Source organism: Quercus robur, chromosome 12, assembly GCF_932294415.1.
Source record: "Quercus robur chromosome 12, dhQueRobu3.1, whole genome shotgun sequence".
In the NCBI taxonomy this organism is placed as follows: Eukaryota; Viridiplantae; Streptophyta; class Magnoliopsida; order Fagales; family Fagaceae; genus Quercus; species Quercus robur.
In genome coordinates, this window is record NC_065545.1 from 39,289,970 (window position 1) to 39,362,058 (window position 72,089).

Below are 72,089 nucleotides of genomic sequence, written 5' to 3' on the forward strand. Positions count from 1 at the left end.
TTATTCCAATTTTTCCCACTGAAGTCCAAGCTCCACCATTGCATCGGCCTAATACCAAAAATGAACCTACACAGGTCTTATCCCCAACAAACCAGTAGCCATGGTGGAATATTGATATAAGGGAGTGCCAGTCTCATAGTAGGGGAAGAATGGGAACAACTTCTCATGTACGTACCTTCATATAGCGAAAGCAGGATAGAGAGAATAATAGTATTTGAGAGGTTTTCAGAGCAAGATAATTGTCCTCCTTCCCCAGTGAAGTTATAATTGGAATCTACATAAAAATAATTACTCTGTTGGCTTTGTCGAGGGACTGGATAATATTATACTTACCTTCACCCCTGAGTGATTGAGGGGGTGTAGGTCCTAAATTCGAATCTTGCAATGAGAATCACTTGAGAAAAACTTTATACCCCCTACTCAATGCCCACTAGTGCCCTTGTGAGTTTAGAATATCAATTATGGGTCATCAGTTCTCCTGCTTGTAGGCCTGGACTCAGTAAGATACTACTATGATAACGTCCAGGTAAAGAAGCCACTCTAATAGCTCCCTTCTACCTTTTTTTATTTATTCATAAAAAGAAAAAATTCTATAAATCCTAGAATCATGTAAGGTATCGTTTCGAAATCCTAGAATCATTTCAAAGTCTGGAATATAAGCAAATCAAACTCCTTTCAGGCATCAATGATGTTTACAGATTACAGCTAGTTGTGATGACGAAGAACCAGCACCAAATGGTACATAAAGCATTTCTAGCTTATACCTTTTTGTTTTACTCTCAAAATTAACATAGTGTATTACTATGTATCCTTTAAGTTGGCTAAGCTATGGAGCTTTCTCCAATTTGGAGGAGGCTTTCTTAAGTTTCATGAGCAGCCCCATGTGCAGTTAGTAATAAGGCATGGCAAGCTTCATCCTTTCACCTGTCAGAAACATATAGGTATGTAACTATTATGTGTACGTATTATCTAGCATTGATAATGAGTTTCCAAAGAAGTATCCTGTACCCAATGTGCACTCTGTGAGCCTTTATCATTGTTCTATGAGGGCCTGGTCTGATAGCCGTACTCATGTCCCACATTCCATAATGTATTCAATTTGTCATGATTCGTGTGATTTTATGTATATATTGAATCTCGCAGAATATTATACTCCATACTTTTTTTATATTATTAGATATGAATTATAACATATTAACTATTAGATTAGATTTTCTTCTTATACTTTGTATGGTTGTAACATTTCAAGATGACTTGAGATGAATAACTCTCACATTGATCAAATGTTTAATTTTCAAGTTTTTAATATTAAAAATTGGGTTTAATAGATGGATTTCTAGATCAAATAGTAAATTGCACCAAATTGGCAATAAATTTTGTATGCAAGTTAAAAATATAGGGAAAATGCAATCCGATAGTATAATTTTTGAAATATTAATGTAATAAAAAGTATTTAGGTTATGTAATATTGTTTAAAATTACATTGAGAGTAACTTAAGTCAAACCCATATATATGTGTGTGTGAGAGAGATTTTAGTTTGAAGTGGTATGTGTCTTTAAGAAGTAAATCCTTAAAATGCAAATTTACAAGAAGTAAATCCTTTATAGCTTATTTTATAGACATTTGTCCTCTTCCACCATTCACGATGAAGAGATAAGTAGTTATACAATAAAATGGAAATTTACAGTAGGAATATTTTGTTATTTAGGTCATTTTCACAGTGGGAATGTTATCAAAAGCGTCCAATTTAAAAGGCATCATTATCATAAGAACTGTGAAGATGAAGATCCTTCCCCTAAGGTACAACAACAAACCCATATAGAAAAAGGTAATGCTATAGACAATTATTATTACGACAATTGAGTTGACATTTTTTTTCCCCTATTCTCATTAAGTTCTCCATTGACATCACTTTATAATTTATCATTTACAACGTATTATATCAACAATTGTGAAAGTTGTTGTAACTCCGACTTCATGTTTAGCAAAATCATGGGCTAAAAAGTTGGCATCTCTAAGCAATATATATATTTATATATATATATATATATATATATCATTAATGATTGGTGCTATACACTTTTTTTTTTTTATTGTGTGTGTGCTAAAATTCAAAGTACACCTTCTAAGTTTGACTGAAATTTATTTTAGTCCTCAAATTTTACTTTCATTTAATTGAGTTTCTCTAAATTTCAAAGTTATTCAATTTAGGCCTTTTGTCCAATTTCATTAAAAAAAATTGTTATTAAGTATACAATTAACCAGTGAAAAAGAAAAAAAAAGATTTTTTGAAAAAAAAATTCTTACATAAAAAAATCTGTAAAATATTTTTATTAATTTTATAGATTTTTTCATGTGAAAATCACTTTTTTAAGATCAATTTTTTTTGACAAAATTGGACGGAATACCTTAATTGAATAAATTTAAAACTTAGAGGACTAAAATGAATTTTAACAAAATTTAGAGGGTGCTTGCATTTTAGCCTCTCTTTTTCCTCTTTTAGGGCATATAAAAGTTGGTCTCCCCTATTCCTTCATGATCACATATTTCCACACATACTTTGTCACAACGGTCTTACGTGGCAGATTGTGATTAGTTGTTTATAACTTTCACATTGACCCACCACCACTCACAATCAACCATGTAAGACGGCTATAACAAAATGTGTATGAAAATGCCATGATCTTATAATTATTCATTCCTTCATGCTCTAGACCGTAAACAAAAGCCACATTAGCTTCAATCCAAAGCGAGAGTCCACATTCAAGATTTCAGGCAAAATTTGCTGAATAGTAACTTTTTAGAAATTTTTTTGGTGAATAGCATGCAGCTAAACTTATTTAGCAAAGTAGACTCTTTTTGGAACTCGAGTTTGACACTCTTTTTGGAACTCGACTTTGTCAAACTCAAGTTCCAACCCAAAATCAAGTTTACAAAACTTGAGTTTCAATTGGTTTAGTTGTTTGACATGGATTTTAAAATAATAATAGTATATATATATATATATATATATATATATAAAAAAAAGAGGTAGAACTCGAGTTTAGTAAACTCAAGTTTACTATCGAGTAATTTTTTTTAGAGCTAAGACCAGATCTCGCTAGAGAAGAAAGCATCACCCAAATTGAAACAAAAAAATTTTGGACAAATTCATAGAACCCAAGTGTCTTTCATCTATATTAAAACTAGAGAAAACATGAGAGTTTGAAATGGAAAATTTTCAACCGCTTGGAACTTGAGTTTGCTAAACTTGAGTTCCACTTGTTCTTTTTATTTTTATTTTTTTTTAAATCCACATCAGACGACCAAACCAATTGGAACTTGAGTTTGCTAAACTCAATTTTAAGTTGGAACTCAAGTTTGACAAACTCGAGTTCCAAAAACTTTCTACTTAACTAAATAAGATCAACCGCATGCTATTCACCAAAATTTTTTCTAAAAAAGTATTATTAAGCAAATTTTGCCCAAGATTTCTACTTTGTGGTTCCAGCAGCAAAGTGCAACCAAAGTGACAATAGTCTCCACATCGAATTTTACCAAAGCCAGCCCCAGGGGTGGACACCAGCCTTGACCTTAATTACTTCCCATGCCATTTAGTAGTTCTAGGATTTTTTTTCCCCTCTTACCAGCATGCTTGGATTAAGCTATACATGAATTTTGTTTAACTTTGTACTTTAAGTCAGTGATAGTTCCATGCCCACAATAAATTTTCGAAAATCCATATTCTTCCATGTCAACATTAAATTTTTTTTTTTTTTTTTAATTTAAAAAAATTCTTAAAGAACAAAATTTAGCTACAAAATTGGTTGTACCCTAAGACTACAACCTTACTTAATATTTTTTTATTAGAAGTGAATTTTGAAAAATCCACTGTTGGATTACATTTTCTTCTTATATCCTCCATGCTTACAAAATTTATATAAAATTAAAGATCAATAACTATGCCATCAATAATTTGTTTAAATTTGCCAGTTTTTTTAGTTTAAAATTATGCATAAAATGTAAACTTATAGATCATATAGTAAATAATATTCAATTGGCACAAAATTTGATATGTATATTATGAACATAAAGAACATACAATTTAACAGTTAAAATTTCCAAAATATGTTGTCATATAAATGATACTGAGTAATGTTGTAACTTAAGGTTACAACCAATTTTGTAGCTAAATTTTGTCATTCCTAATAAAACCTCTTATGTTCCTCAAAAAAAAAAAAAAAAAAAAAAAAAAAAACTTCTTCTATTGACACCCTCCTTTAAAATCTTGCCACTTCAAAAAAAAAAAAAAAAAAAAAAATTTCCCTTCTAAATGGTAGATTAGATAGTTCCCTTTATGATTCTTATATGAAAAAGAAAAAAAGAAAAAAGATAGTTCTATATACAAACACAATCATAATAAATGCATTTTAATACTACTATAATTATCAAATTACATACCTTCCATATTTTTCATGTAATTATGTAAATACTTTTTTAATTGAGTTTAAATTCTATAAAGATTCTGCTTTAAAACTCCTATATGCAAGGCCCTCTATACAGGACATGTCACATCATATTTTCATTAAATGATAGAATAGAGATTTTCATATATAAATAAAATCATAATAAAATGCATACTAATAATTTTCATATTATATATAAAACAAAATAAAACATTAAAAAAAAATCATATTTGGTTGAAATGGGTACCGGTTAGTTCAATCTAAAAACATAAATTATTAAGTGAGATGGTGGTCTGTTCAAGCCTCGGAATACAGACATTTTTATTTTCCATTCAATTCTAGTAGATTGTATGTGGCATGAAAATTAAAAAAAAAAAAAAAAAAAAAAACCATCTCTCCTTAAAATCCCATTCTATATTTGTATTTTTTTTTTTAAGATACATTCGTTATATAATAATTACTCTTTATTATCAGATTAAGACAATAACAAATTAATGTTCACACAATTTAATCCTCTATTAAAGAAAATCTGATTTTCCAATAAATAATTTTCGTACGTAGGTGGTATCGAAAAAACAACCAATTAAGTAACGTTCTGCGATCTTTTTATTCGGTCTGAGTGCCAATCATATAGAGGTAGTTACATGCTTTGGTAATAACACGCACACGCGCATTGTGTGTGTCGCCTACTACTTGATGATGAAAACCATGTCATGTATTTTCCCAAATAGTCATTCAGTGCCGTATCATTTGATCATTTTAAGAGTTTACAATATTCGCAGAGAGCACTAATGACTAATGGCCTATGGTCTTCCATCAACTTGACAATAATTCTGCACACCCAATAATGATTGATTGGGAAAAAAAAAATGTTGTATTATTTCTTATTTGTCAATTCACTGGGTGCTTCCTATCAAACAATTTAATCCATTATTTATAACTTGATAATTATTCTGTCTTTAGAGTATATATTAACAATTTATTTTAAGAAAAAAGAAATTTTGAGAATTGAAAAAAACTATTAAAAAGTTTGATAATTTTTTCAATTTTTAATAAAAAAAATTTTAAAATAATTTACTAACATATATCCTAAGGGAATACATCTGTAAAACCCTCACTCAATATTAGTAGATGTTGAAATCTTGAAATCGACCCATAAATAGGACTATCCTCATTCCAACATCTTATTGTCCTCACTTTAAATATGTGAGTAAATGAAAGTGATTTTGTCATTACATCCGACCTCCCCACAGCAAAAATGGAATCTTTTGGGTTCAGTCTATTTAATACTACTGTTACAATTAATCATTTATATATGATTCATAATTTAAATCTAACAATTTGAGGTTCTTAGATCTGATTTTTAATTACAGGTGCCGACTGGAAACCAAACTCAAATGATTAGGGCCAACATTGATGCAAACGTAGATCTTTAATGCCAAACTGAGTTAGTTTTAACAGTTTGTTTTCCCTGTTGCTTCCTACACTTGAAGTTGATGAGCTTTGTACTTGCAAAATTATAATACAAAACTACATGGGATTTCACAAAAAGCCTTGTATCACATTCTCCCATTAGAATCAAGATTCAAATACTCTTTTCCCAAAGTATAGGATTTCAATATTATCAATTTGTGTGGTTTTTAATTGGGAGACCATTGATTATTTACATCATCTAGTTAGGAAAAATATTAAAAGTGATGTCGAGAATATTACACTTTAAAAAAAAAATTTACTAGTTACAATGGGGTTGAGAGATTTAATGTACTTTAAATATTTCGGTTAAAAATATTAAAGGTGTCAGTTAAACAATAAAACTCTTAGCCACATTTCACTATATAAGACTTACAACATGATGTGTCACGTTTACAAACAATAATAATAATGAGTGATATAAAGAATGTTATAAATTTGGGCAAATAACATCAATCTCCCAAATGTTTAAGGAAATGATACTTTGCCTTTTGTGGGTTTTTATAATTGCAATAAATAAATTCATGCCCTTTTTCATTTTATGGGCAAATTACACTAACCTTTGTTAGGAGAGCATTTATTCTTATTACATATGTTTACAAATTGATGTGTCAATTTTTAAATTTATATTAAAATAATAATTAAGAAAATTATTTATTATATTATTGATGTGTCATTAATTATACTTATTGCCATATTATAGTCTATAAACTTTTTCTAGTAAAATTGGTAATAATTTAAGCATTTTCAAAAGGTAATTCAAATAGTTATTTATAATGTTGTTGAAATAGTGGCGTAAATTACTTTCATTATTACGTTAATTTATAAATAGAAGAGTATTGAAGTGGCGTGAATTACAAGAGAAGAGTATTGAAGAGAAGAGTAATAATTTAAGTATTTTTCAAAATTAATTGCAAATTTAACAAGAACAGGTTCGACTAAGGATTAGAAGTTTAGGACCAGAAAGAAGAGTAGACACTGCACCTCAAAGTATGTGACTTAAATAATTGTAAAATGAGAACCGCAAATAAGAGTGAGTTTAATTAGCAAAGGGTGTGCCCAAATCACAATTAGGAATCAATTATTAGCCTTTAAAAAAATGTGGTAATCACTTATCATGAGTGGCCATGAAAGCATTTAATATTCACAATTATAAAAGCAATTAAATTATTAGATTAATATATTACAGAAGAAAAACGAGGAGAGTAAAAAAAAATGATAAGACCAAAGAGAGCATGAAAATGAAAGGAAATAAAAAGGAAAGAAGGAGGTGGGTTCCTTGCACCCAACGCATCTATTTGCTTTAGGTTTGGGTTCGGAGCTAGGTTTGGGTGTAGACTTTGTAAGGATAAGAACGACTCTCTCTCTGTTTTTCTCTCTCTGTCTCTCTCTCTCTCTTTCTTCTACAATTCTCTACAACTACAAGAGAACCCATTCCATCCCTGACCGCCACCACTCTTAGAAAACATATTCCTTTTTCTTTCTCTCCAAAAACACACAACTTTCACACAACACACACTGTCTCTCTCTCTCTCTCTCTCTCTCTCTCTCTCTGTTTCTCTGGTTTTGCTCTGTTTCTCTCTGTTTTCAAACACATTTTAGAACAAAATTTCCAAGTCTCAAAACAGAATACTCTGTATTTTCAAGCTGGCGATCGAAAATCAAGAAACCACTGTTCGGGAAATCAAGCCCAAGAATAGGAGAATCATGGTACAACACTAGCTTTTTTTCTTTGTTTTACTTTGCATTGGACTCTTTCTTTTATTTTCTTCGGTTTTCTCTTCTGGGTCTGCTCAATGTGCTCTGTTTTACTTGAATTGGGTAGAAGTGTTTTTTTTCATTTTTTTGAACTTTTTGATTTGAATTGCTATGGTTTTTGATATTTGAGTCTAATTGAAATGCTGGGTTTCTCTTGGTTTTGGAAAACAGGGCGCTGGAGGTCCTGATGAAGAGGACAACAGGTGGCCTCCATGGCTGAAACCTTTGCTCAGAGAGAGCTTCTTTGTTCAATGCAAGTTGCACGCTGATTCCCACAAGAGTGAATGCAATATGTACTGCTTGGATTGCATGAACGGTGCTCTTTGCTCTCTCTGTCTCAATCATCATAAGGACCACCGTGCTATTCAGGTACCATTTCCTCTCTCTGAATTCATATATTTTCCTATCTTTTTGGTTACATTCATTGTAGTCAAATTTGGGTTCTATTATTTCAATGGCTACTTTCCAAGGTTTTCTTTTTTCCTTCTGTGGAACCACAAGATTCCTCTATTTCCATTCTCTTTTTGGGAAATTTGGCTTTCCAATTACTCAACCTTTTCTCTTCGCTGTCTTTTATCGGTTTCTGAGAAAAATGGGGGGTCAAAGAAATTTTTTTTTTTAATTTTATGGATGGAAATTTTTATGTGTATGTTTATTGACTGGAGTCTCTACTTAACCCATGCCTCCAAATTTCTCTTCCTGCATTTTCTCTGTATTCGTACAGATTAAATAACTGTGTCAAATACACAAAGTTCTCATTTTTCATTTTAATGTGTCAGAGATTTCACATGTTCCTTCTTTCTGTACCACACTTGACTGCCAAGAATAATGAATTCCTAATGTGTTTCTTCTCTGTTTGGTGACAGATAAGGAGGTCCTCATACCATGATGTGATTAGGGTCTCTGAGATTCAGAAAGTTTTGGACATTACAGGAGTCCAGACCTACATTATCAACAGTGCCAGGGTTGTGTTCTTGAACGAACGCCCTCAGCCAAGGCCTGGCAAAGGTGTCACCAACACATGTGAGGTCTGCGAGCGCAGCCTCCTTGACTCATTCCGCTTTTGCTCTCTCGGTTGCAAGGTACTTCACTCCCACAATTTTTCGCAATTTATTTTTTTTTGCTTCCCTTGAAATTGTCACACTGTTTGGCTGGTAATTAAGAAACTGATTGAAAAGAAAATGGAGAGCAATTTATTTATTTATTTTGATCCTAAAATGGAGAACAAGTTGAGGTGGTTGTGGGTCATATTTTCTTTGTAACCAAGTAAAATTCAATTTTATTTGTAACCAAGTAAAATTCAATTTTAATGACATTCATGTGATTGGTTGAAATGTGTTGACTTTTGATTTTGATTTGCGTTTGGGGTAATCTAATGTATGATGTACTAATGCGAGACTTTCAATTTTTTCAACTAAAGTATTCACAAAGTGTGCACAAATTGAAATTGGGGTTCTTATTAGGTTTAGTTGTGGCCCATCACAATTATTTGCGGTTTCACATTATGCAAATTGCAATTCAACCAGGGGTGTGGGGGCTAATTCTTTACTTGTTGTCATTATTGATTATAGATTGTGGGGACGTCAAAGAATTTCCAAAAGAAGAAGAGGCACTCGGCTGCAATGGCGTCAGACTCGGAGGACTCATACAGTAGTAGCAGCCATGGAAGAGAGAAGAGCAAGGTTCGAGGCTTCACTCCCTCAACACCACCCCCAACTTCGGCTAATTACCGAACGGCAAAGCGAAGAAAGGGAATTCCCCATCGTGCACCAATGGGGGGCCTAATCATAGAATACTAGAAGCACTACATATATATTCCGTTCATTACTGTTAGTACCCCCACATATACAATGTACTCCTCTCGTGGTCAAGATCCTATGCAATAGTTAGTTTATTGTACGGGATGCAATACCTTATAATTGATGATTAGGAGCAAATGTTAATTACTTAGAATTTTTCACAGCCGTCTTATTAGGCATATAATTGCTTTGATCAGATGGCTGTGAAGAAAAGTTTTAACTTTTGCTCTCAGTCGTCGCCTATAGTTACTATATCTCGTGCAATAAGCTCGGTATTATACGGAATATACCTCTCCAAGCTAATCTAGTCTCCAATGCTCAGTGCTTTTTGCACCTCGAAAGGCCGGTGTTGGAAAATGGGTCACCCCGCAGTGTTGTCTACCTCTTTTTAGTATTTGTACATATAAGTAGAAGATAAAGTTGGGAAATGTGGAAAAATAATAAGACAAATCTGAAGGATTACTCTGGGGTGGTCGGTGAAGCAATAGGGAATAGAAAAATAAGCTTTCTTTTTTTTTTTTTCTTTTTTTTTCTTTTTATTTTTAGTTGGAAGAATATATATATAGGGATGGTTATTAGAGTGATTATACATAAGTTTTGGAGTTTTGTTGAAAATGTAAAGACTTGGTTTTGTGGTTTTTTTTTTTTTTTTTTTTTTTTTTGGAGGGAAGAAAAACCTGGAAAAGACAATGTAAACTCCCTTGGACATAGGGGAAATGTCTATATATGAAAAATGAAATAATAGATTTTTATTTTGTATGTGTAATAATTAGTCCCTTGTAATAATTTCATTATTTTCTTTGTTTATTACGAGTGTGAAAATTAAAATTCCAAAAGTGGTGGGACCCATGGCGGCCGTCTCGTGTGGGAAGGGGTGTAAAAAGAAGTGGGAATCGTCAGCGTGAGGCGTGTCGGAATGAGATTGGTTGTGGGAAAGCGAGGCAGTCTTGGTTCTAGGAATTGTAAAAGTAGGTCAGCCGCCCTCATACAAACACAAACGATATTTATATTTTTCCTTTTTGGTTTCATGAGTCAGAAAGGCGGTGCCTTAGCGAATGAGTTTTCTATGTGTGGGTCCCAATTTCTTGGATTAATGCTGGCCTTTGGATCTTTTTCATGATGGTGACGATGATGATGATGATGCTTTTTGAATCTTTTTTTTTTGGCCAATCAAGGTGGGACCCGAATGGGGCTTGTGTGTGGTTGCCATGTATGCACAACTTAAGTTGAAAGCTCCGTGGATTTTTGGCTCAATTCTTAAAGAGGGGCCAAGGCTAAAATGACCATTGATTTTTTTGGTTAAAATAATTCTAATGCAATTGCCCATCTTTTTCTAGCTTTTTTTATGAGAAAGAAAATTTTGACCATTGGAAAATGATGCAAGAAATTTTTGGATTTGCTTTATAATATCCAACTTTTTCATATGCTTAATTTCACTGCCCATATTTATTACAGGATCATTAATTCCCAATATTTCACAACCTTCACAAACTTTGTTCTTCATCGACATTATACTAATCCCAGTATTGTTGTTTATCACATTATTTTTATCAGAAATATCAAATATGTTCATTAGACTCTCACACAAGATTTAAACCGATGTTGGAAGAAAACACATTGATATTATTGTAATACTAAAAAGGGTGTAAAATGTAAATTTACATAGTGAAAGAATCAATTTAGAAGCTACCCCAACTAAATTGTATTTCAACATAAAAAAGAAAAAGAAAAATTACCTTAAGTTAGTAAACAAAAACTTCTTTTAAGTTTCTTGGAAACTTTCAAAATCTAGTTTTAATGGAATTGAAATTTAAGCTTGTTGAAACTTTGATATTATTTTCACTTTGGGTAAATTATTTTAAAATTTTCATTAGTCTTACAATAAATTATTATTTTTATTACTGTTGTTATTATTATATGAGTTGAAGATAACTTTTATATTTTAAAAAAATCGAACTACATTCCATTTTCAGCAATATTTGTGTGAAGGGTTTGTTCTCTACTTGGAAAATCCATATGAGTTTTTCTATTTCAATTTTTATTTTTTAATTTGTATATTTTCATCAATATTTGTATGGGCGGCTATTGGTTGTGTAGATCTTTTCAATGTGTTTGTGGAGATAGTAGGAGTAGGAAATGATCTCCTACTGTAGGTGTAAAACGACATGCCCCCATTGCTAACCTTTGATGGGTCACACACACCTGACCTGTAAGGAATAGGGAAAGACTAATATCATGTGTGATCTTACCCTCTTCGTGTGGGTCATATTGAATCATTAATAAATACATTGCCATAAACGTGTTTCAAATTTTCCACAGAAGACGACTTGCTTTTCTAAAAGGAAGGCCTATCTTGTTACCCAATCAGCATAAAAGCTTGATACAGTAAATCATTTTCTTTTCCCAGTTAAAAGTGAGAGTGTAGGGTTGACCTGCCTTTCCGAAATTTCAAGTTTTACATTCCAAGTTTGTTGGTTCTATTCCCATTGTTGGAATAATATTGTAGCTGAATGTTTGGTGAAGGATATAGATTAATTATTAGAATAATGTTTCAGAATCTATATATGGTGAAGGATGTTGTAAATTTTCTGAACAAGTTATATAATTCTTCTTTTAATTGAGGATGGTTCGAAATTAAATCTGAAACTTTGAATTTTTTTAATTAAAATACTTTATTTTTTTAAAATTATTTCAATTCATCCTCTTTAAAAATCATTATTAATCATAGTCTATTTCACACAACTTGTAATAAGTTGGGTTCCCTATCCCTAAGCTTAATTACTAGTTCTTGTTTCATGGGTGTCAATGTCATCATCACAATTCACAACCAGGGATAGTCAAGGTCAATTCTCAATAGTCGGTACTATTGATGATAGTTCCGAAGATAATTTGGGAGATGGGATCATATGATAGTGGTAATGATCATATTCGAAATCACTAGGAACGAAGCTAGAATTGTTCTTTGGGTGGGGGTTATTGGTTTAAAAGTTGTTTACAATGTACAAAACTTCTACTTTATAAGATGTAAAAGAAGAGAGGCTGATTCTTGACTCATGTGACTTGTTGCTTTGGATGAATGACACTTGCCATTGCACTAAAGTCTAACCTCTAAAATTCAAAGCATGAAAAAAAAAAAAAATTGACCATTCAAAAATAAGGAATATACTGAAATTCAAACTAAATTAAAATATAAAAAACAAGTAGCATCTATTCAGTATTAATAAAATGTGTTTAAATAAAATAAAATAAAAAGTATATAAAATGATTGTTTCTTAATACATTTCTATTTCAATTATTCATAATCTATTGAAATGGAACTATACGCTATATTAAATTGTAACAATCATCAATAATTGATTTTGTACTAAATGTCACAGCAACTTCCTTATTATTGTGCAAAATTAAAAAATATATTAGAAAAATATATTTTATTTTGTACTCGTTAATAAGATAATCAAATTTCCAACTTTGGAAGAGATAAGGAATGACTTTAATTGAGACCAGCAGGATATGCTAAGTTTTCTTGATGGACAATTCCAATATCCAAAACCTTTGTGACTAGCTCAATTGCTGAAGCTATATATGGATAAGAAGCATTTTATTGAAAATCCTAACTTTGCATTATGGATGAGGTTAGATTGCCTACTTTAATTTGGGTGGATTATTGGTAGCTTATAATTAGAAGAGGTACTCGGACAAGTTGTTGGACTAGACATTTTGACTGAGGTATGGAAATTAAAGCCTTACTCAAAGAGTTGGTACATGATTCACAAGAGCGTAAATTCACTTTAACTCAACGCCTTCATTATTACTCAAAAGGTATGAAAAGCATTACTATGTTCCTTCATGAGTTTAAACAAATTTGTGATGGCCAAACACACATTGCAGTATAAAATGGGTTAAGACCAAGGTATAAATACTTTATATAACAAATCAGGAAAAACGCTAATCATATCTACATTTCTAAAATGATTAATCTAATCATAATTAAGGATCATTTTAGTTGTTTATATAGCTCAGATCGACCTAGTAAACACCTAATGCAAAAGTCAATACACTTACACACCACGCACCTAACAAAGCCAATCCACACAATTCGGGGTATTGCAATTTTCTACCCTTAAATTCCTAACATTTTCATTAGGGTCCATATTGTACTATAGAGCCTTGAGCCACGTGATGTTACTAATTTGACTTTAATACTATTTATAATGATCTGGGAAAAAAAAAGGTGCTAATCACATTTATGGTATACCTAAAAAAATTAATGTGATACTCAACAGCTGTTCGCATAATACACGCATAATCAATCAAATCCGTTTAATATATCTATGTGATAAATTCAATGGTATCACAATTATTATGATACCCTAAATTGTGTGAACTTATTTGGATTGAATTGTACAAATGGATCATATGAACGTGTGTTAAGTTCTATATCAAGTGTTTACTTGGGTATCTAAGTAAAGGATTTTGTTAAAGGATGCATAAGAACATTTGTTTAGGTTGGTACCAATTCCGAGTGGCATTGTAGTCACTGCTTACAACATGAGCTTTGAGGAGAACATGATGATTTAAAGTAGAAGCCATTGTGAACCCTCGTTTACCTCCTTGGTATAACTCGTTCTACGTGCGGTCCAAGCGCTTTATATTTTTCCGAGTGGATCAGTGTTCACTTTCAAATTTACACTTTTGAGTCTTTGACTCACTTTTTGTTTTTTAATGTGCAGAATATCTTACTTTCTACGCCCTTCTACCACCTGATTTGCAACGCGTTACCTTTCATTACTATCCATTCATTTAAGCTTAAAGTTGTTCACCCAGTACTGTACCAAACCCGAATTCATAATTTTTTTTTTTAATAAAGTAAAAATATAATACTCCTTTTGATAAATGGAAAAAAAAAAAAAACTTTTATAATTATTAACAAACTTTTAGGCCAATTTTTTTCTTTTTTAGGATAACTTTTAGGCCAACTTAATTTGTCTTCAAAAATAGTATTAGTTGAAAATATATGTACTCTCTAACAGATGTGGAATTGACATGTAAACTCATACCCATTTTTAGGAGTAATATTTTGATAGTATGCTTTTTTACATAGTTGTTAAGTTTAATGAGCCCTAAATTTTAGTTTCACAAACAATGTCATAACTTTTTTTAGGTGATTTTTTTTTTAAGAGTTTTAATTTATAGTGTTTGTTCTTGATGTAAGCAGGAATTAAACCTTAGATCTCTTATATTACCATTAGAAATTTTACCAATTGAACTAACTAAACTTATTTCTAAGTGATTAAATGTGAGTACAAGGAAAAAAAAAAGTATAAGTAACAAAAAATTAATTATAATTGATTACATAGTATAGTTATAATAAAAATTGTGGCATTAGAATAAACCTCTCTTGTTTAGCAAAAAAAAAAAAAAAAAAACCTCTCTTAACAAGAAATGTTATAGGAATAGTTTGAAGGCACGTGTTTTTGAAAGTTGCAGGTAAAATGGATGAGAACCGTCCAACACAACACCACTTGTGTTCCACGTGTAAGAATCCTAGATGGTAGAAGACTCGAAATACCTAATGGTGATCAATGAGACAGGGTGGGCCTGGGCCAGTAATCAGGGAAACATGTGGTCCTTATGAGAGATAACTTTGGGGACGATGAGGCGTGTGAATTGGCGAGAAAATAAACTAGGAATCTTTCTAGAAGATTTTTTTTTTTTATTTTTTTTAATTTTTTGCACATGGAGACCTGGATTTTGAAGAATACTTCAGTTGAACTTAGTCAAAAGGTCCATAAATTAAAGCATAATTATAAGATCGTGTAGAATGTCAGTCCAAAGAAGTGAAGAACAATGTTAGAGAGACATCTTTTCATATATATATATATATATATATCATTTTCATACGACTCATCTTTATGTTTTATTCTTATACTTTTTTTAATAAAAACCAGCAATCTCATTCTTGATTTAGACTCCTTCTCTCTCTCTCTCAAAAAAAAAAAAAAAAAAAAAAAACTCTTTTACTAGTAACTTAATGAGTAAAGATGTTTATTTTGTTAGATATTCATGTATGAATGCACTGCATGAAATAATAATGAGAAAAATAGGTACTTAATATAATATAGTTGAGCCCAAATTCATAAGTTTAAACTTTTGGATTAAATGGTATCTCAATATATTATATTAACTACTCATTTGAAAGTTGTTATCTCTCTAATAAGTAGTTTTAGAGTTCATAATGTATTATAAATCCGGTTTAAAATATTAATATTATTATTTTCGTATGTCTTCTAATAAGTATTACTGTTTACTCAAAAAAAAAAATTCATAATAATGTGAGGCAAAGTGTGGCAAGGTTCCTCAATGCTAGGAAGTAAGAAAATAATCAAAGCAGCATGGTTTTATGCCATATGAATGGACACCAATGTTTCAGGTTTGTAAGAAAATTAAACACTGCAATAGGCTCTAATGAAAATTAAATGTAAGAAAAATGAGAGTACCAAACTTTGTGAGTATCACATCGTTTGGGATTCCCCTCTTAAGTTTATTCAGCTCATCCTCCAGATTGAAAAATTTTGAGCTTAGGCATCAGTTCCAAGCTCCTGAACTTGAAATCAAAAGCAGCCCCAACATACATTTAATCATTTATAGATAAACAATATTGGTGAAGTAATTATTTATTCAACATTTCGAGAACACAGCAATTTCGTACTTCTTAATCTAACATAATAATGGACTGCATGAATTAAGGTTTTAGTGTAATTTATTATTTATGTAATAGAGAAGAGTATCACGTTATTCATTCATATATATATATATATATATAAATAAGAAGTATCATTTCACTATTTTTCGAAACTATCTAATAATTTTCTCACATTTTTAACATGCTTAACAACTCACTTTATACTGAAACCTTCATCAAAGGTTGTTTCATTTTGTTTACACCCTAGCTGATGTAGATTGATTAAGAAAGAATAAAATATTTTATGTTGTTTTCTTTTTCCTTTTTGAATTAGGATTTTAATTGTTTTTCTTCTCCTAGTTAAATTGTTTTTCCTTTCTCAAGTAGTAGTAGGTTTATTATTTCTTTTCCTAAAATGAGTATGAAAAATTCTATTCCTATAAATACTCTTTATAGAGGGGTTGATTATTGTTATTATGCGTTAATTAATAAAAGTTTGTTAAAGATGTTTTCTCTATTATTTTGCCTACTAGCCTAGTGTTCTTGTGAAACTTAGGTTTCGTGGAAGAGTTGTAGTAATTGTGTGTTATAGATTCTGCTTCTACACTCCTATGTTGCATCAGTTGGTATCAAAGCAAGGCTAGGTTCCTACCATGGCACAAAGAAAAGCATGTGGGGGAAGACTTGTTGCCATAGATGACGTGTATGAACGCGATGAGGTTGCACGCGATGCACAATTAGAGGCGTTCTTTCAACGAACAGAGGAGTGGTTTGATGCGCTTTCAAAGCAGCTCACTGCCTTAGCCGTTGAAAACCGACCTCAAAACTGCCATCCAAATCCACGTTATGTGGAGGAGGAGGAGTATTTTGATGTCAAGGAGCAAGACTACGATATCAAAAAGGAGGATGAATACATTGAAAGAGTTTATTAGTAAATTGGGATTCTCCACCAATTTATGATGACTATCCTGAAGATTTTAGTAAAGAAGACAAGATTGAGCTTGATAAAAATAAAGTCATATACATACAAGGTGAGCCCATAACTCACACCATTGATGAGACTTTCGATGTTCAAAGACAAAGGGTTATTGATTTTACTGATTACAATCATAGGTTGGTACAATCGGTTTGTTCAGTAGTAGATGAGTTCTCAATTGATGAACAAAGTTTTAATCTACTAAAGCTTGAACTTGAACACATTAGACACTATGATTTCATTGGGGTTGATGAGCTTCTTTCAAATTTTTTTGGTAAGACAGTTAACATCAATTTGGAAAGATTAATGGAAAACGTTATTAATCACTTCTGGGAGGATTTTATTGAACAAGCATTGATAGAGGTCCACAAGAGGCGTGAACAAGTGATTTTAAATAATTTTTGTGGAGAAGGCAATATGAAGTTTATGGATGTGTGCATGGATTTTTTTTTAGTACTTTCTTCATATATCCCACTATGGCAAAAGAAGTCAAGAATAAAAATCCGTACATCAAGATTTATTATGAGTGAGAAAAGATTGATAAGTAGTATATTGATTCGTCTTGTCTTGCACAGAAGAATAGAATGGAGAGGATTATTCGGGGTTCCAATTGATCATGGAAGATTGACACAAAACTCGAGGACGAGTTTTCCCCAACCCCGAGAGAATGATGCAGATTGATTAAGGAAGAATAAAATATTTTAATATTTTATGTTGTTTTCTTTTTCCTTGTTGAATTAGGATTTTAATTGTTTTTCTCCTTCTAGTTAAATTGTTTTTCCTTTCTCAAGTAGTAGTAGGTTTATTATTTCTTTTTCTAAAAGGAGTAGGAGAAATTTTATTCCTATAAATACTCATTATAGAGGGGTTGATTATTGTTATTATACGTTAATTAATAAAAGTTTGTTAGAGATGTTTTCTCTATTATTTTGCCTACTAGCATAGTGTTCTTGTGGAACTTAAGTTTCGTGGAAAAGTTTTAGTAATTATGTGTTACAGATTCTGCTTCTACACGCCTACGCTGCATCACTAGCATAGCAAAATTCGGCCAGCAATCGTGAAAGTGCATATTCCGAAATTGACCGTATAGAAGGGTTTGGCCAAATGGATAAAATATAAAAATGAGAGAAGTGTGGCAATTTGTTGTGGGTGGTGGTAGCCATGTAGGAGAAGCACATTAAAAAAAAAAAAGATAAAAAGGGCGGACTCGAAAAACAAGTGGGGTGGATGTGGATCTCACTGACCATCTACTTTGCCTTTGTCTCAATTAGCTTTTTTTCTTTTGGTGCACTGCAATTAATTCCAACTATTCTTAAATTGTTATCATTATTACTGAATATACGTTTCCTATAATACCCATGTCTTCTTTTGCCTATTTATTCCTTATCACTTGTAACTTATTAAGATGTCCTCCCATGCAAAAGCGAGGATAGGTCCCACCTTAATCAAATTGCTTAAGCCATAATGTCAATAATTAGTTTACCCGTTCCTACATGATGATAGGTAAAGCATACTTCATCGATAAATCTATAAATACTATATAGCCGAAAGTTTTGACTTTTTATTGACTTTCTGTTAGTATGACATATAAACTTTTGCAACTCTCATAGATATTTATGTCCCCAATATTTTTTAATTTTTAAATTTTTTTTTTTAAAAAACTCAATTATAAAACTGAGATCAAACTATTCCATGATTACATCCCCAAACCGTAACCCGTAAGTCGTTCTCCCTCTCTGCCTCTCTCTCAAAACCCCAAAACCCTAACCCTTGAGAGCTTTCTCTTTATGTCAATGGCAGCCAAAAAATTAGGGATTCTTCACTTTAAAAAAAGAGGATTATGGAGGCATAACGTATTGCTAGAGAAAGAAGGAGGAGTACCAAATGGTAAGGACCCTTCTTTTATTCTACTATTTTATTTTATTGTTTTTCTGAAATTCAATAATTTGTGTAATTATTATACAAAGACATGGATATGAATTTGAGATTCAATTAATTTATATTGATATTATCCTTGAATTACAAACTTAGAGGTTGTTGGTTTTACATTGCAACCCTTCACTGCTTCGCTGTGTTGGTAAAATTTCCTATCAAAATTTGGGAATTCGACATTTCATTGTATAGTGGTCCATCTGTTTGATTTTCAAATGGTCTTTTTGTATATGTTTGTGACTAATCTAACACTTGAATACTTAATTTTTTTTTCTTGCTCTATGTTTCCTTGGTCTACATATGGGTATTTATTGTCAAACCATGCATAACCAAAATAAGGGACAATGGGTCATGAATTGTAGCCACAGTCTATCCAAGCATAAAAAATAGCAACAATGACAATGACACCAAGGTAGGGTTGTCCACGGGTCGGGTTTGTGCCCAACCCGAAACCAACTCGACCACTTTAGGTCTCCAAGATTTGGACCTGCTATTGATCGATAAGAGGTGTCAATTTGGGTGAGTCAATCCTTGGTTGAAGTCGGTTGGTCCTCAGTTAGAGTTGTGGAAGAGGGATCTAGTCAAAATTCAGTTGGAATTGGCCAAAATATGGCTAGATTTAGCAAGATCTCCACGAGATTTGACCAGAACTCAACAGATTTCTTGAGATATTGTTGGATCTCAATAGATTTGAAAACAAATGATTGGAGAACTACTCGTTCTAATGGAAAATGGCGAGATTCTAGTATATAGATTAGTTGGGTCGGTTGGAATTAGGTTTTCATAAAAAGACCCACCATCCGACCCACTAGTCTTAGTTGTTGAAGGCAAAGACTTGTTGCCGATCGTAATCGGCACTAGGTCGGCCCAGACAGATGTGTCGAGTGGATCAGGTTCTAAAGGACAGCCCTACATCAAGGTATTCCAAAGTCTTTATCCCAAGCTTGCCTATGTTTTTAAAATACTTTTGCAACCACTTTGGTCTTGAACATTTGCTTCTCTATTTAGAAAGCAAATTTATATATATATATATATATATATATATATATATATATTTTGTTTCTTTATCTTGTAGGTTCTGAATCTTTTGATTCTTTAATTTTTTTTGCCTTTTGGAAGTTTTAACATATGTATTTTGTGGTTTATTTTTCGCAATATCTAAAACTATCTAGCAGATTTCAACAGTTATGATCATGGATTATTCTTTTGAAGGGAACTCATCTTTTTCTTATATATCTCTATTGTGTGTGTGTGTGTATTGTTCAATTTCAATAATTTCTTGGCAACTGATTATTTAATATTTTTTGGCCTTTCATAAGTTTTAACATCTAAAATTTTAAGTTATTTTTTGCAATATTTGAAATTGTTTAGCAAATTTCAAAGACTATAGCCATGATTTTTTTAGGGTAACACATCTTTTTCTTATATTTATCTACTTTGTAGTCACTTTTTTTTTTTTTCAGTAATATGTAGGCTCTAAATCTTTTGATTTTTTAATTTTTGATTTTTTTTGGGCCTTTAGCATATGTACTTTTGGATTCTTTTTTTTTTTTTTTTTGCAATATTTGAAACTTTTGGTAGATTTCAACATTTATAGCCATGACTTATTCTTTTGAAGATAACTCATCTTTCTTTTATGTTTCTTTATTATATAGTCATATATATATAGACACACACAATAGTTTTTAGGCATTCTTTAATATTTTTTGGCCTTTCGAAAGTTTTAATATTTGAATTTTTGAGGTTTTTTTTTTTTTTTTGCAATACTTGAAACCGTATGGTACATTTTTTTGCAAGACATTTGCACATTCAATTAATGGCTTCTTTATCAAATTGTAACATAAATTAAAGACAAGAGCAATTCACGCAATGATATAGTTTCATAGTCAATTTAAGATTTTATAAAATTATTTTAGTTTACCATACAAATAGGTAGGTTCTTGTGTTAATGTTATTGTTTATTATATGACACCAAAATGACGACATTAACATGAGGCTATCATTTGAACCAGTGTTATTGTTTATTATATGAACAAAAGAAAGAGTAATAGGAATATGGTAGCTAGTAGAAAAAATATTGTGTGCCTAGAAAGGACATTAAATTATATGATTTAATGGAAGATATGTACTTTCATGGAGTGATTGGCAAAGAAAATAAATTTGAAGTATCTAAAGTATGTATTTTTTTTTTAGATAATCATTTTTATGCAATTGGAGTTATAATGTGGGAGTACAAGTTCAAACAAAAATATTTTATAAGAAAATTATCTTTATAGTTTATGTATAATACTTATTGTGTAGTGTTATATTCAAGAATTGGTTATATTTTATATCATTAAAAAGTGAGAAAATATGAATTATTGTGATTGATATAATGCAATATAAGAGCAAACTTGTTCGAATGAACTCACAAATATTTAATTATTTTGACTAACTTAATCAATAATTATTTTCTATATTTTTTATTGTGTGTATTATTAAATTTTCTTTTGTGTTTAATAGGAATCTGGTTGCTAGTAGAAAAAATATTGCGCACCTAAAGTGGAAATTAAATTATATGATTTAATGGAAGATATGTATTGTGGGGTACAAAAATTTGATAAAGTGGTGTTGCCATGTGTCATACCTAGGGCCGAGGAGGGCATGCCATTCCAAGGAGATCGCCCCCTTGGACGATAAGGCCGCGTCAGTGGCACGTTGCCAGGGGAGGTCCTATTGTTGAGAAAGAGTTTCGAAAAGGGAGTTAGCCCTAACATGACTAAAAGGATGGTGGCTGCCCCCACATTTAATGCGTTCTACCAAATCTCCTGGCTGCATTTATGTGGAGAAAATCTCTAAATAGTGCTGTTTTGGCTGCCGCAACTCAGAAGGGGTTTGGGAATGTGTTTGATGGGACAAGCACTCAAGTGGTGGCCTGGACGATCAACAAATGGAGGGCTAAGATTGCCTGAAAGGAGATATATATAATGTGAGAGACCTCCAAGGAGTGAGACAGAAAAATCAGTAAAGTAACACTGTAGCAATAAGAACTGAAATTGTATTCAAGTTTAAGAGAGATATACATAAGATGATAAATTCATTGTATTGGGCTCTTTAGTCCTTAATCCATTCATCTTTTGGGCCCAGGAATCAAAGCCCGCCCTTACATGTACTCTCATGGATTTTAGCAACAAAAAAAAAAAAAAAAAGTATTTTTATGGAGTGATTGACAAAGATGATAAATTTCAAGTATCTAAAGTACATAATTTTTTTTTTTCAATTTGAGTTATATTTATTTTTTTTGAACAAAATATTAGTTATATATTAATAACTAGAGAATGTCCTACACAATGCACAACATTATAAGTTAAAAAAAATATATTATATAAATATATATATATATTTTATTAAAAATTATCTTTATAGTTCATGTATAATACTTATTACCTAGTATTATATTTGAGAATTGGTTATATTTCATGCCATTAAAAAGAGAGAAAATATGAATTGTTGTGATTGACATGATTCAATATATGAACAAATTGTTTGAATGAACTCACAAATATTTAATTATTTTGACTAACTTAACCACATAATTTTTTCTATATTTTTTATTGCATGTATTATTAAATTTTCTTTTGTGTTTTTTTTTTTTTTTGGTTTTTGTTTAATTGTTGTTAAAACAACTAAACTTGAACAAGAATGTCATATTCAAAATTTTTTGTTTTTAATATAAATTTTAGAAAATAATCATATAAATTATCAGGACTCCTGTATTTTAGTAATATTTTGTGGAAGAATCCAAATTTAAATAATCTCTCCCAATTTAATGTAAGCAAAAAAATAAAAAGGAAGTCTAGGGATACCTAATTTCAAAAAAATAAAATAAAAATAAAAATACACTCAATCAATAAGACTGATAAGTTGAGTGTCAATGATGTACCAATATGAAAGTGGTGTTACTCTTGTCATAAGTTGACAACTCAATAGAGTGTGAAATTGGATATGTACTTAGAATTGTTAAAAATGAAATGAAAAAGAACTTTATGAATTTCCTTCTTATATTAATTATTTGTAATCACCACCATTAAAAAAAAAAAAAAAAAAAAACTAAAAGTTTATTTTTTTTTAATTAAAGGCTCGTGAATGCATATAACCCCCCCCCCCCCCCTCCATTAAACTCATGACAATAATTAATGTTTTGTCGTAAAATAAAATGCGACTAATTTTTGTTGAATAGAAAAGAATACTAACAATAATTTATTAGTGACTAAATTTTTTGCTGAGATGAAGGCTAAATGAAAAGTACTATATTTTCTTCTCAAAGAATGTCTCGCATGACAATCTTAGGCAAATGCAATTTTGAATAGGGAAATGTTAAGAAGTGCTGTTGGGGCATTGGTTAAGAATCCATTTTAAGAAAGTTTTGACATCACTTTTATGAGAAATGAAAAAAAATGTCAAAACATTAATTGTTTTTTTTTCTTTTCCCATAAAAACTTTTTTTAATTGGATTGTTAAAAAATGCCCTACGGCACTAGTTAACATGACTAGGGATGACAATTTTGCCCCGTCCCGCTTTGACCCACCCCGCCCTGCAAAGGTGGTGGGGCGGGGATGGGGCAATATTTTGTCCTTGCACCCCGGGGCGGGGCGGGGATGGGTTTAGTATTTTTATCCCCAACCCGCCCCGCCCCCTCCCCAACCCTCACTAATAAGGACTATAATTGTAAATTTAGTAAACCCTAAATCACTAATATTTGAAGTGAAACACAAGAGTACAAGATATGAGATAAAATATTTTTTATTCTAAAACCCTATTGCTATTGCCGCCTCTGACCCATCACTCTTCTCTGTAGTCTATACGTGTTTTCAAAGTTCATCTCATTCACGTTACATGGTGCTTCCAGACTTCCAGTAGGCAGGTTTGTTTCATGTTTTTTGCACATTGTTTCATATATTTGAATATAATAGGCAGTAGGTTTGTTGATATATTTGGCCCCACGTTGATTCATGATTTTGCACATTGTTTCATTTTGTATTTTGCACAGGAGGGGAGAGATCTTCTATTCGGTTATATTCCAAAAGCATTAAAATAATTGTAAAATTGAATGTTCAAAATTTATTCAATTCCAGAACAAGCCAGAATAGTGAAGGGCTTACATTTAAAAGAGTTTTTTTTTGTATATATCTCATGGTAGTTGAGTTTTAGTACTCATTCTATTCGGTTATATTTATATTTTTATATCCAACTTATATTTTTTTTTACCATGTGATAGTCATAGTTTTTAAAACTTATTTGATTGATAATTTTAAAGATTTTATCTTTGTTAATGTGGTTAAATACTCATATCTATATCTTTCTATCGACAGTATTTTTTTCCTTGAAATGTGTGAAAGCATTAAATGCTTGGATTTTAAAACATTTTTTTTTTGTTGTGATTTATATTATTGTACCAAAAAATTTATTTATATATATAAAATTGTATTAGGAGCGGGGCGGGACGGGTCCCCATGGGGTCCCAAGGGGCGGGGATGGGGCAAGGTAGTTTTCCCCACACCCCGGGGTGGGGCGGGGATGGGGAAGGGCAACAACCATGCGGGGCGGGGACGAAGATCCCATCCTCCGGCCCCGTCCCGCCCCATTGCCATCCCTAAACATGACCCCTTTGAATAAAACGTGAGTAACAAAATTATATTAATTGGAAACTTGGGACAACATATGCTAGAAACCTTTTATTTTGAAGACTTATTAGCAACTCATTAATTAGTTTACGTGCTTGGCATTTACATGTTAATAACAAGTCATTTATGGTCCACAATACCATAATTTATTTTAGAATCTTAACAGACAAGAAATAACATATTCATACTTGGGCCAATGATTCCTACGATTTTCTAAAGTCATGCTGAAAAGATTCGTGGCCAACTCTTATTGTGATTCGTGAAGCTTTCGATCAGTTCATTTGGTTAATTTTTCTTCAATGAAAGCATTTGTTTCAAACCACAAATAATCAATAATGTGTACCGTGTCACTTCAGTTTTCACAATAAAATCAAAAAAATAAAGTTGGCGAATTTTATTTATTTATTTTGTGTTTGGTTTGGTTTTAGTGAAGCCTAAAATAGCTTTGAGTTTCACTTAAAAGAAATACAAATCTGGTGGCAGGCAATCCACAATTCCGTGGGCCTGAGAGCAGTTTGGGAATCAAAGATGATCACGTTTGTGGCATCACTGGACTCAGTTGCTTTTAGGAATGCCCAAGGAATGTTTGTGACGCAACCCTCATTCTTTGAACGCAAGTTGGAGGGACCTCATTCAAATTATGTACATCTAACTTGGACTCTGTTTTTGACTTTTCGGCCATATTATTATCACTTATAGGAATATGAATTAAAAGTTTGATTTGTATTTAAAAATATATATATAAAAAAAGAAAAAGAATAATGACTTTGTTTAGGTAGATTAATGACGCAAATATGATTGAATAAAATGAAAGAGCCAAATTTTTTCTTTTTTGTTAGAAAAAAAAAAAAAAAAAAAAAAACTGATGGACTTTACTAAGACAAACCGGCTATGTCAATCCAAAGGAAAAAAAATAAAATAAAATAAAAAGTGGTGGAATAGACTTCATTTATACAATATTTATGGTAAGACCCACAATTTATGTGAGAAGAGGAAGTACACATTTATGATATTCCTAGAGTATTCAATAATTTTTCTCTATATAATATAGTTTGAAACATTTGAGAGACTGATTTAGAAATAAATCAATGATTCCAAATGTGGAGACTATAAAATGCATTATTTTTTTAGACAAAGACTATAAAATGCATTTTAACCTTATTATTGCTAATTACTCAATGAAGTCATTTATAATGTAAGAATGGACCCTACAAAAGATAACCCTTTGTCTGTTTTCCTTTCAAAATTTATTCTCTTATATATCAAGTGACCCGATAGCTCTTCTAATGGAGGTGAAATAGTACTTGAGTACGTGACTACAAAAAAAGGGGGTGAATATGCTAGATGAGCAATTAATGGAAAACTACCTTGTTTCATGGAAGATTTTTTTCTCTAAGAAAGATTCTTGGCATTTATAAATGGAATCTAATCAACTCACTCGTAGAAAGAAGGCGTGGAGGTGTTCAATTTTTGGTTCTTAACAGATATCACTTTTCCATTGGAGCAATCTATGTTTATTCTAAGGACTCCTAAAGAGCCTTAGAGATGCTGCCAAATTTATAAATTTTGTCGTGTATCTATGTACCTATCAGTTCGTACAAAAATGTCTATTTTAAAAACTTATTTTTCAATATTATATAACTACTTTTTAGAAATAATCACATCATATTATTTATTGAGAAATAAATAAAATATGCAGTTACACAAGAACAGTAATCGTGTAAATTTATAAGCATGTAAGAGTATTTGGATAAATCTTTATAAAATTTTCTATCTATTTTAGTATTAAAATCTACTTAATCTATTTTACACAATCACTTCTAAAAAACACCAGCATCATACACATGCAATTGTTGTTGATGCTGCTTCTTCTTCGCTGCTCTTCTTCTTCTTCTTCTTCTTCTTTGTTGCTTCTTCTTCATCGTCTTTACAATTTGGGTTGGATGATTCATATGGATTTTGTTTATAGGTTTGATGAGTTTGAGATCTAGATTTAGGATGGGTTTGACAAAGGAATAAAGTCAGGAAGATGGTAGGGGAAGAGAGAGAGAATCCGATGGTAGAGAGGGTAGGGTAGGGCAAAAATGTATATGAACAATGACATGGATAGTTTTTTAGCAAAATTGTGCAAAATTGACCACTTTTTCTATTTGATATTGACTGATGCAAGTGCTCTAACGGTGGGCAAGATATACATAATTTTAAACAAATTGATGTGGGTGATTTTTGGAGTTAATTGGCCAACATTTTACATTTATGTCATTTTACATTAACTTATGCAAATGCTCTAAAAGGGGTTATCTAAGCGGTTGGTCAATTAAGGAAATCCTATTTGACATCTTAAGAGCTTCAGCCTAAAACTTGCATGGGCAGATATGTGAAAGGCACTAAAGCTTTAAATGGACTAATTCAGAATCCCAGTTTGGTTATAGGGCAGATTTATGGTCGCATTTAAAGTGACCTAAAAAATTGTGGGAAGAATTTGAGCAATACCTAAAGACTAAAGTCAATGATTTTTAGTTTGCTTTGTAGTTTAGAGACATTCAGACTGTGACTGGCACCTATACTTCATCCATGACCGAACTTTGGGTCAAAAAAGGCTGCCCCAAAAACTTGGCCTCCAAGGCCAAACAAAAAGACTATATTTGGAGGAAACTTTCTGGATTGTGCTCGGTAATACTAGGCCTTTATTCATAAACCATAGTGGACTCAAGTCTCAAGTACTTCCAAAATCCAAGAACTTACGCGTTAAGGCAGGGTCACTAGTACGGCTTTTCGTTTGTGACTTTTACTTCGAAATTGTGGCTTCAAGTCAGTCACTTTCTATGTAAAAATATTTTGTATATAATAAACACGGCTCTTTTTACATCAATTGGAGCCATGGTTATATGTACATTTACAATACATTTAGTCCGTTTTCACAAGCTAGCTTCATCACCCTGGATGTCAATACAAATATATTAGCACAAAGCTTTCTCCTCTCCATTTACAATACATTCATTTCATATTTCAAATTAAATTTTAGAAATTTAACAGAAAATAAGACTATTAGGTTATTTAAAATTTTAAATAATGTGGCATGATCCATACACTATTATATCCAAAAATAAAATTTTAACAGTTAAATCCATAAAATGAAAAATACCTAAAATTAAGTTCCTGATCATTTCCTATCAAGAGAGTTCAAAAAATCACGTATGTATTCTCTAGTTTCTGGTTAGATTGAGCCTACCTTAAGGCCTATAATTAGGTTTAGGATAAGACTATCTAAAAAGATATTAATATCAGTCCCAACTTTTCTGTGTAGATGTTTCATATAATTAGGTTTTCCTCTTAAATAGTAAAAGAAAAAACTAAACAAAATAGAAACAGGGGCGGAGATTTGTTTTGCTTCCCTAGAAAATGGGTTACAGGCTTACAGTTCTACTAATTAGGCCGCACCAAGACCTTGGCCCTTTAAAGCCCATTAGAAGCTGTCCATTGAATTCGCGAACTTCTAATGTTTCAATTTTGAAACCTTTCTTTAAAGCCCATAAAATCTCTTTTCCATCAACAGCTAACTTTTGTTCTTCCCTTCACAGTTTATTTCCTCCTTTCTTTATTTTTATTTTTATAATTCAAGTGTTACAACAAGCGAGAAGCTACACAATTCTTGACTCGAATTATTTATTTCTAAGTCTTCCAAGGTTGATTTGAAGGAATGTGATGGGTTATCACACCATAACAATGAAATATCTTTGTGCACACACTATATATATTATTTAGAGTATTCACATCCGGGTTTGCATAATAATTGCTATTTTACCATCTAAAAATTTACTTTATTTATTATACTAATCTATTTTACAATCACACAATATTCCATTCTCTATTCTTTTACCATTTTATTTAGATATTATTATTATTATTTTACCCTTTCTTCATTCTATATTTATTATTTGTTTCCAATGGTCATGATTGAAGAGAGAGAAAGAGGAGATATTTGTTAATAAAATAATATATTTGGTTTTACATACATGGATATAGTAGTTGGTATATATGAGAGTTCACTGTTCAGAGTTGCAAAAAAATTTTGACAAACATACTCGAGTAAAACTCATTTTGGGTGTATATGTTGGTAAAATAGCAATTTGAGGGGATTCACACACCCCAATGCTAATGCTATTAGGAGGGTGATACTGTGATAGCTTCCCATGTAGGGATCTAACATGGTGAACAAGTGTAATTCTTAATGAAGGTTACAATCTCAGGTAAGGCCATAAGGGTTGCAGTAGCATGGGTTGGATTTGAGGATTTTTCAGCCTAACTCAACCTTGTTGGGTTGAGAAATATTTAATCCAACCCAACCTATTCTATCACATGTGTTAAAACTTACCCAACCTAACCCATGGGTCAGATTGGGCTTATATATTTCATGCTTTATAGAATATTGGGTTTTCATTGACTATTTAAACTTTTAAAAAAATAAATTATTACAATTCTCATAATATGCTTATATTATATATCAAATTTTTAATTCATCAAAGCTAATTCTCAAAATACCAAAATAAATTTTATATTTAAAAAATTAAAATAACTATAATACAATAAACTTATATATATATATATATATATATATATATATATATATATTAAATCAGGTCGGGTTAAAAGAATTGAAAAAACTATAAATCTAAACTTGACCTTACCTGAGGCTTAATTGGGAAAATAAAAAATAAAACTCAACCCAAGCCACCAACCTAATTACTTGAGGTGTCGAGCTAGGCTGAGTTGGGTTGATTTCATCAATTTGGTGAGTAAGATGTGCACACTTGTAGATTGCAATTGATAGGAACAATACAACTCTTTATAGAGTTGTAACATTTCTTGAACAAATGGATATACTTTTATAAATAGGATATCGCATATCATTGTCAAGAAATCTAACCCCTTTATTCCAAACATCATTCTTATGTGTTATTTCCACCCCTACGAGGCTATCATCCAAAAACACGGTGGCCTATTGAAGGTGTTATCAAACTAAGGTTTTTGACATGATTTTTCAAACAAGAATTGTGTTGACCATGAATCCATGATCTCATACTATTTGATGTACTCTACTATAATCATGCGGGTATCCATGACATTGATGATGTTGCCATTGTTGGTCATAAAAATAATCAGAGAGAGAGAGCAACATTATCCCAAAGAGAAGAAAATCAAGGTGGGCGGGCTTGAGACAAAGATGTCTCCAACTTGCTCTTCCATAAAGTTTACAATTTAATTACTTTATGGGGATTTATGTCAGACTCTTAGTTGTAAAAGGCAAGTGCCGAGTGAAACTTTTACATAGTTCTAGACTAGCAAGACCCACAAAAACTGAGTAGAGCCCATGGAGGAAGGAAGCATGGTTAGTTGGTTACAACCTACCAGACAAGAGAAAGAAGCATGGGGAGAAAAACATGGTTGTTGTAATAGTGAAAGTTCTGATTCTACTTTGTTGCGGGAAATCATCTCCAAATAGCACTCCCACGCAATCAACACACAAAATTGATTGTGATAATAATTCTACAATCTTGTTAATAAAATGTGGTGCAAATAACTCAAAAGGAAAACATATTGATATAATTTATCACTACATTCAAGATATGGTGGAGATGGTTAAAATTGAAGTCAACTTTATTCCCTCAATTGTGTTGGTGAATGATCCTATGATTATGGAATTGCCTCTAGGTAAATTCAAAGAGCATTTAGTAGGAATGTGACATTTAAACACCTAGGTGAATATTATATGGTTGTTTGTCAATATGAAAAGATGCGAGAATGCCTGGATAAATGTGACAATGTGAATTCTGTATAGGTGGGACACAACTCACATGTATAGATAAAAAGTCTATTGACACGCATTTTGTTGAAGCTAAGTAATATATATGCCTATACAGTGAATGTAGAGCCAATAAGGTTGTTGAGGAAAGCCTTTACGGTAAATGGCTGAAAGGAAGTTGTTGATGGAACGTTTATTGTAAAAATCAACACATGAAATGTATGCAATTGAAGTTATTTGTGGTGGCATAAGGTGAAGGCTATGTTCCAAGCCATGGTTCTGCTCTGGGACCAAGAGACTGTGTATTTCGCTTGAAAGAGAGTAAATTGGAAGTAGTTTACTATGTAGTACTAATAACAAGTAGCACGAAAAGGATGCAATCAATTTTGAAAGTGAAAAATCAAGTTCATATATTGCGCCGTCACACATCAGCCCTAATCTATGTGTTATCATTAATGTGGGTTAGCATGAGAAAGACTATTGATATCAATGTACCATGCTAACTACAGCAAATTGCTTGCGTTATGGTGCCCTTACTGTATTGTGTTGCATTTCCTCTGTCGGTGTAGCTGCAATCTCTCGATCCGTCATACTAGAGTAATATAAGTGGATTTTGCAAGTATATAAAAGTGATCATAACATAACTTTGGTGCATCCTATGTAATTGATTCCACCTTTAAAAAAAATAATTTGCTTCAAAATACAATTTTGTTGTTTAGTAGTATTTTTTAACCCTTGGGACATAACTCCTCCTAAGAGGGATATGAGATAATTCATGCATTTTCTATTAAAACAAATCCTTGGTATGTGATTGCCACCCTTATGAAATTGTCATCGTTCTCTAGGGCCTACAGCTAAAAGCATTTTGGTTCTATTGTTCGATCCAAATCTCAGTTTTCCTTAAAGTGTAGTAGGTATATTAGAAGATATTTTCCTTCTCTTATCTAGCTTTTGTTGTTTGAAAATCTATGTTTCAAATAGGAGAATGAATAGTATGTCCCATAACTTCGGCTAACGGGTTATTTCTTGTAGTCAAATTGAGCTTATCCATATAATACTTTTTAGATTTAGTAGTCTATGTAGAATTTATAGAAGGATAGGGGCCCAATGTATGACTTTTTTTTCATTAAAAAAAAAAAAAAAAAAAAAATTACACATCCTCCCTTGAAGTTTCACAAAATGATATTCACATCAAACTATGGATAAATGACAATGCTCTTGAGGTTTGTATAAATATAACAAGCAAGTACATGCCTGACTTCCTCAACGGAATAAACTTAAAAATAAAATAAAAAAAAAAAAAAAAACACACACACACACATCAAACTATGGATAAAATGAAATTCCTCCTTGTGATTTGTATAAGTAGTAGGAATTTTTTTTATTAATTTTTATAAATAATATTTCATTAAAAATTCCATAGTATATATATATAAAGATATAGATTTATTTATTTTATTTATAAAAATCTCAAATGAGAGTGTCATTCATTATCTATAGTTGTAGGGAGTAATTTCATTAACCCTTAAGAGAGTTTGGCATATTCTTTTAAAAAAAAAATATATATATATATATATATATTTATTATGTGTAATAAAGTACATATTTAGGTTTTTTTTTATTATTCACCAAATCACCGATAAAAGTAGAAAAGATCTTCACATACATAGAATTAAAGTTCACTGAGGTATACCTCAAGTTCCACAAAATTTTGTACTTTAATAGTGTGCACAAGTGTGAATGGGTTAATGGTGGAGCGTTGTTTGAGATTGAAAATGAGCTTTAAAAATAAAACATTGTAATGCAAGTACAAGGCAATGTTCATAAAGGAATGAAATAGAACGCAATAATAAATGAATGGAAAGCATTTAACACTACTTATTTCATAGAAAAATACATTAAAATATTTTTAGGTATTTAGTGTGATGTATGAAAAATTTTCAAGCACAAATCATCAAAATCAGTGGCTCAGCTATTGCCACCAATGACTGGACCAGTTGCACTAGTCACTGGATTGTTGGCACCAACCATAAGAACGGAGGTTTTGGCCACTGGATTGTCGGCATCGACCATCGAACTGGCGGCTACACCGATCTAGCCACTTGATTGGGGGGGGGGGGGGGGGATGACTATGTGATTTTGTAAATCGTTTCACCAAGTTTTTAAAGGTAAAATATTTTACATAGGAATTTACGGTTAACATAAAATATTTTCAAGTTAGAACAAATTTTCCAAGAAACAAACACAGTGAAATGTTGAAAATATTTTTTGTAAAACATTTTACAACAAAACAAACGAAACATAAGTAATGGAAGCGAAAGGAAAAAAAAAATGAATAGAATTAAATTATAGATCAAGATGAACCCAGATCTAAATTCATGTGTTTCTTCTTTATAATTTAAAAGTTGATATGGATGCTGACATGGTATTTTTAAATGCAAAATATTATTTTAATTGTCACATCAATTTCATGTCTAACAGTGGGGCACTCGTGTCGTGAATGTATTTTCTATTAATGAAATGATAGTAGGAACTACATTATGAGCGATTTCAAAAATTCAGGGACTAAAATAGGAGCTTCAAAAAAGTGGGAACTTACTCAAAATGAAGGGACCAAAAATATATTTTTGTCTTTTTATTTATTTTATTTTTGATACATCAATAGTGAGGTCCATGGGGTGATGAAGATTTGAATCATGGATATCTCTGTTAGAAATATCATAAGATGCCAATTTGAGTTACAAGGTTATTGACAAAAATTGTTACACATCTTAAAAATAGCTTTTAAGTTAAAGTTGGAATTCTAATCTTTAGCATTTCATAAAAATGATGAATTAATTCCCTTCTATTATAAAAGAGAGAGTGATGCAACAAGTCACCACAACAGATAGAACTCATTTGTCTGAAGAACAAATCATTAAATCTACAAGAGGTTCTCTAAAATCACAAGGAAAATTTTAGAATCTACTAGAGAAAGAAGAATAGAAAACCTCACGAAATTTTTTTATATTAATTATCTTAGTTTGAATGCGCAGAAGTGGTAAGAACACAATTGTGGGTTGGTGTTTTTAAGGAGAATCAAATGGTATCTTGATATAGAAAGGTGGGATTTTAGGGTTTAGAGGACCCTAAGGTTTTGGTTACCTCCTTGAAATGAATGGAAGATTGGAATGCGATGTGAGATTTTATTAGGTTGAAGGCTAGGGTTGAAGGATAGGGTTAGGTGTTTAAGAGTGTTAAAGGGAAAATTTTAGAAGCTACTGAGAAAACTAAATCTCTGAAATTGATTAAAATGAATGAGTTGGTTAACTTACACTAAGGCTTGTCCTTATATACACGTTACAGTGAAAGGAGGAAGAGAAAATTAATTCTGACTAACTCTAATAGTATCTATTTGGATACACGTCCACGTCCACATCTACGTTTTTAGCTCTAGCGCGTTTTCAACTTTTTTTTTTTTTTTTTGGTTTCGGCCGCAGTTGTTGACCAATTCTCCCATGAATAGTGCACCTTGCACTGTTCATGTAACCCACAAATTTCACTTTTCAACAACTTTTTCATTAAAAATAGATCTTACGGCACTATTCATACATTTAAAAATTATTTTGTTACAGTGTTTTCAGTTTTCAGTTTTTAGTTTCAGTAAAATAAGTTCTATCCAAACAGACCCTAACAAACTAATCAATCAGTAATTGACAACTCTACCCTACTTAATCACTCTCACGTGCCACTAACACACGTGCAATCACTTAAGTGCAACAACACCGTTTCCTTTTAGCCTCCCTTTCTTCTTCTTCTTTTCATATACTCTGTCGTTTTGCGCTATTTTTTCAGTACTACAATTCCTTTCTTGTTGTTTCTCCTTGGCTAAGTTGTTTTCCTTCGTGCCTTCACTCTGGACTGAAATCTCAACAGAGAGGTTGGGAAATTTGGGTATGACTTGGTTTTATAGGAGTGATAGTGATTTAGGAGGGTTCTTGATGGTAAATGCAACTAGGATTTGGGATAGGAAATACGAATTTGATGGAGTATGGAATGCACAAAGAGAGCGTACACGCAAGTGTGAATTCTTGATGGTGGAGCTCGGTTAGAGATTGAAATATATTGGCCTTTGAAAGCAAATTATTGTACTGCACGTTCAAGGGAACCTTCAAGAATTAAGATAGCTTTTGTCAACACAAATCTGACAATGCTACATGTTATTGACAATGCCACATCAATATTATTTATAGAGAGTAGCGCCCAGAATTGCCATGACCCATTTCGTTTACTTTTGTGTCACTCTCAGATAATAACATGGCTTTTTCGTTCTGTATCGTATTTGTGGGACATTGTGATTGGAAATGGCCAATGGAAAACAAAGATAAAAAAATAAATAAAAGAAAAAAAGAAAAAGTCCTGAAATATATCTTTCTAGTCACTATGTGGTAACAGTAACTTCTAACTTTGAAAGCAATCAGCTTTCGGTGCCTTCCGCAAATCACGCACAGCTCACGACAAGTTTGCTTGATTTAATTTCAACACTATAATCATATCATCAAACCCAATGCATTCGTAACCAAACGAGAAAGATGACAAGAAAATCAAAAGCATTACTTCTTATACAAAGTCATAAAAATATCCAAAATGCGATTCACCCAATAAGAAATACACCACTAGCTACCAGTCTAATTTTGATACTGCCTTGTGTATTTGTCTCTCTCACGCATAACCTTGCTTGAAAGATGACAAGAAAATCGAAAGTATTACTTCTTATACAAAGTCATAAAAATATCCAAAATGCGATTCACCCAATAAGAAATACACCACTAGCTACTACCAGTCTAATTTTGATACTGCCTTGTGCATTTGTCTCTCTCACACATAACCTTGCTTGTATTTACGAAAAAGGTCCTCAGTTTTGGCATTCCTAAATGCACAACACCCTGTCAAATATACACAGATCAAAGCCACAAGAGTAATGAGCAATATAATATCCGCTCTTCTCCATTCTTTTTTTAGATTAGCCAATAATCCGGCTTTGCATGAATCACAACCGTAGCAAAGTTGGGTCTGCTCGTTGCTCCAATTCAAGCAATCCATATCGGCTGCATTGTTAATGGGACTTATCCAGTACGTTGGATTCACAAATGTATACCCACATTGAGTCGGTGGCTTACAGCATCCTGACTGTAAAGAAGAAAAAGCAAAAGAAAAGAATAAAGTATAAAGATGATGAATATTTGGAAAAAAGATGGTTAAAACATGTGGCTCAAGAATCATAACTGTTAACTTTGTCAAGTAGTTAAGTAATATTCTGTACTCAGAAACCCTAGTTTCAGATGGATGTTACTCTAAGAATAATATTATCAGATGACAAAGTTGTGTTTGGTTGAAAACTTTAAGAAAAAAACACTACTTAAGCAAAAAAAAAAAGAAAAAAATGTAAATGAAAAATAAATAGAAAGTGGTACTTTTTTTTTTTTTTTTTTGGGTTAAAGAAAGTGGTACTAATTTCCCACTCTATACTTATTCTTCGCAAACAAATAATAACAATAATAATAAAAGTTCAAACACATTTTTTTTTAAATATTAAGACCACGTTTGATACACTATAATGATTATTACATAGGAATAAGAATGAGTATTACAATGTATATATTAAGTTGGAATGTAATAAGTATTACTATTCATTAGTTTGATGACCATTTAAGAATATAATCCTGAATATGCATCCACAATTTAGTAGAGTATAAAAAGAGGGTGTAATTAAATAATTTTTAATTCAAATTTCTTAAAATACACTTATTTTAGGATGTTCAAAATAGAGCTAATAATTAACAATAAGGAAAATTTATTTTATTTCCTTTTGAAGATGTGGCAACTAATGGCTTTTTAGGAATTTTTTTTTAAAAGTTATTACATAAGGTAAAAGAATAGATATTCAGTACTTTTAATAAGGAATAGTTATTCCTCATTTTGAAGAATAGCTATTCACAAAAAATAACTATTCATTATAATAAAAATATAACTAAATAACCGAATAGTTATGCGATAGGAATATCTATTACATTACAGTGTCTATTACAGTCTACCAAACGTGTTCTAAGTATTTTTTTTTAACACGGTTTTTAAAAAGATGATGAGTATTTGGAAAAAAAAGAAGGTTAAAACATGTGGCTCAAGAATCATAACTGATTAACTTTGTCAAGTGGTTAAGTAATATTCTGTACTCAGAAACCCTAGTTTCAAATGGATGTTACTCTAAGAATAATATTATCAGATGACAAAGTTATGTTTGGTTGAAAACTTTAAGAAAAAAACACTACTTAAGCAAAAAAAAAAAAAGAAAAAAAAGTGTAAAGGAAAAATAAATAGAAAGTGGTAGTTTTTTTTTTTGGGTTAAAGAAAGTTGTACTAATTTCTCATTCTATACTTATTCTTCGCAAACAAATAATAACAATAATAATAAAAGTTCAAACACATTTTCTTTTTTTAGAATACTAAGTATTTTTTTAACACGATTTAAAAAAAAAAAAAAAAAAAAAAAAAAAACTTATAGTGGTATATATCTAAAAGAATCTAACTCTTGGATACATTGTTTTTTTTCTTTTAAAAATACTAAGTAATTTTTTTAACACACACACATGGGGAGAGGAGAGAAGTTTAAAAAAAAAACTTACAATGATGTATATCCAAAAGAACCTAACTCTTGGATATACAGCACGTCTTTAAATCTCTTTAACTCACACTCATTTTCCAATGTGAGATTAACCCACTGTTTTTTCTTTTGAGAATACTAAGTATTTTTTTTAATTAACACATACACACGAGAAGATGGGAGAAATTTTTTTAAAAAAACTTACGCTAATGTATATCCAAAAGAGTCTAACTCTTGGATATACAGCACAAACTTTAAACTTCTTTAATTTATACTCATTTTCCAACGTGGGATTAACTCATTTTCAAACACATTAGTAGAAAAAATTGTAAACCAAATGAACCATTGTTTAACAAAGGTTAAAGGGTTTTATACATTTCCACAAGGAAAACAAATCCCACTTTTAGAAATTAGTATTAAAGAAGAACTTAGTTAATTTACCTGTAAGGGGGTAATATGTGCATTAAAGAAATCCTGAGCCATGCGATATCTCTGGTTCAATTCAGCACACATGTCTGTTGAGCTGAGACAGTTCCTTATGCGATCCCACTTTAATGGACTTCTAACTCTTCGACGAAGAAATCCAGAGAAGTCATCAAGATGATATTCCAAGTAACTTCGACTCGGTTCAAGGTGGCCAGAGCCCCTGATGGTGACCATGTAGATGAAAACCACCAAACACGCAAGCAATATTATGAGAATAAGCATAGCAACGAGGTAGAAAATGAGGAGCCAAGGGATTCTCCAAAACCCTCCAACAAAGCCTGCTAGTGCTACAACCAAGATCAATACCCCAAGAATAATGACAGGCCATTGTAAAAGTTTCACACAAGAATTGTCTGGTTCATTTGCTAGCCAGATTCCAGCTCCAATGATTGGGATTGAAAGGAGCATAGCAACAAAGTTGATGGCTCCGATGACATTGTTGCTCAGTGCCATTTTGGTGAGAGAATATATGCTGAGGAGATTGTGGGTTTTGTTTGTTATTTAAAATCTTCTAACAAAGGAATAGAGAAGAGATATAAATGTGGAGAAGTGAGCTTTATAATACAGCTTTTGTCATCTAGCCCACCACCTTTTGTTCCTTACCTTGGATCCATGAAAGCTACAAACAGTCTAATGCAAGTAATGATAATTTTTAAAGTGTATTTTTATTTATAAGTCTAATCACTTTGTGTGCTACTTTTTGAAAAGGAATACCCTTGTACAGTATTTTGAGGAAAAAAGAAAGAAATGAAACTGCTTGCCAGCAACAAATGTCTGCAGAATGCAGAAGTTAGAAGAAAACAGGCACTACATGCCCCAGAATGCCTTTGCCATATAGGACCCCTAGCTTTTCCAATTTTCGCTTAGAGCAGATAATATAAACACACAAATTACTTATTGGCCCCACTAAATCTCAGAATTTGGTCCTTGCTCCTCAAATCTTTGAAGTAGTCCAAAAAAAACCCACAAGTAATGTTACAGTTATAAATTATTTTACAAGATTTTTTCAAATTATTTATGTGGTCAATTCTTATCGATTTTCATATGAATTTACCACTAACTTTACATTTCTACTTATCAATAACTATTCATCAAATTAGTAGTTTGTAAAAAATATTGTAAAATAATTTGTAAATCTAGCATTTTCCAAACCCAAAACATTTAAATGGAACCAAAAAACGCCAAAAAAAAAAAAAAAAAGAACATAATAGACCTAAAATAAAATCTATAAAATGGCCCATTCATTAGCCCGTGGCTCTCCAAATCCTAAAGGAAAAAACCCAAATTCATGATCTCCTTTTTGACAAATTCCAAATCATTACAAATCAATATATTTAAATATTTTAAAAATAATAATTTGTCTAAGTTACCATATGTACTATGCACCTTCTCCATCGAGCTGCCATCCACCAGTGGCCTTGACATCGATCAGTCTGTCGTCCGTCGCCTAGCAGTACCACTGGTATATCTGTATGTGTGTTATTAGGTTCTGTGAACATGCATGAGTGTAAGTAGTGTATTTACTATTTGTTGCATCCGATCCGTAATTTAAAAATAATAAAATAATTTGATATTTCACAATCATGTAACAAGCTTATAACAGATGAAATGAAATTTCACTTTTTATCTCAATGTATTCATATGAATAATAACATATGACATGTAAGAATAATAAAATATAGATATTATTGTGGTATATGGTTCGGCTAAAGCACGACACTCGCTCTTTTTAAGAAATTTCGTGCCGCCACGAGAGAATATCAAAGATACATTTCAACCAGTGCCATGTGTTCACTATGCCTTTAGAATACAACAGCCCAACTACATACGCTGTAAGCTCTATGAATTTGCACTATTTCATAGAAAAGCTCCACCACAAAAACACCATTCTTTGTCCAACCATTCTCAAAATATGTATAATTGTAAATCATTTCTGACATAAATATTGTCATACCTATAGACATGTGTACATATTGTTATCAATATTTGAGGAATGGTGCACATGGGTCTATATATAGGCTCATAGAAATTACTCAAAATAAATGAGCATTATCACCCTATTTATTTTCATAAAAATTATACTTATTATGGTTGGAGTTTTTTGTAATACAATACATGAAAAGGTGTAGGAGTTTCTAGAATTAAAGATTGGAGTTTTTTGTAATACAATACATCTCCATTATTTTTTAAACTCCTACACCTTTTCATGTACCAACAAATCAATATAAATAGTATCAAAAAGCAAGGATTTGCTGAATACATGGTTGCAGGAATTGCTGCATACAAGATTAGGTGGCAGCTAGTGAGAGTGACAAGTGTTTGAAATTCATGTGCAATGCATATGACTAGTTAACTCAAATGAGATAAGACTAACGGTGTTAGTGTTTTCTTTTTGCTCTCTCTCTCTCTCTCTCTCTCTCTCTCTCTCTCTCTCTCTCTCTCTCTCTCTCTCTCTCTCTCTCTTTGCCCAACCTGGCCCTTCCACATCCACCTCATTCCCTCTCCACCAGCCTCACTCCGCCGTCAAGTACCACCGCTCCAACCTCTTCTTTTTGCAGAAATCTCTCTCAGGGCACTCTCTCTCCTCACATTTTCTCACCCTCCTTTCCGACACTAAGATGCATTGCTAGTATGAAGATGTGAACCTAAACAAATAAATATTGTTTCCTTAAAATGTGATATGGATTTCGATAATATGAAAAATGAGATTTATATGATTGTTTAATTGTGAATATATATATATATATATATATATATAAAAGTTGCTAAAAAATTTCATTTAGAATTAATTAAAAATTATTTTATTACCATAAAAGAATGTTGAATACAACTTTTTGAGTGAAAATTAATTCATTAAATCAAGTATTTTTTTAATCATAAAAGTTTTTTGGGTTTTTTTTCTTTTTTACTTAGAATTTTTATTATGTTTAACTTGGCCCCCCTAGCAAAAATTTCTAGCTCCGCCATTGCATATTAATCGAATCAACTATTGACCATGTCATGCTCTCAATCTTCAAAGGGTTTAGGGGTTAAAACCAAATCATAATGTCGGCAAGGAATGCAACCAAGACAACATACTCCCATTAGCAATTTCTACTATATTGTCATGCCTTTTGAGCTTAAGAATGCCAAAGCTACCTATTAAAGTGCAATGACCACAATCTTCCATGATATGATGAACCAAAAAATTGAAGATTATGTTGATGGAATTTTGGTAAAATCCCAAATAAGGGAAGATTGCTTTGGTACTTTAAGGGAAGTCTTTCAAAGATATCGTTTGAACAAGCTACATATGAACCCTTTGGAGTCTATTGGGCTTTCTTGTTTACAAATGTGGTATTGATGAGGATCCTACCAAGGCACAAGCCATTGCAACCATGAAGTTACCTACTTAAATCAAAGAGCTAAAGAGTTACTTGCTAAGATCTCATATATCTAAAGGTTTATTCCTGGTTTAGCTACTATCACTAAAGTCTCTTTGCTCCATTGTTAAAGAAAGGGATACCCCTGTTCTAGACTTCTAATTTTAGCATGTCCACAAACAACTATTGCAACTTATTGACCATGAATGACAAAGAAATTGGACACTCTTTTTCGACATCCCGTACCTTCGGAAAGGTCGGCTCAATGACTTCTGAAAAGAAAAATATAGAAGGAAATCTAAAAGAAAAGATCTTTTCATAGAAAATGAGTGGTTGATTACATTGTGGAGCCACTGATTTGTTTATATACTAATCAACAAAAAGAAAGGCTAAGCGTAGAATCAGGAATCTATTATAACAGATTAACTAACAATTACAAATGCTAAAATAGAGAATTAAACCAACTGAACATTAAAATGATGCATTTAAACTTTATACATTAAAGGCTGCTCCAAAACGCTGCGTATTGAACTTGAAGTTTAAATGATATGGTGTGTTTCATCTTCATCAGTATCTTCTTCTTCAAACTGCCTTACATCCCCCCTCAAACTCAAGGGAGAAGACCACATGAGTTTGGAACACAACAGATGAAATTGAGGTGAAGAAAGACCCTTAGTCAAGACGTCTGCCAACTGATCCTGTGAAGCAACAAATTTAACTTGAAGATCATGTCTAAGAACACGTTCCCTGACAAAATGATAGTCAACCTCAATGTGTTTTGTGCGAGCATGGAACACAAGATTTGAGGCAATGGCAAGAGCAGACACGTTATCGCACCAAAGAATAGGAGCAACACGAAGAAAAACCCCCAAGTCCTTAAGAAGCATTCTGATTCAGCAAAGCTCAGCAGTAGCAGCAGAAGCTAAAGCTCTATATTCAGCCTCAGTTGAAAAACAAGACACTGTAGGTTGCTTCTTAGCAGACCATGTAATAGGGGAATGACCAAGAAACACCACAATACCAGAGATGGATTTCCTGTCCAAAGGATCACCAGCCCAATCTGCATCACTATAAGCAGATAGAACAAGAGGACCTAGTGTAAAAGACAAGCCTTGATGAACAGTCCCTTGAAGATATCTTAAAATCCTCTTAGCAGCTTGAAGATGATTAGAAGTAGGATTAGCCATAAACTGACAAGTCTGTTAACAGCAAATGACAAATCCGGCCTTGTAAAAGTAAGGTATTGCAGGGCACCAACCAAGCTTTTATACAAGGTAGGATCAAGTAGCAGGGCACTATCATAAGGCACAAGATGAGCATTGGGAGAGCAGGGAGTCTTGCAAGGTTTGCATTCTGACATGGAGAATTTGTGAAGAAGATCCAAAGTATATTTGGACTGATGGACAAACAAACCATTAGAAGTGTAATCTATTTGAAGTCCTAAGAAGTAATGTAATCTGCCCAAATCTTTAAGATCAAATTCTTGGCTCAAGGAGTGAATCAGAGAGGAAATAAAAGAGGGGTGATTACCAGTAACAATGATATCATCTACATAAAGTAGAAGGAAAACCAGATGAGAATCATAATTATAAATAAACAAATTACCATCAGCACTTGAAGCCACAAACCCAACATGAAGTAAGTGAGTACTAAACCTCTTAAATCAGGCCTGAGGAGCTTGTTTCAAACCATATAAGGCCTTATGCAAAAGACAAACATGATTGGGACAGGAGGGATCCACATAACCTTGAGGTTGAGCCATATACACTTCCTCTTTAAGCAAACCATGAAGGAATGCATTGCTTACATCCAATTGTTTAAGATCCCAACCATATTTAACTGCCAAAGCAAGAAGCAATCTCATAGTAGTAGGTTTCACCATAGGACTAAAGGTTTCATCATAATCCAAGCCATACTGTTGGAGATAACCCCTTGCCACCAGTTGAGCTTTATACCTTGCTATAGTCCCATCACTGTGCCTTTTCAACTTAAAAACCCATTTGCAAGTAACTATGTTCTTGTCTGTAGGTGGAGGAACAAGGGTCCATGTATTTTGTCTTAATAGAGACTGAAATTTTGAGTCCATAGCAGCAACCCACTGAGGGTATTTAATAGCAGCATGATAAGAGGGAGGTTCTTGGTAAGTTTAGTTAGAACCAACCTTCAAAACCTTAGGCTTATGAATACCAAGTTTTGATCTTGTAACCATAGGGTGATGATTAACAATGGGTAAAGGATCAGGAGAAACAGAAGCATTAGGAGTAGGTATAGCAGATGAAGAAGATGAAAGGGGATAAAAAATAGAAACACTAGGAATTGAAGGAGCAGAAGATGAACTACGCAGACATGAAATAGTATCAAAAGAGGAAAAAGCTGATGTAAAAGGAATGAACTCATCAAATGACTTTTGTGGAGAAGAAGAAGGTGCAAAAGTGGAATCAATGGATGGAGATGTAGAAAGAAACCAGGCAGAATCAATACTAGAATTAGAAAAAGGAATATGTGGATTAGTGAGACCAGACTTATGGGCAAAAGGAAAAACATTTTCATCAAACAAAGCATAGCAGGTGGTATACACAGTATTAGTAGTGGGATCCAAACACAAATATCCTTTTGAGAGTGGAGGATAACCAAGAAACACACACTCTACTGACCTAGGTTGAAGCTTATGCTTGTTATACACCCAAATGTCTTAAGGGCTGAAAGTGGTGGAGAAACAAAATTTATCTTTTCGTAAGGAGAAATAAAACCCAAAACAAAAGAGGGTAGTCTATTTATGAGAAAAGAAGCTGTGGAAAAGGCATAGGACAAGTAATTAAAAGGTAGATGAGACTGATACAACAAGGTTAGACTAGTTTCTACAAGGTGCCTATGCTTTCTTTCAGAGACACCATTCTGTGAAGGAGTATGGGGGTAAGAGGTTTGATGAAGTATATCATGTTCAGAATAGAAATCTTAAAATTGAGAATTAATGTATTCACCACCATAATCAGGTCTTAGAACTTTAATTTTGGTGGAGTATTGATTCTCAACAAGATTCTTAAAGTGCTTGAACATAGTAAACACCTCACTCTTTTGTTTAAGAAGAAAGAACCATGTAAAATGTGTAAAATCATCAATGAATACAACATAGTAATTATAACCAAATGAGGAAGAGATAGGTGCTGGATCCCAAACATCAGAATGCACAATTTGAAACATAGAAGTTGATTGTATTTCATGTTTGTTCAAAGGAAGTTTGTGCATCTTAGCACTTATACATAATTTACAAGATGAACAACAGACATCAACATTATTAAAAGTAAACTCTGGATTTACAAAATGAATAGTAGGATGAAGAAGCTTTGCACTTGAGTGTCCAAGTCTTTGATGCCAAAGCAAAATTTGAGTAGAATTACTAGTCGACAGACCAGAAATCTAAGATGATTTAGAAACTTGAGAAGTAGTGTAAGTAGTAGGATTGAAAGAAGAGAGTGATAGACACCATCTTTACTCAATCCTTCGTAGAGGATCTTCCTCGAAGGTAAATCCTGAATGGAGAATTTATAAGCATCAAAATAACAACAAGCATTGTTTTGCAAGCAAAGTTTATGAACAAAGAGTAAATTTGATGCAAGATCAGGAACTCTAAGTATACCATCAAGCCTAAAATTATGAGAGGAATTACATAACTCACCACTATCAATGTAAGTAACAGGGAGCTCTTGATCTTCCCTACGGTGACAGTCTCTAAACCAGAGGTAGGTTGTTGTTGAAGTGAAAGATTGGTTAAATCTGGTGTCATATGATCAGAACAACTAGTGTCTGTGAGCCAACTATTAGCCCCATGAATCTGAGTTGAATTAGCCACCATTGCTACCAGTTTTGATGGAGCATGTCTTCCTTGAAAAGAAAAATACATCATATGGTAGCAGTCAAGAGCTGTATGGCCACTCTTTCCACAAATCTGGCATTGTGATCTTTGATTCTGACTTGATTGTTCCTGAAATCCTCCATTCTGACTTGATTGCCTCTAAAATCCTAGAGGTCTAGCCTGATTGGATTGATGAAACTGAGACACATTCCCACCATTGAAAGTAACAAGACTAGTATTATGATTACCACCATTGAAAAATCTACCACCACGGCCTCTTTGATTAGTATTTCTACTTGTGCCTCTACTAAACCCTTGAGACTGAAAATTTGCAGCCATTGCCATAGTATTAGCATCAACAAAACCATATCTCTTCTTGATTGCTCTCTCTTTTGCATTAAGAAGTGTGTTAAGCTCTTCCACTGAGAGAACATCACTCCTAGTCCTTATAGCAGAACTGAAAGAAGCATATTCTGATGGCAAACCATCAAGTGCAACATGAAGAAGTTCTTCATCATCAAGTATGATTGACACAACAGCCAATTTGTCTCCGATCTGCTTAATTCTCTAAAAATACACATCAATTGAATCTGTGCCTTTCTTTACAGGGTTCAATTCATTCCTGAGACTCATTACACCAGACCTAGACATAGAAGCAAAGCGCTTTTCCAAGACTTTCCACACTCCTCTACCTGAATTCTGCCCAATAGTAAGAGCAAGGACAGAAGGAGAGAGTGTTGACTTAAGAAATGTGAACAATGCCTGCTCACGATTCTTCCAACTTAGAAAAGCTGGATTGATCTCAGTAGTAACATTCCCAGAGGAATCTTTTAGAAATTGTACTAGTGCTACAACATTCTCATCAATTGTATCAATCATTGAGTAGGTTTCTAGGATTACCTCAATCTAGTGTTGCTAGACGATATAGTTGGAGTAATCTAGCTTGACTATCACCATTGAAGACATATTTGATAGCAGAAGTAGTGAAGGATTGATCTGTGTGAGTGGATTAGTCATTGTGGCTGTGGTTGAGGTAGAAGATGAAGTTGAGCTAGGGAAGCCATGGAAGCACAGCTCTGATACCATGAAAAGAAACTCTAGAAGGAAATCTAAAAGAAAAGATCTTTTCATAGAAAATGAGTGGTTGATTACATTGTGGAGCTACTGATCTGTTTATATACTAATCAATAGAAAGAAAGGCTAAGCATAGAATCGGGAAATCTGTTATAACAGATTAACTAACAATTACACATGCTAAAACAGAGAATTAAACCAACTGAATATTAAAATGATGCGTTTAAACTTTAGACATTAAAGGCTGCTCTAAAATGCTGCGTATTGAACTTGAAGTTTAAATGATACGGTGCGTTTCATCTTCATCAGTATCTTCTTCTTCAGATTGCCTTACAACTTCTACAATTCTTTCGAAATCATCCCTATTACACCTAAAGCAATGCAAGCCATTACCCTACACCCTGGTGAAGCAGCAATAGCAAAATAGTTGGAACAAAATGGATGGCATTGTATGATGGATCTTTTACCCCTATCGAAGGAGGAGTAGGTATTGTTTTGACAAAAGAGGCAAATGAAGCAATGGCTATGTCATTAAAACTTGATTTTCCAGTTTTCCTTTTTCAAACAATATGGTTGAATATGAGACCTACATAAGGGTGGCAAAATTCGACATGACCTGCAAATACGACATGAGATTAGCAGGTTATGAATTGAGACTTAACAAGTTTGTGTCATATTTGGATTGACACAACTAACTCGTTTAATAAACGTGTCGTGTTTATGTCCAAATCATGAAACTCATTTAACCCATCCAACTGGTTTAACTAAATATCATTTTACCAATATACCCTACAAAATCCTAAGTATATAAACTTATAAATTGTTGTAGTTCATTTTGTTTGACACGCTGTGATTGATTAGTTATAATATTGTGATATGTTTTAGTTTTGAATGATAAAATCTGATAAATGGGTTAACATAACTAACCCGTTTAATAAATAAGTCGGAATAGGGTTGAGAAATCATGACCCATTTAATAAACGTGTTAGTTTAGTGTTAACTCATATAGTTGAATGCTCATGAATCAAAACATAATGAACCCGACAAGCGAACATGAATTGCACCCCTAGGCCTACCTCACTAGTATAACCATTGCTTGAGTGATGGGAATCAAACGTACATCAAGGTTTTGAAACCCAGACTGTTCATTGAACCGTAAAAGGAAGAGGTTCAAGGTTTTTGAGGTCAAAACAAGGTCGAACCATGATGACGTCATAATTAATTTAATTACTATTATTTTATATAAAAATATTAAATTAACTAAAACAATCCAATTAAATATAAATATCTATATTTCAAATATATATTTTCATATCATAACTTTTACAAGACAAATAAGAAATATCAAATCCTAAGCAAATTTAAATATAATATCTATTTATTTATTTATATATTTTTTTAGTTAAACTTGTAATAATAATAATAATTATTATTATTATTATTATATAAGAATTAGAAAGACACTCAAATAAAATAAAATAAAATATTTATTATTTAATAATTTTAAAATAATTATTATATACTTAACTGTAAATATTAATTAAAATTAGAGCAATAATAGTACCATAACATTTTATACAAATTTTGCCACATGACGAGATGTGAGTGGTAGAGATGTAAACCCATAATTTTTTTTTCATTACTCACACTTTGCCATGTGTCAAATTATAGAAAAAAATTGTGTAAAATATCGTTATACTACATTACTATTAGAGAAATGATATGTTCACAACATTTTCACAACATTTTTACAACAAATCCTAAGTGGCAAGTTGTTATTGGTTGTTATTATTAGGGCAAAAAAGTAATCTTAATGTTAGGTTCAAATTTGAACCAATAACAACTAACCACTTATGATTTGTTATAAAATTATTGTAAAATTGTTGTGGACCTAACACCTCTCTTAATCTCAAAAATACTCAAAATATTTAATGCACCTATTAATGCATGTTACATCACGTTGGGCAGCTAAAAAAAATATCCAAATCTAATGGCTAAAATTTTTTTGCTTTTATTAAAAAATTAAAACCTTTCATCATTTCCAAGTTACCGTACAGGGACTTAGGAATTCAAAAGGAGTAAAAAAGTAACAAAAGTCTAAAGAAAGAAAGAGAAACACATAGCGAAAAAGAGGAAATTTCAGAGCTCCATCAATGGAAAAAAGAAATAGAAGAAGAAAAAAAAGAAGAGAGAAGAAGAAGAAGCAGCAGCAGAAGACAAAGATATGTGTTATTGTAATTTGTGTTTTTGTTTTTTTTTTATCTGATGTAGTTTGTGTTTACTGTTTATTTGCTGAGCAAGTGTGGAGTTTGTTTTGGCACAAACCCTGCTTTGTTGTCTTCTTCTTCTTCTTCTTTTTTTTTTTTTTTTTTTTTTTTTTTTTTTTTTTTTTTGAGGAACTTGTCTTCTTCTTCTTCTCTGGTTCTTTTTTTTTTTTTCCCCCTTACAAATCCCTTTGTTCAAGATCTGAAATTATCAGATCTCCTTCCAATCTTTGTTGTTCTTCGTGTTCTTTCATTTCTTCTAGATCTGATCATAACTTCATACCGGTGTATTGGCCAAAATTCACCGGAAAAGCTGAAACAAAAAGAAACCATCCGAACCTCAAAAACCGGTCACGGTTCTCAGAACCGTACGATTCGACCACGGTTCACACATGTCCTTGCTTTTTTCCCATAGAGCAGTTCTTGAAACTAAAAAAACCGCAAAACTGAGAGGTTCGCGGTTTTTCCGGTTGGACCGTACGGTCCGGTTTGAGTTTCAAAACCTTGACATACATGAGTTACAGATGACTTAAAACCTCACTATATATATTTGCCAAACTAAGAGGGAGGCTTTACACTTGTTCCCTTTTAATTATGTTCAATTTTATATTGCCAATGGCTTTATAACTCGATTGACACTTTTTGTATTTCCAACGAAGATGTCATGGGTTAAAATCCTCCATTCCCTAAATATCAAATTATAAAATATTAAAAAAAGTTTATATTTATTTTTTCAACAAAGAAAAAAAAAACTATTCATTTTATAATTGGACAAAGTTTGGCTACAGATTAGTTTGTAGTTAATGACTACAATTCTACTTAATATCTTTAATTGGATATGAATTTTGACGAATTTACTACTGGATAGCATTTTCTTCTTATATCTCAATGTTTGCACAATTTACAAAAAATCAAAGATCAATAATTATGTCATCAATTAAATGTTTAAATTTCAAGTTTTTGTAGTAAAAACTTATGCATAAAAAATAAGTTTATGGATCAAATAGTAAACATATGATTGATACGAAATTTGACTTACTTGTTAATAACATAAAAAATATGCAATTCAATGTTTAAATTTTCAAAAATGTAGCAATGTTAATTTTTTTTAGTAAAAATTGTGTGGCCAAACTTTGTTCTTTATAATTTCTTTTCAATCTGCTTATGATAGTGCAATAGTTCTTTTAATTTCATGATTGTTTCATTTAAATAACATAAATGTGAACTTTTGCAAATTTTAATTCTTATGAGCTTAAATTTCAAATAATTTCTTATATTCTTAATATTAAAAGGAAATAAAACACTTCCCCTTTACGTTTGGAGTAACTCACAACTCTCTTACTTATCTTTAAAGCCAATTACCAATTTCTCCCTTTATGTTGGAAAATTATCAAATACCCTCAATTTGTTACTTTCTAAGTTAAATCTATGGAATCTTTTGAATAAGTTATTAAATGTACATTATAAGAGAGAAAAAAAAGTTGAGAATTGCATTATTATTTTTCTTGGATTGCATTTGTAAGTATTATGTTTTCATTAAATTTAACTAAAAAAGTAACAGATTTTTGATTGTTACTCATTTCCCAAACATAGAGAATAAATTAGTTAGTTTAAAAAATGTGGGAAAAAATTGTGAACGAGTGAGTGAGTAAAGTTCTTTGGTCTAGTATTTTCTAAGTTGGAGGCTTATGGTGAGTGAGTATTATTAAGTTGGTTCACTAGCTCTAATAGAAATATGAAAGCTTGAAAGTATGATGAGATTAGGAAATAAAAAGCTTAGAGAGACATTGATGGAAAACTCAGTATCACAAACTGAGTAATAGTGAACACAAGTCAACAAACCCAACATGAAGTAAGTGAGTACTAAACCTCTCAAACCAAGCCCGAGGAGTCTGTTTCAAACCATATAAGGCCTTATGCAAAAGACAAACATGATTAGAACAGGAGGGATCCACATAACCTTGAGGTTGAGCCATATACACTTCTTCTTTAAGCAAACCATGAAAGAATGCATTGCTTACATCCAATTGTTTAAGATCCCAACCATAGTTAACTGCCAAAGCAAGAAGCAATCTCACAGTAGTAGGTTTCACCATAGGACTAAAGGTCTCATCATAATCCAAGCCATACTATTGGAGATAATCCCTTGCCACCAATTGAGCTTTATACCTTGCTATAGTCCCATCACTGTGCCTTTTCAACTTAAAAACTCATTTACAAGTAACTATGTTCTTGTCTATAGGTGGAGGAACAAGGGTCCATGTATTCTGTCTTAATAGAGACTAAAATTCTGAGTCCATATCAGCAACCCACTGAGGGTATTTAATAGCAGCATGATAAGAGGGAGGTTCTTGGTAAGTGTAGTTAGAACCAACCTTCAAAACCTTAGGCTTATGAATACCAAGTTTTGATCTTGTAACCATAGGGTGATGATTAACAATGGGTAAAGGATCAGGAGAAACAGAAGCATTAGGAACAAGTATAGTAGATGAAGAAGATGAAATAGGATCAGAAATAGAAACACTAGGAATTGAAGGAGCAGAAGATGAACTAGGCAGACATGAAACAGTATCAAAAGAAGAAAAAGCTGATGTAAAAGGAATGAACTTATAAAATGACTTTTGTGGAGAAGAAGAAGGTGCAAAAGTGGAATCAATGGGTGGAGATGTAGAAAGAAACCAGGCAGAATCAATACTAGAATTAGAAAAAGGAATATGTGGATTAGTGAGACAAAACTTATGGGCAAAAGGAAAAACATTTTCATCAAACAAAGCATAGCAGGTGGTATACACAATATTAGTAGTGGGATCCAACTACAAATATCCTTTTGAGAGTGGAGGATAACCAAGAAACACACACTCTACTGACCTAGGTTGAAGCTTATGCTTGTTATACACCCAAAAGTCTTAAGGGCTGAAAGTGGTGGAGAAACAGAATTTATCTTTTCCTAAGGAGAAATAAAACCCAAAACAAAAGAGGGTAGTCTATTTATGAGAAAAGAAGCTGTGGAAAAGGCATAGGACAAGTAATTAAGAGGTAGATGAGACTGATACAACAAGGTTAGACCAATTTCTACAAGGTGCCTATGCTTTCTTTCAGAGACACCATTCTGTGAAGGAGTATGGGGGCAGGAGGTTTGATGAAGTATACCATGTTCAGAACAGAAATATTGAAATTGAGAATTAATGTATTCACCACCATAATCAGGTCTTAGAACTTTAATTTTGGTGGAGTATTGATTCTCAACAACATTCTTAAAGTGCTTGAACACAGTAAACACCTCACTCTTTTGTTTAAGAAGACAGAACCATGTAAAACGTGTAAAATCATCAATGAATACAACATAGTAATTATAACCAAATAAGAAAGAAATAGGTGCTGGATCCCAAACATCAGAATGCACAATTTGAAGCATAGAAGTTGATTGTATTTCATGTTTGTTCAAAGGAAGTTTGTGTATCTTAGCACTTATACAGAATTTACAAGATGAACAACAGACATCAACATTATTAAAAGTAAACTCTGGATTTACAGAACGAATTGCAAGATGAAGAAGCTTTGCACTTGGATGTCCAAGTCTTTGATGCCAAAACAGAATCTGAGTAGAATTACTAGTTGACAGACCAGAATTTGAGATGATTTGGAAACCTGAGAAGTACTGTAAGCAGTAGGATTGAGAGAAGAGAGTGATGAAATAGCGTAGACACCATCTTTACTCAATCATTCGTAGAGGATCTTCCCCGAAGGTAAATCCCGAATGGAGAATCTATAAGCATCAAAATAACAACAAGCATTGTTTTTCAAGCAAAGTTTATGAACAGAGAGTAAATTGGATGCAAGATCAGGAACTCTAAGTATACTATCAGGCCTAAAGTTATGAGAAGAATTACATAACTCATCACTACCAATGTGAGTAACAGGGAGCTCTTGATCTTCCCTACAGTGATAGTCTCTAAACCAGAGGTAGGTTGTTGGTTGAGTGAAAGATTGGCTAAATCTGGTGTCATATGATCAGAACAACCAATGTCTGTGTGCCAACCATTAGCCCCATGAATCTAAGTTGAATTAGCCACCATTGCTACCAGTTTTGATGGAGCATGTCTTCTTTGAAAAGAAAAATACATCCTATGGTAGCAGTCAAGAGTTGTATGGCCACTCTTTCCATAAATCTGGCATTGTGGTCTTTGATTATGACTTGATTGTCCCTGAAATCCTCCATTATGACTTGATTGCCCCTGAAATCCTGGAGGTCTAGCTTGATTGGATTGTTGAAATTGAGACATATTCCCACTATTGAAAGTAGCAGGACTAGTATTATGATTACCACCATTGAAAAATCTACCAGCATGGCTTCTTTGATTAGTATTTCTGCCTCTGCCTCTACCAAACCCTTGAGACTAAAAATTTGCAGCCATTGCCATAGTATTAGCATCAACAAAACCAAATTTCTTCTTAATTGCTCTTTCTTTTGCATTAAGAAGTGTGTTAAGCTGTTCCACTGAGAGAACATCACTCCTAGTCCTTATAGCAAAACTGAAAGAAGCATATTTTGATGGCAAACCATCAAGTGCAACATGAAGAAGTTCTTCATCATCAAGTATGACTAACACAACATCCAATTTGTCTCGGATCTGCTTAATTCTCTTAAAATACACATCAATTGAATCTGTTCCTTTCTTTACAGAGTTCAATTCATTCCTGAGACTCATTACACTAGACCTAGACATAAAAGCAAAACGCTTTTCCAAGACTTTTCACACTCCTCTGCTTGAATTCTGCCCAATAGTAAGAGCAAGGAGGGAAGGAAAGAGTGTTGAGTTAAGAAATGTGAACAATGCCTGCTCACGATTCTTCCAACTTAGAAAAGCTGGATTGATCTCAGTAGTAACATTCCCAGAGGAATCTTTCAGAAATTGTACTAGTGCTACAACATTCTCATTAATTGCATCAATCATTGAGTAGGTTTCTAGGATTACCTCAATCTGGTGTTTCCAGACGATATAGTTGGAGTAATCTAGCTTGACTGTCACCATTGAAGACATATTTGATAGTGGAAGCAGTGAGGAATTGATCTGTGTGAGTGGATTAGTCATTGTGGCTGTGGTTGAGGTAGAAGATGAAGCTAAGCTAACGGAAGCCATGGAAGCACAGCTTTGATACCATGAAAAGAAAACTCTAGAAGGAAATCTAAAAGAAAAGATCTTTTTATAGAAAATGAGTGGTTGATTACATTGTGGAGCCACTGATCTGTTTATATACTATTCAAGAGAAAGAAAGGCTAAGCGTAGAATCAGGAAATCTGTTATAACAGATTAAGTAACAATTACTCATGCTAAAACAGAGAATTAAACCAACTGAACATTAAAACGATGCGTTTAAACTTTAGACATTAAACGCTGCTCCAAAACGTTGCGTATTGAACTTGAAGTTTAAATGATATGGTGCGTTTCATCTTCATTAGTATCTTCTTCTTCAGACTGCCTTTCAACTTCTACAATTCTTTCGAAATCATCCCTATTACATCTAAAGCAGTTCAAGCCATTATCCTGCACCCTAGTGAAGCGACAATGGCAAAAATAGTTGGAACAAAATGGATGGTGTTGTATGATGGATTTTCTACCACTATTAAAGGAGGAGTGGGCATTGTTTTGACAAAAGAGGCAAATGAAGCAATGGCTATGTCATTAAAACTTGATTTTCCAGTTTTCCTTTTTCAAACAATATGGTTGAATATAAGACCTACATAAGGGTGGCAAAATTCGACATGAGATTAGTAGGTTATGAATTGAGACTTAACAAGTTGTCATATTTGGATTAACACGACTAACCCATTTAATAAACGTGTCGTGTTTATGTCCAAATCATGGAACTCATTTAACTCGTCCAACTGGTTTAACTAAATATCATTTTCCCAATATATTCTACAAAATCCTAGGTATATAAACTTATAAATTGTTGTAGTTCATTTTGTTTGACACGTTGTGATTGATTAGTTATAATTTTGTGATATGTTTTAGTTTTGAGTGATAAAATCTGATAAATGGGCTGACACAACTAACCCATTTAATAAACAAGTCGGATTAGGGTTGAGGAATCATGACCCGTTTAATAAACGTGTCAGTCTAGTGTTAACTCATATAGTCGAATGCTCATGAATCAACACATAATGAACCCGACAAGCGAACATGAATTGCACCCCTAGGCCTACCTCACTAGTATAACCGTTGCTTGAGTGATGGGAATCAAACGTACATGAGTTGTAGATGACTTAAACCTCACTATTTGCCAAACTAAGAGGGAGGCTTTACACTTGTTCCCTTTTAATTATGTTCAATTTTATATTGCCAATGGCTTTATAACTCGATTGACACATTTTGTATTTCCAACGAAGATGTCATGGGTTAAAATCCTCCATTCCCTAAATATCAAATTATAAGATATTAAAAAAAAGTTTTTATTTATTTTTTCAACAAAGAGAAAAAAAACTATTCATTTTATAATTGGACAAAGTTTGGCTACAAATTAGTTTGTAGTTAATGACTACAATTCCACTCAATATCTTTTAATTGAATGTGAATTTTGACGAATTTACTATTGGATAACATTTTCTTCTTATATCTCAATGTTTGCACAATTTATAAAAAATCAAAGATCAATAATTATGTCATCAATTAAATGTTTAAATTTCAAGTTTTTATAGTAAAAACTTATGCATAAAAAATAAGTTTATGGATCAAATAACAAATAACATATGATTGATACGAAATTTGACCTACTTGTTAATAACATAAAAATATGCAATTCAATGTATAAATTTTCAAAAAATGTAGCAATGGTAATTATTTTTAGTAAAAATTGTGTAACCAAACTTTGTTCTTTATAATTTCTTTTCAATCCGCTTACTATAGTGCAATAGTTCTTTTAATTTTCATGATTGTTTCATTTAAATAACATAAATGTGAACCTCTGCAAATTTTAATTCTTATGAGCTTAAATTTCAATTAATTTCTTATATTCTTAATATTAAAAGGAAATAAAACACTTCCCCTTTACGTTTGGAGTAACTAACAATTCTCTTACTTATCTTTAAAGCCAATTACCAATTTCTCCCTTTATGTTGGGAAAATTATCAAATACCCTCAATTTGTTACTTTCTAAGTTAAATCTATGGAATCCTTTGAATAAGTTATTAATTATACACACTATAAGAAAAAAAAAAAAAGTTGAGAATTGCATTATTATTTTCTTGGATTGCATTTATAAGTATTGTGTTTTCATTAAATTTAATTAAAAAGGTAACAGATTTTTGATTGTTACTCATTTCCCAAATATAGAGAATAAATTAGTTAGTTTCAAAGATGTGAGGAAAAATTGTGAACTAGTGGATAAAGTACTCTTTCACCCTATTTATTTTTAAAAAGTTTTAGAGAAAAAAAAAATTATTCCCTCTCTAATCTCAGTCTTCAAATTACTTATAAAAAAAATAAATAAATAAAAGAAAAGGAAAAGACCTTTTACGTTTACCATCTAAATATTCCATTTTATCTTTTCATAACTGGAAAACAATGGCGGCAATAGAAGCTGTACTGTCTATCTTCTCACTCTACTCTTCTTCTTCTTCTTCTTCCTCCACATTCCTCTTATCCCCTAAGCAATTACCCTCTATAAAGCTCCATAGTTTCCGTTCTGTCCCTACTCTTTCTCTCAAATCCCCTGTTTCTCCTCAAACCCTCAACCTCAACAACCCCACAAGAAACCTTTCTTTCGTACTATGCTCTGCGGTGCAGGAGGAGGTGGTGGTAGAAGAAGAAGCAGAGCAAACCGAGGATTCAAACCAGAAGAGAAAGCTCTACGTTGTCAATTTGCCATGGACTTTCTCAGTTGCAGACCTCAAGAACCTATTTGGCGAATGCGGAACTGTAAAAGTTGTTGATGTACGTCTAATCTTCTTTCGTTTTTATGCAATTTTTGAATCATGGGTTTTGATTATTTTTTGAATTTGAGTTATGGGTTTTGGTTAGTATGTAAATTTGAGTAATGGGTATTCATTATATGTTTTGAACACGCAGATTATAAAGCAGAAGAATGGTAAGAATAGAGGTTTTGCCTTCGTGACAATGGAGTCTGCTGAAGAAGCTCAGGCTGTGGTTGATAAATTTGACTCTCATGTAAGTTGTTTTTGGCATTTATTTCATCTGTATATTCTGCCTGGCGTTATTTTATGTCGTTGATATGTGTAATCAATTTTAGATTTTTTGTAATCGATTTGGTTCCTGGATAAGTGGTTTTAGAAATTGATTTTCTAAATCTTTGGTATACGTTCTCAAATGTGTGGTGATTGTTTTGATTTAATGTGGGTTATGTTCACTGTCCAATTGACTCTGCTAAATGGAAACTTTGTAAGCGTGGTTAGTATGAAATAAAATTCATTTTTCGAAGTTTTCTGTTCAAATACATTTGCTAGGTGAAGTTTTGGCCAACGGAGGGAATATTAATTTCTAAAGAAAATACTCACATTCTCTTTGTTAGACTGTATTCTTAGTTCATTTATCTTCAATTTTTCTTCATCTTGTCCCTGTAGTTATCCTTTCAAACTGAATCAAAAATTCAAAATGCTCCCCTCTCTGCAGTCTATCTTCCTTGTTGCTAATGGCTAATAAAATGTAGGTGTAGGAAGCTTTGTAATCTGAAATTTAATGTGGAATGAGTGAGATAGTTAGGAGACACTGTTCCATTAAAGTGGCATTTACAGGTCGGTTTGAAGTCCTCCGAGCAGGCCAAATAGAGTCAAGCTTTGCTTTAAATAGTCTTTGTCCTTCATTTAAATTCTTGTAGAACTTAAATAAGGTTCACCATAGCTGTTGAGGACTTTACATCATATATACCAATATTCAATTTCTTGAATGTAAATGATCATAAAGACTGAAAATGACTTATTTACCATGTTTCTGATCTAACATTATAGGCATCTGGGAACATATCTATGAACTAAGGCTTTTCTGGTGCAGGAAATATCAGGCCGGATAATAAGGATAGAGTTTGCGAAGAGATTCAAGAAACCTTCTCCTCCACGTCCCGAAGGTCGTACTGCTGGAGAGACACGCCATAAGCTTTATGTTTCAAATCTTGCATGGAAAGTAAGATCTACCCACCTCAGAGATTTTTTCTCTGAAAATTTCAAACCAGTTTCAGCCAGGGTTGTCTTTGATACCCCTTTAGGGAGATCTGCTGGTTATGGCTTTGTCTCTTTTGCTACGAATGAGGAAGCAGAGGCTGCAATTTCTGCTTTGGATGGGAAGGTGATTAAAAAAAGAATATAAATCTTGTTGGTTTTTTTTTTTACTTATTCCTCTTATGCTTTCTCTATACTTGAGCATGGATGATACATTCCTTTAGATTACGATAAATAATAGGTTAAATGACTTATCAAAATAAGAAAAATAAATAATAGGTTGAATGGTCTGTGGTTGTGGTTCATAGTTTATACCTATGAATGATAATTTCTGGCTTAACTTTTTTCTATTACAATGTGTTGTGATTTAGGAGTAGTGGAAGCACATTCACACAAATAAGAAAATTAAACAAAACAAGACAACAATATTTAAAGTGGTTTGGCTAACTCCAAGCCTATGTCCACGGACAACGCCAACCAAAATCAACTATCAACAGTATGGATTACAACGACATTCAATCAAAACTCACAAACCACACTCACATACTCACACAAACAACACTCACAAACCTCACAATCCCAATGCCCAACAACTCTCTCCCACAAAAATAGACAAACACTCAAATTACTCTTTGAAGAAACCCATTACATGTTCTTTTAAGGGTTGAGTCCTCTCCCCATGTGGGAGAACCCTTGGGCAATGCCACCTAACCCTTTACAACAATGACTATTTATGAGATTCCAATTCTATTCCTTGATAAACAAAGAATGCTCAATTACTTCTTCATTAAGGAACTTTCCTTCCCTACCAAGGAAAAGTCTTTTATTGCACACCTAGGAAAACCTTTCCTTCCCACACCACAGAAACCTAAAAACAAGTCAAATTAGGAATTTGAGTCAATTTCTAATACTTTGACTCACAATGAAAAATCTAGTACTTTGTGTTTATGTAAAACTTTTTATGAATTTTATTAGAAATGTCTTGAGTTCTCCTATATTTTTTGGGTTTGGGACTCGGTATTGGTGTTTGTATTAGTGGTATTAGGGTCTCTATACCTATGCTCCTTTAGGTTGGATGTTGGCTGGCTTTTTTGTTTTGTACTAGCTGGGTCTTTTTACCTATTATGAGTCAGAGTCCAATTTTCTTTGGTCTAGTATTTTCTAAGTTGGAGGCTTATGGTGAGTGAGTATTATTAAGTTGGTTCACTAGCTCTAATAGAAATAATGAAAACTTGAAAGTATGATGAGATTGGGAAATAAAAAGCTTAGAGAGAGATGATGATAGACCTTGTACTTCTAAGTGATGTAGTAAATATATATATATATATATATATTTGAATAGTGATGTAACCATGGAGTTTTTAAGTTATATTTGAAGTAATTTAGAAGTTTGATATTCATGTTGGGGTCTATGGATTAATGGCTGGGTTGTAGACAATTCCAATTATTAATGTATGCTTAGTTATAGCCATCATGGTGCTTTATTCTTTTGCTTGAGGGAGCTTGGAGACAAAGGATGGAGAAAAGAATATTTATAAACTTGCTAAGATAGGGACATGAAAAGAAGACACTTGAATTGTGTTAAGTGCATTAAAGATGGATATTAAAAGGTATGAATAAAAGAAGAGGAGATTAAAGAGTGATGAAAAAGTAAGTGACAAAAGAAATTCTTGGTTTTGTTTGAACAATTAGGATAGAAACCATAGATTAAGAACAAATTGAGTAACCTAATTGAGGATAGAAACCATAGGTTTTGTTTGAACAATTAGGATGACCGGGCTAAAAGACACATCGAGGAGAATGAAAATGGAAAAATTCTTGGGACCTAATGAAATTCCTTTTGAAGCTTGGAAGTGCCTGGGTGACGTGGGTGTATGTTGGTTGAAAAATCTTTTCAATAAGATTTTAAGTGTTAATAAAATGCTTGGTGGAGAAGCACCCTAATACTTATTTACTAGAACAAGTTGTTCAAAACTATATATATTACTGTGGAATTAAGTTTATAAATATGAAATTTTGGGAGAGAGTTATTGAACTTAGGTTAAGACATGAAACAACAATATTGGAGAATCAATTTGGTTTTAGGCAATCTACCATGGAAGATATTTTCTTATTTAGATGTCTAATAAAAAAATATAGAGAAGCCCATAAAGATCTCCATGTGATTTTTATTGACCTAGAGAAAGTGTATGATAGGGACCTAGAAAGTTTATGTGTTGGATTTCTAGAAAAGTAAAGAGTTCTGTTGTAGTATATTAAGTTGATTAAGGATATGTGTGATGGATTTATAACAAGTGAGAACAAGTGGAGGCATCAATTTCCTATCACTATAGGCTTGGATCAAGAATTAGCATTAAGTACATATTTCTTTGTATTAGTAATGGATGAGCTGACTAGATCAATTCAAGATGAATTCTTGTAGTAACACGATAATGGATTAGTGTTCTTAAGGTGATTCAAGTAGAATCTTGAGAGGGAAAGATGATGAATTTCTTTGTCCTTGAGATTTCAAGTATGAGTGAATAGGAAAGGATGAATGTGAGTAATTGATGATGTGAGGGCTTGGGTAAGGTGTTTGGGGCTTGATAGTTTTGGCCATGGCTTAGGACAGTAGGTGGAGGAAGTGTTGAAGTTGGTTCTTGAAGGGAAATGCCCTAGGGTTTGATGGTAATACAACTAGAGTTTGGAGTTAGGAATATGAAATTGATGGAAAATGAGATAGAATGAAGTTGGTGGATGGATGAATGAAAGTGTGAATTCTTAGAGAGTGTCACCTTCTCTAAGTGAGACTACTTTAAGGAGCCTCTACCTTCAAGCAAGACTATTCTCTAGTCTAAACAAAAAACGTACAATCTTTATTCAATGAGAGAAATGGAAGTTATACTACAATAGCCCTAATCTAATTGGTCCGCAAGGCTCCATATTATTGGTTTCCTAAACCCCCATGTGCTCGTACTAATTCAGCTTGTGGTTACAAGAATTAACACCTTTGATTAACGTGCTTACAAACTCACTCTAGTCTATCTATTAGTAACTAATAACTAACTATACTAATCATGTTTAAACTTTGAAATCTTGTTCAATTGAGCTCCAAGTTGCCATCTCAAGTTTAAATCATGTTCATGGAAGTGAGAGGGGGCCAACATGCAAAATTCAGACCATTCTATCAAAGGACTGCTGATCAACACTTCATGGGGAGAGGAAGTGCTGATTGGCACTTCCCTCTCTATTGGGATTTTTGGCGATCTTCTACTTCTTGTGCGTTCCTATCATAGTCCCTTGGGGTATATTTTTTGGGCAAATTATAGTAAATCCACCTGAGGTTAGGCTCGTTTTCTTTCACCTTGCATACCCTTGGTTCAAAACTTGATACTTTGCCCATTTGATCTATTCTGTTAGGCTTCTGTAACCCACCTCTTCATTTCCCATTAAACAAACACATTTTTAGACGAAAACAAACATAAAACAAATATAAAAAACTAGGGTTTGCAATTTTTACAAAAAGGTATGAACATTAGAAATGAAATTCCAAACAATTACAAATCAAATTGTTTGAAATTAGAAACAAGTAAAAATCAAATGTAGAGATTCCAAAATTTTCATAACAAAACTAAATACTTCTTGCAACAAACACATAATTTCCCATCTTGGGTTAGGACTCCTCTGCCTCATCTGGTGCAAGTTGCATCTCACTAATGGTCCGTTTAGATTGAGGGGGAGGGAGGGGGAGTAAAGTAAAGTAGAGTAGATTTAGCACAAAATTAGCTTGTTTTTAGCCAACACTACTCTACTCCCCTCCACTTCCCCTTCTTTCCCCCTCCATCCAAACAAGCCATAGGTTCTTGAATAAAGCCTCCATCACAGTAAGGGCAAGAAATTGTAGTCCGATCTGGACCTTCGACATGGATTCCTTGCAAAAACAAAGGTGGTCGATCTGAGCTTTTGCTGTGGTGGCTGATCAGCTTCTCAACTCCACCATCGGAGAGAGAAAGAGAGAAGGTAATTATAATATTTATGGAGGTTGACTTGGGTTTGATTTTTTTGAGTGTATGTTTTTCATGTTTGTGAATTGAGAGAGACCAATACCACAATTTGATCTTGTTTCTCTTGTTCTTTTATGTTTTTTTTTTTTTTTTTTTGGGAGGAGAGAGACATAAAAGGGGAGCAAAAATACATATTTACCCGGTTTTTAACAGAGATAGGTTATGAGAGACAAACGGAACTAATTTTAGGTGGGCAAAGTGTCAAGTTTTGAACCACGGGTAAGCAAGGTGAAAACGGGCCTAACCATAGGTGGGTTTACTTAATTTGCCCATATTGTTTTTTAGATAATATAGTTTCGGTGGATGAAACTAGATGTGCAGTTATTGAAAAAGATAGAAATTTGAAGAAATGCTTTAGAGTTTAAAGGCTTTCAGCCAAGTAGGACTACAATAGAGTACGATGAAAGTAAGTCTAGTAAAAGTAGAAATAAAGATGAAGGGACTGTAATGCCAATGGCACAGCTGGAGGGGTGCTATTGTTGTGGGATAGAAGAGTCTTGGATAGGATTGATTCTTTTGTGGGCAATTTTTCGGTTTTTTGCAAATGGAAAGGGATAGAAGATGGCTTTGAGTTGATGTGCACAGGGGTCTATGGCCCTAATGATGACAATGTCGGATCTAATTTGTGGGATGAATTAAAGTAGGTGCACCAGAGATGGGACACACCGTGGTGCCTATTTGAGGATTTTATTGTGGTTAGGTTCACATCTGAAAGATTGGGTGTAACAGATTCAGTCCTGCAATGTTTGAGTTCTCTAATTTTATTGAAGAGCTTAATTTGTTGGACTTACCATTGGAAGGTGGACTGTTCACGTGGTCTAGCAATACAGACCCACCCTTTATGTCTTGCATTGATAGGGTTCTAATCTTGGGAGATTGGGAGGAACAGTTTCCTGATGTGACACAGAGGCTTCTGCCTCGCCTCCTTTCTGATTATAGTCTGATTTTGATGGAATTTGGGAGCATGGCACATGGGAAAAGTCCATTCAAATTTGAGAATATGAGGTTGAAAACAGAAGGCTTTGTGCAGAAAGTTCAAACATGGTGGAGTAGCTATTCTTTTAGAGGAACTCAGAGTTTTGTTCTCTCCCAGAAGTTGAAAGCCCTGAAAGAGGATCTTAAGCGATGGAATAAAATGGAGTTTGGGAAAGTAGGGGTTAATAAAAGGAGGTTGTTGGGTGAAGTGTTGAAGTTAGATGAAAAGGAAGGTTTGCATGGCCTTACCCAGGAAGAGAGGCGTAAAAGAGGGCAGGAAAAATCTGAGTTGGATAGCCTTATTTCCTTAGAGAAGATATCTTGGAGACAGAAGTCAAGAGCTGCTTCGTTGAAGGAGGGGGATTATAATACTAAATATTTTTACAAGTTGGCTAATTCTCACAGGAGAGATATAACCATCGGAGGGTGTTGGAGGTAGGTGGAGTGGTATACGAAGAAGATGAGGAAGTGAGGCATCAGATCGTGCAATTTTATGAGAACTTGCACCAAGAAACAAAGGGATGGAGGCCAAAGGTTGATGGACTTAATCTTGCTAGCATTGGGGAGGATGAATGTCGCATGCTTGAGAGGCCTTTTAAGGAGGAGGAAATTACTCAGGCGGTGAAGAATTTTTAAGGGGATAAAACCCCTGGTCCAGATGGCTTCACCGTGGCTTTTTTCCAGCATTGTTGGAGGGTGGTTGCGGCAGATGTGTTTGCTGTTTTTGAGGAATTTCATAAATATTGTAAGTTCAAAAAATCCCTTAATTCCTCATTTATAGCATTAATCCCCAAGAAACATAATGCTATTGTTAGGGAAGTGTTTATAAAATTGTGGCTAAGGTTTTGGCAAACAGATTGAAAGGAGTGCTGGATAAACTTATTTATGCATCACAAAATGCATGTGTAGGTGAGGGCAGATTCTGGATTCAATGCGCATGAGTGTTTGGATAGCAGAATCAAAAGTCACATTCCTGGCATTTTCTATAAGCTAGATATAGAAAAGGCTTTTGACCATGTTAGTTGGGAGCTTCTTCATTATTTATTGGAGAGGATGGGGTTTGGTGAAAAGTGGAGAGGGTGGATTCATGCATGTATCACCACAGTACAATTCTGTTTTGGTTAATGTCACCTTGTGGTTTTTTTTGGGGCTCTTCTAGGGGTTTAAGGCAGGGGATCCTTTATCTCTTTTGCTCTTCATCCTTATCATGAAAGTTCTTAGTAGAATGCTATAGAAGATGGAGGAGGAAAGACTTATTAAAGTTTTTTAGCTGGGAAATTCTATTGCTGGTGGATTATCTATCTTGCATCTTTTATTTGCTAATGATACCATTATTTTTTGTGATGCCAACACTGAAATTTTTTTGTATATTTGTTTGTTACTAACTTGTTTTTAGATGGTGACTAGGTTGCAAGTTAATTTGGGAAAAAGTGAGATGGTTCCGGTGGGTGAGGTGGAGAATATACATGAACTGGTAGATCTTTTGTATTGCGAGGTGGGATCTTTGCCTATGACTTATCTTGGCATTCTGTTAAGGGCTTCTTGTAAATCAATGGCAATTTGGAATCCTATTTTGGAGAAATTTGAACGTTGTTTATCTGGTTGGAAAAGGATGTACTTATCTAAAGGGGGAAGGTTGACGTTATTAAAGAGCATGCTTTGAAGTTTGCGTACCTATTATTTATCTTTATTCATCATTCCCACTAGTGTGGCGATAGAATAGAGAGGTTACAGAGGAATTTTTTGTGGGGTGGTTTATTGGAGGAGTTCAAGCACCATTTGGTGGAATGGGATAAGGTATGCACTCCTTTGGCTTTTGAGGGGGTTGGGGATTCGAAAACTTACCACTTTCAATCAATCTTTGTTGTTAAAGTGGCTATGGAGGTTTGGGTTGGAGGAAAACAAATTGTGGAGACAGGTTGTTACTGTTCAAGGCACTCATGGTTGTGGGTTCTAGAGGAGCATTAGAATGAAGGGAGATCATTTCTTAAGGTGCAGTCGGTTTGTTGTGGGTTCTGGTAGTCGAATTCGATTCTGGCATGATAATTGGTGTGGGGATCAACCTTTAAAACTGATGTTTCCTTTACTATTTGAAATTGTTGCGGATAATAATGCTTCTAGGGAATCATTATTGGAGAGACAGTTGGAGGGGAGGAGTAGGAATTGGCATGTGGAATTCATTAGAAAATTTAATGATTGGGAGATTGATGAGGTGGCTTCATTTTTCCATTTGTTAGACTCTCATACTCCCCTTGGAGAGGGGAATGATAGGATGATATAGAAGTTAAAGAGGAATGAGGAGTTCACTATGCGATCTTTTTATGAGGAATTGCATGGCTCAACCCCTATGCCTTTTCCTTGGAAGGCCATATGGAGGAACAATGCACCTCAGAGAGTTTCTTTCTTTGTGTGGACAGAAGCTCGTGAAAAAATTCCCATTTGTGAGAATCTAATCAAGATAGGTTTTTCAATGGTGAGTAGGTGTTGTATGTGCCATTGTAGTGGGGAGACTGTAGATCACCTATTGATTCACTGTAGCATGGCTTTTGAGTTATGGAGTTTTATTTTTAGGATGTTTGGGGTTCAGTGGAGGAAGTAGGCTTAGTTTTCTTGCTTTTTTTTTGTCTGTTTGCTTCCATGTACATGACCCTTTGCTTGGAAAATCTTGGTGAAGAAAACAGCCAAGTCTATTGACTAATGACTATGTCCAGTCGGCTATATGGCTATGTTGGGGAGAGAGTCTCAAGTTATCATCCACATTGCAGCATACTCATATCCCTGTTACACAAACATGCTACTCAGCTTCCTTGGTTCCCTTTTGATGTAGGAAAGAATATGGGAGAGAATTTTTATTGTTTGTTGATTTTTGAATTTTTATGTAATTTTAGGAGAATTTTATTTCCTTGATTTTAGCTGTTTTTAAGGGTTTGTTAGTCCAAAATAGAGTCCTATTGTGGTACTGTATTAATTAAGATATGTTTATGAATATTTTTACTTGAAAATTAATTTTTCAGGAGCTTTTAAATAGGCTTGCACAAACAAAATTCAAATTATAGAATTTGATTAATAATATTTTCGAAGAGGTTTTTCTCTTCTTTTGGGTGGATTCCAAAGTTTTTTCTTATGGATTCAAGAAACCCTTTATGGATTTAAGGGTTTTGTTAAGCTAAAATAATATGTAGCCCCTATCATGCTTTCCATTACGCGTCACCTTTTGCTTTGATAACATGTTTTGTCTTGGGTTCAATACCAGATAGTATTTTATGCATTTATTTTCAAGTGGATCATTTCTGATTGAGAAGCAATAAACGATTCCTTCATCTCTCCTCTTGCAGGAATTGATGGGCAGACCACTTCGTCTGAAATTCAGTCAAAAGAATGTTGATGAGGATGGAGTTGAAAAGGAAGAAGACTCATCAACTGGAAAAGAAGAAGATTTATCTGAGAATCAACAGGAAGAGCCGTAGATCAATAGGCCTCCTATGTTTGTCTTGATCCTTGGATTGTTGGTTTAGAGTAATCTGGCAGAAGCTGGAATTTTAACCTCAACTGGCCATGAACGTGATGAAAGGTCTCCTTTTTTGTTTGTAAATTTTTGCTTTCATCATTCTTTTCTTTTTAATATTATAAGTTCTATAGACTAATAGTTACTTTTCTCATGTATCTTAGTTTTGTATTCTTGCTGACATGTCACCTTCCTTATTTCAGATTTCTAGGCAGAAATTTAATTTGTACATTATGAATTTTCAAAGAAAGCCCTTTTTCTGGCATTGCTTGTTGATATCATTCTTTCAAGTATCTTTTGTTGACTTTATTTTTGATGCATCGTCTCTCTTTAGCACATGGTACTTGTTGAGTTTTCACTGAGCCGTTTAAAATGCTCTGTCGAGGCTCATGGTTCCAAGCCATGAACTTTTACCGTAGGAAAGAAAGATCAAGACTAACTGTAGAATTGTGAAGCTACTTTCTTGATTGGGTCCACTCAAAGTTTCATGTGAGCTGTGAGAGATAAGGCCCATTGTAATTTTGTAGGGTGATCCTGGGATAAATAAAGTTGTTTGAAGTGGGGAAGAGCTTTTTATTAGGATTACACAGGAGCAATGGTTACTTGTGTTTGGGATCCAAAGATGTATATGGTGCAAGAGTTATATTGGACTTCTGTAAAAAGTTAAAAGTACAAAGGTACCTTCTATACATGAAGTTATATCTTAACGCTATTGAAAGTTACGATCATATCATGTGTTGGTATTGATAACCCTCAGGTGGTTGGGGAAGGATACATCCTGGCCACAATGCATTAACATGAGTAGTTGAGATGATATGATGAGTTATAAATGTGCCTTTATAGTTTGTTTTCTTTTCTTCATAATTTCTTTGTTTAGAATGCAAATATGATAGGAATAGCTGTTGCATTACCAGTCAAAGTGAAAAAGGGGTCAAACCACTACTCTAATGTTTGGACAAGCCTGCTGCTTGTTGACCACTAGAGCAATGGTTGGATGGGAAAAGTTATTCTGTGGACCACTGCCCCTGCTTAGACTGCTAGCCCTTTTAGATGTCTGTAAGTTGTAATTTTGGATTATCAAAAAGGTAGTATTTTGTTCAAGGTAATGCTTTAGGATTTCTAAGCATTCTCATGTTAAGTTGCGAATAACTCAAATTCTCACCATCATTTTTGTGGGAATGTAGATTCACTTTAAAAAGATGGGGCATTCAATACTTATAAAAATAAAAACAAAAACAAAAAAAATGTTTTTATGCTTAAATGAAAATTATACATTCAATTTATTACCTTTTAAATAATTAAAATAGAACACTTCCCAATCAAATTTCTCTCATGTGTTTATTTTTCTTTACTCGTTTGGAATGCCAAAAAGAGAATCATATTTATATTTTTTCAAGGCTTGAGGAAAATAAATCATTTTGATCAACATGTCTTAATAAATTATGAAAAACAATTATTTGAAACAATTATTTTGGTCTATGTGTAATGTTTTTTTTTTTTTTTTTTTTGAGAAAATCTATGTCTATGTGTAATGTTAGACTATCATTTTAAGGGATTTGACTTAAAAGTCGCTTAAAAGTTATGAGTAATACTTTTGACATTTTTCTGTTTATTTTGGCAATAATGTTATAATGTTTTCTAGAAAATGAATTATTTTCTAAAAAATGTTTTCTATAAAACTATCTTATTTTTCTATGTTTGGTAGCAACCTTAAATGAGTTGAAAAACAATCATTTAACTTCCCTTATTTAGCTTACTATGAGATATAATTGTTTTCCAAAAAAATTTAGTGGAAAAAAATTTCTAAAAATAAGTCATACTATTTATGTTGACAAAAAATAGTTTTCCTTTGACTCATTTTTTCAGATGCTACCAAATATTAAAAAACACAGGAAACTATTTTTATACAAAATTTTCTATTAAAACCAACAAAGCGTATATTTATAACCTAAGGATATTTTAGGAACAATACATAATTCATATACAATTCTTATTAATAAACCTGTTAGAAATTGCATCAAAATTCTAATTTGACTTGGTTTAGATTTTTTTTTTTTTTTTTGTGTGGAAAGAAAGGATTTTCCTTGTTATGGAAGGAAAGTTACGTATTGAAAAAGTAATTGGGCATTCCTTGTCAGGAATATAATTGAAGTCTTATAAGTAGGCATTGTTGCAAAGGGTTTTGTGGCTTTGGGCTAAGAATTCTTCCACATTGGGAGGAGAAGACTCTTAGAAGAACATGAAGTTTGCTTCTTTTAAGAATTGTTTAAGTGTTTGTCTATTTATTGTGTGAGAGTTATTGGGTATATTGGGGTCTTGGTATTGTGAGTTTGTGTGTGAGGTTTATGAGTTAGTTTGTATTCATGAGAGATTTTGTTTGTGTTTGTAAGGTTTGTGAGTGTTGTTTAACTAAGTGTGGCTTGAATCAATATTAATAACAATGAATTTTGGTTGTTGTCTATTACCATAGAATTGGCGCGTTAGCCAGATTACGTTGTCAGGGACGTTTTGCAACAAGGGTCAAAATGGTAGAACAAGCCCAAAATTCTCCTTGGGTTCTTTAGAAGTTTTTATTTGTGGAGAGTTAAGTCTAAAATTCCAAATGTATGATGAACAAAGGCTAATAATGTTTTAACAAGAGAAATCAAGATATCAATAACAGAATATGTAGAAAAATGTTTATAATTTTAGGTTTGAAATTTTGACCCATAGATAGCAGGAAGAGGAAATTGAGAGAGGTCGTGAGGGAGAGAGGGAAAGTTCCTTTGTACCAGTATTTCTACCCTTTAACTTATGAATAGTGAGAATCTTTGCTGGTTGGGATTCTCTTAGTGATTGGTTTTTGGTCAATAGAAAAGGCTTTGAACCCCAAGGCATCAATCATAGAGTTTATGGTCATATTTGCTTTAACTGGGTAAAAGGGTTATAATTTGGGAAATAAAGTGGACTAAATTTATGGGCCGTTGTTTCATGGTCATTGCAATTCTTGGCAGCTACATTTGTGGCTACAACAGGTTAGGCTAATCAGTTTAGAGTCAGCTATGTTTTTTGGGTGGAAAAGAAAGTAGGGCAAAAAACTTGGACCACAGACAGCAGAAGCCTAAGACATCTTTATGGTGGAAATTTTGGGTACAAGACCTCCTCCATGAGCCCTAGGTGTTGGCAGCGTCCCTTTGCCACCTAGCAGCACACACAGGTTAGTCTAATGCAAAAGGTTTAAAAGAAATTGACCCATACTCTCCAAACCACACTCCCTCAATTTCCCCCAATATGTCACATGGGCTTGGACTATGCTTAAAAGAATAAAATCAAATGTAATATATGAATTGGGCCCACAACAAGAATGAGCTTAGTTGAATTGAGAATTGTAGAAAATGTGTTGCAAAAATGACCATCAGTACACATTAAATATTATTGTTTATGTAAATGTTTTTATTTCTTGTTCGTGTGAATGCACTTTCTATTGGTTTTTGGTGGACATATTACATTCTCTTAACAAAACCCTTATATAGTTTAAATTGTTATAAGCTGGCAGTTCTAATCTAACCTTTCAAAATTGAGTTGACTATTTCTTGGTTAGAGTGAATTTCAAATAATTATTACATTGATTTGGAAAGATAGGAATATAAAATGAGCATTAAGAAGCAGCATACTCATAAATTAGTGTAGTTGAAATGAGAATATTAAGATGGATAAGTGAAAATACACTGAAAGATAGAATTTGAAATAAGGAAATTTGCCTAAAGATAGAGGTAGTATGTATTGATGAACAAATGAGGGATAATTGCTTGAGATGATTTTGTCATGTTCAAAGAAGAGCATTTAATGTAGCAGTAAGAAAGAGTGATTCAATCTAAGTTGAGAGAACGAAAAAAAGTAGAGGAATACCAAAAATAAAATTTAGAAGTAACAGAAAAGGAGATTTCAATTAAAGAAGTAATAGAGATATAAATTAAAATAGGAAAAAAATACATATAGCCGACTCTAACTAATCAATTGAGAATTTATAGCAAACCTCGAAATTTTGGGGATAAGGCTTTATTATTTTTGTTGTTGTATAACATTGATTGGGAAGCCTATAAGCCTATTGTTGGAAGATCTCTATTATGAAATGAGGGGAAGTTAAGTTTTCAAGTGAAATATTACTAATTAAAAAAAAAAAAAAAAATGTGAATACTACTCATATTGGACAAAGTGTGAATACTACTGTTTAATGAGTGCAGATAGGCTAACCTAAAAACTAGCTCATTCGAAGGGAGATGAGTCGGGAACATGATGCTATTATGGAAAGTGGCAAGTCCTTGTAAAATGTTGTAGGGTGACCCTGCCTGGTATTTTCACTAGTTGCTAAACTCTTTACCTAGAAAAAATGAAAAGGGGGACGGACATTGTGCTATCTTTATAGATGTAATTGATTCAGCGGATGTAAAAGTAAGTGCAATTGAATCTTCAAATGATAACATTTCTCTGCTTTTGATTGGCTATTGCATATAAGTTGATTTGGTCTCGATTCTGTTTACATTTTCATTTTCCTTCAAAAGTTGGATTTTATCATGAGACGTTCTTAAAAATGACTTCGATTTTATGGAGTAACCAACTGCTCCCTAATTATAATGGTGCTTGAGTTGATTATTTTTTTCTGTTCTATTTTGTTTATGTATTATTGCCTTTTTTGGATGAATTGTTGTCATTAATGTTCAGTTTTCTATTTGCCTGATGTGCCAAGTTAATTTAATATCACATTATTGATTGACTAGAAAACTGTGATTTTTGTTAATATAAAGTGCAATGGTTTGAAGGCAGATGTTATTTGAGCAAATTAAAATTGTTCTTTTTTTTTTTTTTTTTTTTTTTTTTGGCAAAATGTAAAAAGAACAACCTGCATGTTCTCTCATAGCTTTGTGATCTAATCACTCAAATATAGCAGTGTGATCTTGGAGATTCAGTTATATTATCATGAAGAGCCATGAATCACATGTTGCTGCAAATCATTGCAAAAGAGGGGGGGTAGTCCCCAAGGCAAAACAAACAAGCATGTTACATCTTAGCTACAGAAATTCTCGTAGACCTTCATAATTATTTCACAAATCACTTTGGTGATTCCTTTTGATTGCAAATCCATATTTTAAATAAAAAAGTAAGTTCATATATTGATATATATATATATATATATTCCTTCTCAACTCAGAAATATGCCCTAAAGCATGTCAAATACGTATGTTAATGATGCTCTCTCTATATATCGATACTAATTTATATTTTTATGCGGCATTCTTTCTTTTAGTTGATTGGAATCTTATTCTCTCTCAAAAGATGTTGTCTAGAGGTCAAAGCTGATATGACCTCCAGTTAGTAGATACTTTTTGGGTTTGGGTAATGTTATAGCAACCAAAGCACATCAAAGGAAGAGAAAGAAAATTGATTCACATTTTGTTGTTCCCTGTGTAACACCGAAATTGTCTGGGAGATTGGAGCCGCGTTTGAACATCATGTGAAGACGTTGTTGGAATTGTTTTGGAATTTTTTTTTTAAAATAAAAAATAAAAAAAAGAGGTGAGATTCAAACTACAAATTTAATATGTCAAAAAAACTGTCATAGATGGCAAGTCGGTAATGTAAATTACAATTCATTTTTCTATCATTAGACAGCAATAAACCACTGGAAAAGTGAAAAATGTAAAGAGGTTTTGAGTGCTTGGTTGGAGAGAGAGAGAGAGAGTATTCCTAATTGACAAATTAGCCTGATATTCAGGGCCTGATTAGATATAAAAGTTTTTTTAGAGCTTCACTATGCCAATAAAGAATCTGGCTGGAAAAAATGTCAACAACATTCTGATACTAGTGTAAGTTTGGGCATTATGCTTGCATGTCTTTTACTTTTTTAATGGGACTAAGGTTCCTTGTGATGAGTTTGAGTTTGATTGCTGGTATGATGCCTAAATTAACACTTACAAAATTTTAGTCTCACACCCTTAAATTGCGAGAAAAAGCAGGCCTTGGGGTCTAGCCAGAATATATGCTGCTATCAAGAGGAATCTATAGGCCCCACATAGTTGGACTTGGAGTCGATGCATTAAAATGACACAATGGTGTATCTCATTTTCTTGAATAATATTGTCAGTGTTCCCAATCCCAACTTATATTCCCTCCAATTCTTTTGTAATTCCTTAACTCTGAACATCTAT

At 32.8% G+C, this 72,089-nt stretch overlaps 3 protein-coding genes and 1 long non-coding RNA gene across 5 annotated transcripts; 3 read left to right on the plus strand and 1 right to left on the minus strand.

The window, feature by feature from the left end:
* Window positions 1-7,277: 7,277 nt before the first annotated feature.
* Window positions 7,278-10,225, plus strand: LOC126708657 (protein RGF1 INDUCIBLE TRANSCRIPTION FACTOR 1-like). The gene is made up of 4 exons (XM_050408499.1): window positions 7,278-7,626; window positions 7,846-8,043; window positions 8,541-8,756; window positions 9,246-10,225. The coding sequence occupies exons 1-4, from the start codon at window positions 7,624-7,626 to the stop codon at window positions 9,471-9,473; spliced, it is 645 nt and encodes a 214-aa protein (XP_050264456.1). The 5' UTR covers window positions 7,278-7,623; the 3' UTR covers window positions 9,474-10,225.
* An 8,329-nt stretch (window positions 10,226-18,554) lies between these two features.
* LOC126710260 (uncharacterized) lies at window positions 18,555-22,208 on the plus strand. 2 transcript variants are annotated; one of them, XR_007649608.1, is made up of 2 exons: window positions 18,555-19,018; window positions 21,566-22,208. It is a non-coding gene; the product is annotated as an uncharacterized LOC126710260 (long non-coding RNA). The 2 variants fall into 2 exon arrangements; XR_007649607.1 differs by having other exon boundaries at window positions 21,694-22,208.
* A 12,894-nt stretch (window positions 22,209-35,102) lies between these two features.
* LOC126709774 (protein TORNADO 2) lies at window positions 35,103-38,266 on the minus strand. Its single transcript, XM_050410110.1, has 3 exons — window positions 37,612-38,266; window positions 35,399-35,699; window positions 35,103-35,242 (listed from the first exon to the last, which is right to left on the minus strand). Exons 1-3 carry the CDS (start codon window positions 38,107-38,109, stop codon window positions 35,232-35,234), a joined length of 810 nt encoding a protein of 269 aa, XP_050266067.1. The 5' UTR covers window positions 38,110-38,266; the 3' UTR covers window positions 35,103-35,231.
* Window positions 38,267-55,726: 17,460 nt separating this feature from the next.
* LOC126708792 (30S ribosomal protein 2, chloroplastic) lies at window positions 55,727-66,169 on the plus strand. Its single transcript, XM_050408731.1, has 4 exons — window positions 55,727-56,143; window positions 56,279-56,377; window positions 57,218-57,508; window positions 65,735-66,169. The coding sequence occupies exons 1-4, from the start codon at window positions 55,775-55,777 to the stop codon at window positions 65,864-65,866; spliced, it is 891 nt and encodes a 296-aa protein (XP_050264688.1). The 5' UTR covers window positions 55,727-55,774; the 3' UTR covers window positions 65,867-66,169.
* The last annotated feature ends 5,920 nt before the right edge of the window (window positions 66,170-72,089 follow it).

What these genes read in the sequence shown, in the direction of transcription:
- LOC126708657 (XM_050408499.1), top strand. An exon ending in AGGACCACCGTGCTATTCAG is followed by an intron (nt 8,044 to 8,540) that starts GTACCATTTCCT and finishes GTTTGGTGACAG; the next exon opens with ATAAGGAGGTCCTCATACCA. An exon ending in TTTGCTCTCTCGGTTGCAAG is followed by an intron (nt 8,757 to 9,245) that starts GTACTTCACTCC and finishes TATTGATTATAG; the next exon opens with ATTGTGGGGACGTCAAAGAA.
- LOC126709774 (XM_050410110.1), bottom strand. Translation starts at nt 38,109, where the DNA reads ATGGCACTGAGCAACAATGTCATCGGAGCCATCAACTTTGTTGCTATG. An exon ending in CACATATTACCCCCTTACAG is followed by an intron (nt 35,700 to 37,611) that starts GTAAATTAACTA and finishes TCTTCTTTACAG; the next exon opens with TCAGGATGCTGTAAGCCACC.
- LOC126708792 (XM_050408731.1), top strand. Translation starts at nt 55,775, where the DNA reads ATGGCGGCAATAGAAGCTGTACTGTCTATCTTCTCACTCTACTCTTCT. An exon ending in TTGATAAATTTGACTCTCAT is followed by an intron (nt 56,378 to 57,217) that starts GTAAGTTGTTTT and finishes TTTCTGGTGCAG; the next exon opens with GAAATATCAGGCCGGATAAT. An exon ending in TTTCTGCTTTGGATGGGAAG is followed by an intron (nt 57,509 to 65,734) that starts GTGATTAAAAAA and finishes CTCCTCTTGCAG; the next exon opens with GAATTGATGGGCAGACCACT.